We start from the raw sequence: 67905 nt of genomic DNA on the forward strand, positions 1-67905 counted from the left end.
CTTGTCAGTATTGTTCTCAGGAGGCTGGCTGCGTTACAGGAGCCGCTCCATTAGCTCTTGGCAAGTGAGGAAGAAGCTTCAGTTCAGACACTACCCAACAGAAAAAAGTGTCTTATGCCAGGAGTTGGGCAGCAGAAGACAGCCTTTGGGGATCATTGGGGGGCACTACTGGAGAAATTTCTAGATGTCTTTTCCAAGTCTGAGATTTATTGTTCTGTTCCTGGATGTCTCAACAGACACTAGCAATTGTTTTCCCTGATGGTATTCATGATATTCTGGACTCAACTAAAAAACTACATTTGCTGGTTTCTTCTTGTATCAATAGATAGAAGTGTCCAATCAGAAGCATGTAGAAATCTTTTGCCCCCCCCCCCCCAAAACTGGAATACTGGAAACTCTCTTTAAAAGGAGCTGAGTTACCTAGTGGTATCTTTCTTCCACCTTTTCCCTTTTCTTTTTCTTTTTTTCCTGGAATGTGGTGTGACAGCTGAGGCTGCTGCAGCCACTTGCTGCAGATTAGAGATTAGAGCCATATTCTAAGGATAGCAGAGCAGTAAGTCATTAAAAGTCTGGTCCCCTGTGACATCAAGGAATGCCTTCCCCAGCCTCGGACTATATACACTGTAGAGTTCTGTTATAAAAGAGGGGAATAAATCACCTTTAAGCCACTGTTGTTTCTGGTTTAAGTCTCTTGCAGTTGAATAAAATTTCTGCTTCCAGAATTCTTGCTATGTGAGATAACGAGTTCCCTTTGTGGCAAGCTGTACTACTATTCACCAATGTCCAGAAGATTGTGGTTTTCTGCCCTCTTGAACTCAAATATGGCCTTGTAATTTGCTTTGGCCAGTGAAATGTAAGCAGAAATGATTTGTGTCCCTTCCTGGCACTGGCTACAAGTGCTTATGTGTGTCCTCTCTCATTCTTTTCTCTTTTTGACGGTCATAACCAGAAATGTTTCTGAGAGTGTCTTCTTCATCAACTGTGGTCAAAACATTGCTCTCAGCTGACCCCTAATGAACATGTAGCGTGAGTGAGAAACAAACCATTGTTACTGTGAATCACTGAGATTTTGCAGTTGTTTATTACTGTCCATTTTCAGCAAAAGTAGGCTGACTTAATACAGGGAATTAGAGACAGGCAAGCTCTTTGGAAAGACCAGTGGAGTGGGCTCTAGACTACAACTTTGTAACTGATTCCCAGAACAGGGCTGTAGGGAACACCTCCCTCCTCCTGTAGCTCTCCTTTTCTCTCACGTGCAACTCCCACACTCTCAACACTTCTGATAGCAAATGTGTGGATTCTTTTCCCCACACCAAGCAATTCTCTGTGACACCAGCTGGGTGTGCTATAATTCAATTCTATCCAACACTGATTGGACTTAGTGTAGACCCCACAGGTTAGGGGCTCAGTCTCACAAGACTGCCTCCACCGCTTCAGATGCCAATTACAATTAGGTCCCCAGATTCTCAACAACTTCTGTCTCACTTGGCTACATAAATCGGAGGCTCCCATGACTCCCCACACCTTGGATTTGACTGTTTCCCTGTGCAGCTCACAGAAACAGGGAAACACATTTACCAGTTTATTATATAACAACCAATACGAAAAGATACAGTTGAGCAGCAAGATGAAGAGATACGTAGGGCACGGGCTGAGAGAGTCTCAAGCACAGGCGCTTCTGTCCGTGTGGAGTTTTGCTGTGTCACTGTCCTAATATGTGGATGTGTTCACCAACCTGGAAGCTCTCCAAACACCGTACTATTGGGATTTTTATGGAGGCTTCATCATGTAGGCATGATCGATCATTAACTCAATTTCCTGCCCCTCTTTCCTTATTGGATGATAGAGAACGAGGCTGAATGTTTTAAGTTCCTAATGATGGCTTGGTCTTTCTGCTAACCAGCCCCCATCTGGGAGCCCATGAGGCACTGCCTCATTAGCATAAAAGACACCTTTTCATATGTCCCCTTGCACAAAAATGAATTCAAAATGGATCAAAGGCCTAAATATAAGATCTGAAACAATAAATTACATAGAAGAAAACATAGGCACTAAACTCATGGACCTTGGCCATAGAGAGCAATTTATAAATTTGACCCTAAAGGCAAGGGAAGAAAGGCAAAAATAAATGAATGGGAGTATATCAGACTAAGAAGCTTCTGCACAGCAAAAGAAAGTGACAACAAACAAATAGCCAACTAAATAGGAGATGATATTTGCACACAACAATTCCGATAAGAGGTATACTCTTGTTGATAAATATCACCCTGTTAAATGTAATTTTCTAAATAAAAATGAATGAATGAATGAATGAATGACACTCCTATCACCCAGGACATTCCGAAGGATTTGGGAGCTCTACACCAGGAACTAGGATCAAAGACCAAATATCAGGAGGCCGCATTGTATATGACACCTTCAGAGTCCTGAAGAATCTCTCTCTGATCCATGACCAGAAAGTCTTCACCAACCAGGGCATAACTGTGTTTTTGTTTTCAATGTTGCTGTGTTTTGTACTGAGGTATAACTGACATGTAGTAAAGTACACAGATCTTCAGCCAGTTCTGAGCACTACACATATCCCTGTAATCCGCACCGCAGTCAGGATACAGAACATTTCAAGAAGGTTCCCTCATGCCCCCTCAGTCAACCCCCAGCCCCACAGTAGAGAAGTAGAGACAACATAATACTAGCAGCAACTGTATTTCTGACTTCTATCACCATCGATTCGTTTTGTTTATTCCAGAACTTCAGATAAGTGAAATCACACAGTCTGAGCTCTTTTATATCTGGCTCCATTCATTCGGATAAGGCTTTTGAGATGGACCCATGCGTCGTGCACACCAGTAGTTCCTCCCTTGTGTGGCCGAGCAGTATTCCATCACACGCATATGCCCCAGTTGGCATCTACCCACCTAGGCATGCTGATGGATTTTTAGGGTTGTTTCCAGACTTTCTTCTTCTTTTCTTTTTTTACAACTATTGCTGTTAACTAAGAACATTGATGTACAAATGTTTGTGTGGACATCTGGTTTCCTTTCTCTTGGATGGATATCTATGAATTGAATTGCTGGGTCATACGCTAAGGGTACATTTATTTATGTTTTAAAGAAACGGATAGTTTTCTAAAGTGATTGTACCAATGGACAGCAATGTATGAAAATTCCACTTGCTCCATATTTTCTTTAACACCTGGTATTGTGAGTCTTTTTCATTTTGGCCATTCTGTGTGTGGAGGCGTCTCATTCTGGTTTTCATTTGCTTTTTGCTGATGACTAAGGATATCGAGCATCTTTTCGTGTATTTATTGGCCATTTAGATAGCCTTGGTGTGTATGTGCAAAACTGCATCTTAATGCCCACAGGCTAGTGACTGGACGCTGAAGTGGTATGACCCCAAAACTCATCACCTCACAAACATACCGGCCAGCAGAAAATAGCCAGTAGGACAGAAGGATGTTCTTTTTGGCCTCTAAGTCTCACAGAAGGGCTTCTAATTTGTAGAACTGAATCCACATCCAGAACATACGGTTAGCTTTTCCATCTCTACCCCATGAAAGATGAAATGAGGGGCGAAGGACACAGAGGGCCACCCCCGGCCATGCAGTAGCCCAGCTCTGTCCGCAGCTGCCCCGCGGGTCAGGCCTTCTCCTGAGCTGGTGAGCCCTCAAGTCCAGGCCATGCCCCAGTGCTGGCACTTGAGAGGGTGTTAGACCCCAAGGATACTAACTCACAATGAATCCCATCATAACAGAGTACCTATTTCTCCATGTTTAAGACACACCTTTTTTTGAAAAATTTGGGGTCTAAAAACTGAGTGTGTCTTAGACAATGGTTGTGGCATTTCAAATGCCATAGATGGAACTGGGGATGAGGCAACATATGAAGACAGTGATTTGTCATCAGACACACATGAGGACAAGCTAATAGATGGGAGTTTTGACAGTGATGAAGAGTTGTATGAATTTTATGTTGAATAAAACTTGAGTTCAATAACTTTATATAATACTTTTTTTTTCAAATTTCGGGCCCCAAAATTAAGGTGCATTTTATACATGGGAGTGCCTTATACATGAGGAATACAGTATATTACTTTTTGAATATCTTTCAATCCAACACATGGTATGAGGGAGGGAGGCTCTGTGTAGTAAAATATTAACCTTAGCCTAGGAGAGGGCTGGCTTTTGCCCTCAGCTCCTGTAACGTAAGACCCTAGAATGTTCTGCCTCTAAAAAGTCTTTGTTTACCTGGAGGCTTTGGACCATCCCAAATATTTCTAACTATGGGATTGGTGGTGAGGTCTTTAGGCCACAGGTGCCAGCTGAGCCTCAAAGGGGCTGAAAACTAAGGTGACCGTGTGGGTGGTGAGTGATGTCATTGTAACAGAGCTCCCATAAAAGCTCTGAACTCTGAGGCTTGCAGGAGTGCCTCCGGTTCATAGTACTTCATGCATGTTGTCCCACATTGTTGCCAGAGGGTAGCACTGTCCACAGTTCCATTGGGAGAGGACAACCGGAAGCTTTGTGCTTGGAACTTTCCTGGTCTCTGCCCACATGTCTCTTTTCTTGGCTAATTCTAATCTGGTTTCTTTCGCTATAATAAACTATAAAAACCATGAACATAACAACTTTCAATAAGTTAACTGAGTCCTTTCAATAAGGTAAGAGAGTCGGTTCAGTGAGTTAAGTGAGTCCTTGCAGTTGGTGTCAGAAATGAGAGTGGTGTTGGGCCTCCCAAGCTCTGTAGTGTCTTTGTGCAGACAACTGATGGTCTCCTCCGACAGAGCAGCCTCTGGTCTCTGGCTCAGAGCCCTCGGCCAACCGCTCAGTTCCCAGCTAGAATGCAGTTCATCTTTTCTCTTGTTTGTTTTCAATGGGCTTATCTTTATGGCTATCTTCTACTTATATCAAGCAGTACTGGTTTCCCATATATGAGTGTAACTTCTAAAATAAATGTATGTAAGTTAAAAAGAGAAGTAGCAATATGTATGTGTATATATGTAATATATATATATATTATACATGTCTGAATGATATTCCCTCCTGATTGGTTAGGCATCTGTTCTGATTAGTAGGTGGTGGGTGCCAATCAATAAATATTTCTAGTATTCTCCCTACATGTATATAATATGTAGCTTGACCAGGCGGTGGCGCAGTGGATAGAGCATCGGACTGGGATGCAGAGGACCCAGGTTCGAGACCCCGAGGTCGCCAGCTTGAGTGTGGGCTCATCTGGTTTGAGCAAAAGCTCACCAGCTTGAACCCAAGGTCACTGGCTTCAGCAAGGGGTCACTCAGTCTGCTGAAGGCCCGCGGTCAGGGCACATATGAGAGGGCAATCAATGAACAACTAAGGTGTTGCAATGCGCAATTAAAAACTAATAATTGATGCTTCTCATCTCTCTCCGTTCTTGTCTGTCCCTGTCTATCCCTCTCTCTGACTCACTCTCTCTGTAAAAAATAAATAAAAATTAAAAAAAAATATGTATATCACATACAATGTACATCACATATATAATATACATATATTACCCATAATTTAAGTATATACATAATGCAGAATTTTTATATCACATATTTACACTACATATCACATATGTTATTTGTTTTCATTGACTTTATCTTTCTGGGTATGTTCTATTTATATGAAGCAGTACTGTTTTTATATCCATGATAGTTTCCTTTAAAATAACTTGAAGTTAAAATGGGTGTTGATTTCAAAAATAAAGGTAAATAATAAGACAGGTAAATTAAAATTGTGGCAAACATTGAGATGACAGTTATATTACTTGATACATTGATATTTTCTTTTGTATTTGATTACTTCTTTTTCTTTCTTTTTTATTTTTTATGCTACTCACAGTCCACTAAATTGATTTTCTCATCCAGGAATAAGCCATGACCTGTGAAATATTGTTATGCAATCACCTGTGAACAGGACCTTGTCTCTTTACTTTGGCCTGATAACCTTTAAACCTGAGTCGAGGCCTCTGCCCCGAGCCCTGTGCTGCAGCGGCCTGCTCTGGCCTAACCTGACTAAGCGCCTCCTCTCAGGCTGTGGAACCCAAGAGCCTCCAGGAAGTGCCCCTGGGGCCTGTGCTCTTCCTGAGCATGCTCTGTGAACCCGGGACCCAGGAATTCTCCACCCAGACTGCTCTGAGCCCACTCCCGTGCCTGTGCGGTCTTCTTGGTGGGCACACCCTTAAATCAAGAAGCAGCCCAATCAGTAGGCTGGGTGTGTGGATGAGGCTTGGATGTACAGGATGAAGCTTGGGTGTCCACACTCATGTAAGGTCCACACTCGTGTGTGTGTGTGTGTGTGTGTGTGTGTGCGCGCGCGCGCGCGCTGAAGGGACCCAGAGTGTGAAGGGGGTCACCATGGGCCCAGGACTTCCAATGAGCTTGCTCAGGTATGAATGTTACCTCCCAACGTTAGGGGTGAGCTGACATTGGACACCAGGCTCTGTGCATGGAGCAGGCCAAGGGTCTCCAGGTGACACGAATCCAGCATGGATCCGAATCCCTGCAGCCCCTCCCCAATCCCTCCCATTTCACCCCAAGCTGGCTTTACTCACTATATTTCTTGCCTTGGTTTTTGAGTGTGTGACCCCTCACGTAGTCCTCAGGAAGCCTGTCCCCAGCCCCTGCTACTTTCTTCCACCCCCCAAACCCCCAGTCATGAATGATCACAGACCATGAGACAAGGATTATGGTGCTTTACTTTTCTTTCTAACAGAATGGTCAATGAGAGGGCCAGTGCCTGGGGGGCGGGGCCGCCTTCAGGGCAGACGGGACTGGGAAGGTAGGGGGCTCAGGCTGTCAACCCCAGCTCTGGCTCCAGCCGTGTCTTCCCTCTCAGGCTGGTCTGCAGTGACTATCCTGTAGGTTCTGCGAAGGGAGGGAGGAGGTGGGCATGGTGAGCTGGTGGTGGCTCGGTCTCAGGTGCCCATCGGGACATCAGCCCTCACTTCTGATGGGCTCACCTGTTAGAATTCCGGCATAATCGGGGCAGCTGCCTACACTTGCCACCTGTGGGTGAAGGGAATCATCCAATCATGAGTTGGAACAATATTGATTTCTGTCTGTATGTGCTCTGGATGCTGGAGGACAAGGCCCGTCAGCCATGCTCCTGGGGAAGCACCACGGCAACTGAGCAAGTGATTGATGTGAGGCAGACAGAGGAGCAGGTGCATGGCCCAAAGGAGGCTCTTCCCCCACACACGGAGGAGCACTTTGGAAACCTTCCTAACTTGTGTTATTTATTCATTCCACAAATGTGTATTGTGCACCTAAGTGGCCAGGCACTGATTTAGGCACTGGGGACACAGCTAAGAACAAGAAGACTAAAATCTCTGCTTTAGTAGAGCTGACTTTTAGTGGGGAGACCAACAATGAGATAAATAACTAAGTTAAGTGTAGGGATGGTGGTAAGTCAGATGGTGATGAGTGCTAAGAAGAAAAAGCCAGGAGCCTGACCAGGCAGTGGTGCAGTGATGGAGCGTCAGACTGGGATGCCGAGGACCCAGGTTTGAGACCCTGAGGTTGCCAGCTTAAGCGCAGGCTCACCAGCTTGAACCCAAGGTCACTGGCTCAAGCAAGGGGTTACTCGGTTCTCTGAAGGCCCACGGTCAAGACACATATGAGAAAGCAATCAATGAACAACTAAGGTGTCGCAGCGAAAAACTAATGATTGATGCTTCTCATCTCTCTCTGTTCCTGTCTGTCTGTCCCTCTCTCTGACTCACTCTCTGTCTCTGTAAAAAAGAAAAAAAGAAAAAAGAAAAAAATTAAGAATAGAACTACCATATAACTCAGCAATCCCTTTACTGGGTATCTACCCACAAAAAAAAAAAAAAAAAAAAAAAAAAAGCCAGGAAGGAGGCAGAAGACCTCAAGGAGGTGAGGGAGTGGCCATTTGAATATCTGGAGGAAAGGTATTGTATTCCATGCAGAGTGAACAGTCAGTGCAAAAGGCCTGGGGTAGGGACAGGTGGGCTTAAGGAACAGCAGAGAGGCCGGAGGCTGAACCACAATGAATGAGGGACAGTGGATTTCAGAAGACATAAAGAACTCCTGGCCACCACTCTTGCCTTTCCATCTCTGGTCTCTTCTAACCACTTTCATTATTGCCACATGCTCAGCTCATTGCTGCATCTAGGGCTCCTCCCTCTACCTGTTTGGTTCTTTTAATCATCTTTCTTATCCTCAAGAATCAGTTTCAACTTTATCATTGGAGGAAGAACCTCTCCCTGTCCCTCTCAGTCATGGCGTGTGGCTTTATTTTCCTCATGTTTACTATCTTTCTCTGTATCCACCCTGCTCATTAGTGCATTTACCTGTTTGCTGTCATCCCCTTCCGAGATGTAAGCTCCCCGAGGGCAGGACCAGCATCACAGCACAGGTTGGGCACAGAGCAGCTGCCCATAAATACTTGTCTTTGGAACAACTGATGGCTCCAGAACCAACATTCAGGCTCTGTCCTCACACAGACCTGAGTCCAGTCCTTTCCTGACTCTTTTATGCTGTGTGACTTGGGGCAAACCCCTCAACTCTGAGCCTCACTTTTCCAACAGGGGAGAGAATAGAGCCAGACACAAAATCAGGATCAATAAATACATGTTGCTTGACCCCGATTCAATGAGGTTCAGGCATGTGTTAGTAATCTCTTTTTATTACTATCAGTGTTCTGCGTCCCACCTTAAGACTAAAAAGATGTGCTCTGGTGAGGTAGCTCAGTTGGTTAGACTGCAGTGATTTTCAACCTTTTTTTTTCCATGGCACAAACACACACTTATTACTAAGGTCAGTGCCCCTGACTAAATACAACCATTTTCATCTCATGGCACAAATAAATTAGTTACTAAGGGAGAAGAGGTCAGGGCCCCTTTTTCTTTAGTAATTAATTAATGAGTGCGTGAGAAACAAAGGTTGAAAATCACTGGTCAGAGCACTGTCCCAATATGCCAAGGTTGCAAGTTCTTGTACAGTCAGGGCACATACAAGAATCAACCAATGAGCCCTGGCCGGTTGGCTCGGCAGTAGAGCGTCAGCCTGGCGTGCAGAAGTCCCGGGTTCGATTCCCGGCCAGGGCACACAGGAGAAGCGCCCATTTGTTTCTCCACCCCTTCCCCTCTCCTTCCTCTCTTGTCTCTTTCTTCCCCTCCCGCAGTGAGGCTCCATTGGAGCAAAGATGGCCTGGGCGCTGGGGATGGCTCTGTGGCCTCTGCCTCAGGCGCTAGAATAGCTCTGGACACCACAGAGCGCCGCCCCAGAGGGGCAAAGCATCGCCCCCTGGTGGGCATGCCGGGTGGATCCCGGTCGGGCGCATGCGGGAGTCTGTTTGACTGCCTCCCTGTTTCCAGCTTTGGAAAAATGAAAATAAATAAATAAATAAATAAAATAAAAGAATCAACCAATGAATGCATAAATAAGTGGGACCACAAATTGATGTTTCTCTCTCTCTAAAAGAAAATCAATAAAAACGAAGGGACTGAAAAGATGCGGCTGTGCTTATTTTCCTGGTGACGAAGTCAGACGAGAGGTAGTGAAAGCTTAACCGACGGCTTGCAAACCGGGGGCCTTCATGTTTTACTTCATGTGCAGCCTTTTAAAAGCTTTAAAAATTAGTCTCTCTGCCTGTCAGTCTCTCTCTGCTCCCTTTCCCATGTGAAGTTGGGCCCTGAGCGGTCACAGTCCCAGCCCCTTGCCCTCTACGTGAGTGTTGGCAGGAGGCACAGGTAGGAGAGGAGGACAGGAGAAAGAGGTTTATACGTCTGGTCTCCTCCACCCTGCTCCCTCCTGGTTGGGTTACGGTGATGTAGTGGCTAAAAACCTCTACGACAGTTCCGTCTCTCACCAGGTCCTGGCACAGCCATCACCCTCCCTCACCCCTTCGGGCCAGTGTAATCACAGCTCCCCATTGCCACTCGTCCTAGAGGCCGTACCATCTCATTATCCTGCCCCATTACATGAACGAGCCAGGCCAGTGAGGGGAAGAACCAAAGTGCCCCCAGAAACAGAGCTCCCCGCTGACCTGCAGCTGACCTCAGATGCATGACTAAGTCCAGCTGCAACCAGGAGAACCACCCAGCTGAGCCCAGCCTACCTTTCCAAATTGCAGAATTGAGAGCTAAGTAGATGGTTGCCACTTTAAGTCACTGAATTCTATGGTGGGTTGTATGGCTATGAAACTAAGGGGTATGCATCATTTAAAATCACCTTGCCTAGGGGACTTCACAAACCTACCTCCCCACCCTGAGTCAGAGGGCACTCCAAGGACACCTCCCTCCCAGTCTTGGTGCCCCTCCCATCCAACACCCATTCTCACTGGTGAGGATGACAATGCCTGTGATGAACAGCACAGCTGCGACCAACAGCCCCTGTTTCCGGAGAGTGAACTCATCTGCAGAGAGAAAAGCGGAGCAGTACAGGGAGAGGGCCTTCACCCTTCTCCCCACCCCCACCCTCCCACGGGTAACTTACCATAAAAGAAGGGGTTGTCCTCGTTTGAATCTTCATCTGCAGGGGACAGACAGGAGCAAGTTGAAGTTCAGCCAAGGTTTTGTTGAGTGAATCAGTGAATGACAGGGTCAGGGAGAGGGGACACCTGTATCTCAGCACTGGTGCACTTAGAACAAACCCCAAAGTCCTCACATGGCACTCAGTCTGGCTCCCGTCACCTCTGTAACTTCACCTCCTCACTTTCCCCACATCATTTGCTCCAGCTCTGCCCAGTGCTGCAAGACCACTTCTGGCCTCAGAGCCTTGGCACCTGCTGCTCCCTCTGCCCAGAATCCTTCTCCAGATGTGCCCATGGTTTTCCCTTCAACTCCTTCTCAGAGAGGCCTTCTTGGCCCTACAGTTTACTCCCCCGTCCCTCTCCCAGCTGTTTTATGCAACTTTAAAGCCACGTGACATATAAATGGTTATTATTTATTGTTCCTCTCCCCCCACTAGAATGTCTGATTCATGAGGCCAGATTTTTGTTGTCCTGTTCACTGCTGTATCCTGGCACCTAGAATAGTGCCGGCCTCGATGAATATTTTTGAATGAATGAATGAATGAATGAATATGACTCACGGGCATATCGTTGGGTTGGATGGTCAGGAAGTGGAAGAAAGAACCACAAGGGGAAGAATTATGGTGCCTCTAAAAACAGAGCTCCTTGCTGGCCCCCAAAATGATCTCAGATGCCTAAGTTCACATGAGAGCAGAAGAATCATCTAGCTGAGCCCAGACTAGACTTCCAAATTGCAGACTCAAGTTTCGTTCTCAAGAATGAAACAAAGGTTGTCATTTTGAGTCATTGAGTTTTGGCATGGCCTGCATGCAGCATTCATTTATGAGTTCATTCATCTATTCAGATATTTACTTCTGAATAAATGTGTGTCTACCCTGTGCCCACCCTCTGCCAGCCTTGAAGTTATGTATTCACCCAAAATATGTTTGCAGAGGACTGTTCTGTGCTGGGCAGTATTCCAGGTGCTAGAAATACAGTGAATTGGAAATAGCCTGTTTACAACCTGGGACTTACTGACCAGCAGGCCTACGGGCAAGGTCTGTCCTCAAGTCTTTGTCTGGAGGCTACTTGGAGAGTGTGGTGCCTTTAGTGAGATCAGCAGGGAGAGTGGCCAAGAGATGGTGGAGGGCAAGAGTGAGCCGAAAGGGGAAACAAGGGGTATCCCTGAACATCTGTATTTGTGAGAACCCCCCACATACACACACTTACACATTTGGTGGGCAGGAACAGGTGTCCCTTATTCCACCCCCTGAAGCCAGTAAGGAATGACAGATGTGGACATACTGAAATAAACCCGCACCCCCTGGTTAAAACCAGTTGCTCCAACCTGCGGATCCCTCTTCTAGGACCTTGTGGACTGCCCCATTAGCCAGGAAGTAAAGGATAACATCTGCAGAGCCAGGCCCAGAGCCTCCAGGACCCTGGGCCAGTTACAGAGACTGGAGGCACTTGGCAGAAAACATTTTGATATCACCTCTGCTTCTGAGTCAAAAATACCAGAGAATTATTCTCTTTAAAAATCACACCTTCCCCACACACACACCAAAGACCTGCCCCTCTGGCACTGAGCAGTGTCCCCCGTGAAGTGGCTATTGCTGTCTGATGTCCCAATGTGAAGTCAGCAGACAGAAAAGCTGCCTCATGAATCCTGAGCTCTCCAGGCCAATCTCAGCGCCTCACCTCCAAAACATGAGTCATTACTGAAGGGTTCTGACAGGTTTGGGAAAGGCTGGCCCAGAGGTAGGGAAGATCAACAGCAGGGGCAGGAGCAGAGATTACAGAAAACGTCAAGGACAACCCGGGTAGCGTGTGGTGTTCAGGCCCCTGGAACTAAAGAGCCTGGGCTCAAATTCTTGTTCTGCCACTTAGGGCTGTGGTCTAGACCCAGCAGATAACCTGTCTGGGCCTCAGTTCCTTCCCTGTAAAATGGGGTTCAGTTCCCACCATTCAGGGTGGTTGTATTAGAGAATACACGACAGCGTAGCAGTGTCCAGCTCTGAGCAAACTCTCAGCAGTTTGGCTGTTATCACCTACTTGGCACTCACTCCTCCATTTTTGGGGGGACAGCTTTCCCTTTCTTGGGTCGGTTGGGGTGGAGGGCGAGTACACTACTCCGGCTTCCCTCCCGTTCTCCTATTGTAACCCAGGCCACAAGGGGGAGCATGTCACCCCGTCTCGCCTTTCCCAGGGACCTTGCAAATTCCAAGCAGGGATTCCGAGAGTAAGCTAAGCGAACCTTGGGAAGCTCTGAGCGGGCAGACGACAAGAGCCATTTCCTCACAAGGTGAAGACGAGCTCCAGCATTAAAGAAACAAAGACAGAGGGAGAGGGGTGCTGTGGGCTTTGTGCTCAGGCTCTGGGCGACTCTGAGGCTCAGCAGCACCTTCTGCCACTTGACTCCGTGACCCGTCAGCCCAGATGAATTTCTCTCACACAAAACCACAAGTCTGAAACAGCACACTGTAACTCGGGTCAGCAAGGACCCGGAGCAAGTGAACTGGAGACGTGATGTTTTCCCAAATGGAAAGTGCGGGCAGAGTTGCTACACCCCTGCTCACCTGGAGAAGTTCCCTTCCCCAAGACCCTGTATTTCCATCTGTCGTAAAATTGTTTAATAGACAGATTATGTTAGAATGAGGTATTTATTGCCACCACTGGAAAACTGTAACAATTATAACAATTGTCATGGGGGAATGGCACGGCCTTAGAGGTGGTCTTCTCACACAGTGCCGAGCACTTCCCAGTAGGGGCTGCTCCTCAAATATGGAGCATCAGCCTGGCATCAGAAGCCACCTTCATCTGGGCTCAGGCCCCTTCCCCACACCTCTGGTAATATTAACTACTCACTGGTCTTAAGGGAAACCACTTCTTCCCTGACTCTTGGTCTATGGAGTTCAGACAGGGCTGACGTGTTCTCCAGCCCCACGGTGAGGGCACAAGACTAAGACCTGACTAATCAGAGCAGTCCATTTCCCAGGTTCCCATTGGCCAGGCACCAGCAGGTGACTCCAGCTGGGTAAAGGAAAGTCAATTCTAGACCTTGGGGCAGACAAAAAGAGATGTGCTCTCGCTGCTGAGTTTGTGACCTATACTGAAAACGTGGGACCATCTTTGCCACCAGAGGGGAAAAGCCACTTGACAATGAAGACAGCAGAGAAAAGCAAGTGGGTCATGATGACTTGAGCTCCTTGATCCAGCCAGGCCTGAAATTGGTACCTCTAGACTTTACAGAAGATATACGGTCAATAAGCCCTCCCCCCCTTTTTAAGTAGGGTTTTCTGTATTTTGCAATTGAAATGCTCCTGCTCTAATGAGAAGACATAAACAAGGGAAACACCCACAGCCACAGTTCCCAGCACCAGCCCTGTGAAGGCACCTGAACAAGAAGGTCTTGAGTCTATCAGGCTTGGAAAATGCTGCAAACCAGATGCCCCTCTTGGGGACACTTGCTGCAAGTAAGCTTTTTTAAGACGTTGAGAAATCTAGCGGGAAGGAAACATGTTTAACTTTATCTCAGAGTTTCACAAAGCACCTCTGGCCACAAACCAAAAAAACTCTTTTGGAAGATGTATTAACAATTCTTCAAACGCTTGCTTGGAGAATCGTCCTGGGGGAGATGATGACCTAGATAGAGAATTAAACAAAACTTGTACGTTGCTGTTCTAGTGTTTGGCTCTACCTTCTATGATGGTCTCGTAAACTTCCGGATCTGCGGTTACAAGCACATCTTCTCCCGCCATTTGCTGCATGTGGTTCTCTGTCTGCGTGGATGTTGCTTCTTCTAAGGTCAGAAGAGCAAAGAGGGGAGGGTAAGAGACGAGTGACTCGGCGACCTGCAGATCCACGGAACAGCTAGTGTCCCTCTCTCCCAATCTGGCTAGCACAGACCAGACATTCACAGACCAAGTGGCCCTGTGGGGGTGAGAAGGGGGACTTGCATACTGCTGCTGGCAGGGCAAATTGGTGCAGACATTTCCAAGTGATCTTTGAAAACAAATTTTAGTTTTCATGTCCTTAGCCCCATACTATTGTGGGCAAAAGCAGGACTTTAGAGCCAGGTTCCTGGACCCTGATCCGAGCCATGTCACTGAAATGCTGTGACACTGTGGATAAGGGACTGAGCTTACATGCCCCTACCTGTAAGGTGGGGGTAATGATCATTTCTACCTCATACAGTTTGTGTGAGGATTGAATGAGTGAACAAGGGTAAAATATTTAGAACCAAACCAACACATAAGTGCTGTAAGTGTTTGATCAAGGAGGAAGGGACAAGGTTGCTCATTGTGGCACTGTGTGTAGCAGATAAAACTGGAAGCGACCAAGGTGCTCATCAAGATATGCATAGCTTCATAACTGTGCACAGGTACCCTGTGGAGAACACAGCAGTGAAAAAGAACAAGGTCAGTGTCTATATGGGAGTGTGGGAGCACTTCCAAACATTACTTCACGGGGGAGGGGCGGGGAGCCAGTTGCAGAACAACAATCATATAATATCCTTAAGTTCACACAAATACACCTCCCAGTCAGCATATTCTCCAGGTCACACACACGGGATACAGCCCCACTGGGGAACTACCCCCAACTCAATGCAAACAATGGGGGCCTCCTCAACATGGGGGGAGTAAGGATGGGGAATGAACAAGGGATTTTTTTGGGGGGGGTATTTTTCCGAAGCTGGAAATGGGGAGGCAGTCAGACAGACTCCCGCATGCCCCCGACTGGGATCCACCCGGCATGCCCACCAGGGGGCAATGCTCTGCCCATCTTGGGGCGTTGCTCTGTCGCAATCAGAGCCATTCTAGCACCTGAGGCAGAGCCCACAGAGCCATCCTCAGCGCCTGGGCAAACTTGGCTCCAGTGGGGCCTCGGCTGCGGGAGGGGAAGAGAGAGACAGAGAGGAAGGAGAGGGGGAGGGGTGGAGAAGCAAATGGGCGCTTCTCCTGTGTGCCCTGGCCGGGAATCGAACCCAGGACCTCTGCACACCAGGCCGACGCTCTACCACTGAGCCAACCGGCCAGGGCAAGGGATTTATTCTCACCTATTACATCTTTATTACTTCCAAGGAGGATGTGTTTATATACTACTGTATTATTAAACATGAATGGAAAAAGTTGAGGAACCCTTTTTGAATTATGTTAGACTCTTAAGAAAAAGTTCAAAAATAATTTGCAAATTCAAAAAAAGGAAATAGATAAAGAGATTCAAAGAAGACGTGAAGGAGGTTGGCACCTGGGGAGTTTCTGGAGTGTCTGCAAAGCTCTATTCCTTGACCTGATGGTGGTGAACAGGGTTCAATTAAGCATAGTTTGCTAATTGCACATTTATGGTTTTCATACTTTTTTACATGCATGTTATTTTTCATGATTCCAAAAGATTTTTTTAAAGAAGTGAGTAGACATATTTTTTATTATTCATTTCAGAAAGGGGAGAGGAAGAGAGAGAGAGAGAGAGAGAGAGAGAGAGAAAGAGAAAGAGAAAGAGAGAGAGAGAGAGAGAGAGAGAGAAGAGAGAAAAGGGGAGGAGCTGGAAGCATCAACTCCCATATGTGCCTTGACCAGGCAAGCCCAGGGTTTCGAACCGGTGACCTTCGAGTTCCAGGTCAACACTTTATCCACTGCACCACCACAGGTCAGGGGTAAGGGGTAAGGGGGGTGTCGAGGAGAACACGGGGGTGGAGGGAGATATATTTGGTGGGACACTTGAATCTATGTAAACACAATAAATTAAAAATAAATAAATAAGAAATGAGTAGAGTTGGCTGGCCACCACAAATGAAATAAACCAGGGGATTCAGAGCTGCGGGGCTAACATGGGTAAGCAAAGACCCAAAGTGTCAGAGGAGGGAGAACACAATGTCTGTCCCCGCCCCCGCCCCGGTCTGCTGCCCCACTCACCACCTGCCTTCAGCGTTGAAGTCTCAGGCGTGGACTGGAGTTCTGGGTGAACTGTGTCTGAAGTCCAGGAACAAGGAGGGAAGAAAGAGAAGATATAGAAAAGGCCTATGAATGAAAGTACGGGGGAATTGCCATGGCAACCCAATTTTGATATAATGGAAATGACGTAACCCGAACGTTTCCTCATTTAAGCAATGCCATGCCAGCATCTCCCCTGCCTCGGGCCCGGCCCTCCCACAGATGCCCATTGCCCTTCTCAGCATCCACCCGCCTCTGAGAAGAGCACCGGAAGTTCCTTTGGGGAACCATCCTTTCCCAACTCTCAGTCTACTTGTCTCAGGGGGGCTGGCACCAGCCCTGCTGGAGGCTGACCATGAAAGCCAGGTCGGGCTAATCAGCTCTCTGGGCCTACGGCCACAATGATAAGCTCACAGTAGGTGTGTGACCTGAGCTTGGTCAATGACACCTGTTCTGGGACGTTTGCTGGATTAGGGAAGGAGAAATTCTCTTTCCTCCAGAATCTTAGCAGATAGGATGAAAGCCGCAGGTATCTAGACACCATCTTGGCTGTATAAAAGGAGAATCTGCCTGAGAATAAAGCCAACACAGAGAAAACAGAACCAAGAGATGAAGACAGGTTCCTGATACCATAATTTGAGAACCTAGATCAAGCCACGCCTGAAAGTCTATGCCTGCACTTTTCAGTTACACAAATTCAAGTTTTCCTGTTGGGTTCTGCTTGAGGTTTTTGTTGTTATTGTTATTTGCAATGACAAGATCTTACCAGACCTGTCGCTCTTTCCTGGGGTTTGAATCATGGCATGACTGTTCACAGTGATCAAGTCTGTTGGAGAAATGGATGTGGCCTTCTCCGATACCTGTCCTGAGAAATCAAGGATGAGAAGCCGGGGAGAAGCCTCTGGTCTGCCTCTTTCCAACACCCCCACTCTGCCCTCCCTTCTGAAACTCTGTGGGGTAACTCAGGAGGTCCTCCAGCAGACAGCTATTTGATTGATCAGCTCTGGTGGCATCAATCCATCATCATGAAGTATGTTTTAAGAAATGTCTGAGCAGGCGATGGCACAGTGGACAGAGCATTGACCTGGGACACTTAGAACCCAGGTTTGAAACCCCAAGGTCACCAGTATGAGCACAAGCTCACCAGCCTCAGCACAGGGTCACTGGCTTGAGCCCAAAGGTCGCTGGCTTGAGCCCAAGGTCACTGGCTTGAGCAAGGGGTCACTGGCTTGGCTGGAGACTCCCAGTCAAGACACAAATGAGAAGCAATCAATGAACAACTAAAGTGCTGCAGCTATGAGTTGATGCTTCTCATCTCTTTCCCTTCCTGCTTCTCTCTGTCTCTCTCACTAACCCAACCTCATGAGATGGGAGAGACAATTTAGCCCAGGCACTGGAGGCAGCCACGGCCCTGATCTCAAATCTCAAAATATGTTCCCTCCAGTAACTTCCTTGCTGCGTCAGCTGGAACAAGTAAAGATCCCACTCTGAGCCTCAGTTACCTCAACTGCAAAGTGAGAATAATTGAATCTACCTGTGAGGGCTGTCGAGCGTGTGAAATGAGATGGAGGGGGGAAGAGTCTCCCCCACTGCTAACATTGAGTCAGTGCTGGATACAGCAACTGCCTTGCCAGGGCACAGCCTCCGTCCTCTCTCTCCTGAGCATCATAGCCACCTCCTCCTTGGTCTCCTGCTCCGTGCACACAGTCTGCTTCCCAAACACAGAAGAGAAGGGAGCCTGTGAACACCTGATGCAGATCATGGCCCAACTGGCTCAGAACCTCCCCTGCCCGCACCTTTCACCTGATAAAAACCCAAGTCCTCACCCTGCCCATAAGTTCCCTCTCCATCTGGTCCGGTCCCCTCTGACCTCTCATATTGCCACCCTGCCCCTTGTTCACCCCAACCCAGCCACTGCCTCGCACGCACCATACTCGCATTCATCATACTCACTTACCCCCCTGAAGGAATACATGAAAACCAGTTCTATCCAGGAGAACCGGTGAAGTCAGGGGAGGGTATGCTCTGGGTTCTGGGGACAGGTAGGATGAAGGATGACTGCATCTGAGCTGCTCCGCTCACAAGCCTCTGGCATAGGCACTTCCCTTTGCTGAGCCTGTTTCCTCATCATAAAGCAGGCAGGGCAATATGTATAGTACAGTAAAGCTGAAGCCAAGACCTGTTCCCACACACGGCCATGTAGAAAGCACCTGCCTGTGTGACCATAACTACTGCCTTCAGGAAGCACTTCCCAGGCAAAGGAGAGACATCTCCAGCTCTTGGACTAGCTCTGCCTGACTCCCCCCCTTTGCCTCACTGTACATCACAAGGGTATCCAGGGTACTGCTCTGCTGGGAGCCCAGGGCTCCTCGATGCTGAGTAGAAAACTGACACCGATCTCCCCTCCAAATCAAACACAGTTCTTGGAGGTGAAATGGACACTGCTCAGCAGGACAGGCTCTGGCCAGACTTGTTGGAAGCAGCTGGACTTGTTGGAAGCAGCCACCCAAGGTCTGAGGTGTCCAAAAAGAGTGTAATCTTGGCCCCTTTGTTAGCACCCCCCAATTCCTGGTGCTGGCTCAATAAAGGGGTGAGGAGACAGGACAGGGCATCCTAACTCACTAGCTGCCCACTCAGCAGTGCACAGGAGGTAAGGCTGGGGCTTCCGGAACAGGGTAGAGACAGGGCTGGGCCTTACCTCTGGTAGGAAGAATTAGGCCAATGATGGTGAGGAGACACAGGCGACCAGAGGGCGACATCTATGAGGATAGCAGAAGCTGGGGTCAGCCATGATGTCAGTAAGGCTAGCCCAGGGTAGTCCCCAGGGATCCTGTGGCCCTCTTCCCTGGCCTGAGCAGCTTCCTCTGGCTTCAAGGACCCCTACCAGGGCTGACAGGAGAGTCTCAGAAGTGAGGGTCCCCCTCTGTCATCCTCTTCTTCCCTCCGTAAGTCCCCAAAGCAAACAAGACTCATCAGACCAAATTGGGCTTCCAGCAGCTGCCACTGTACACGCGCACTCCTGAGGCAAAGAAGCACTTACCCCACCCAGACTGACCCTGCTGGGCACAGGAATAGATCCTTGGGGCCTCTTCCCTCCCTCTGGGGCTGTCCCCAGCGGAGGAGTCAGCAAAGAAGGGAAAGAGGAAGAGTGAGTAATGTGCTTCTGCTATCAGAGGAAAAAGTGAGTTGTGTCAGGACCTCACTGCGGGGACAATAGAGCAGGATGCTGGGCAGATCTGAGAAGGACTGGTCCGAGAGGAATAGAGGAGAGCTGGGGAGACTGAGGCAGGAGGGAGAGGAGCAGGGCAGCTCACCATAGCTGTAAAGCGGAGCAGGCCAGAGAAGTGAGCATGAATGGGGGCAGAGAGGATCCGCTAAGGTCTGTCTTTACCCACCTGGGCCCCAGGCGAGGGCGGAGGAGAGTCGAAGGAGACACTTACGTCCGAGCTAGGGGTCCTGAGCCGGCAGCCTCGTGGAGAGAGGGCAGCGGCGGCAGCTGCGTCCAGTCGGAGGGTGTGGCCAGGAGAGCGCCGGCGGGGCGGGCGGCCGGGCGGGGACCCAGACGGGCTCAGTCATTTCCTCTTGGGTTTCCTGGCCTCGGAGCCCGGGGTGGGAGCAGGAGGGGGGAGACGCTAAGGGTGACGGGGAGGCGGGCAGGGGTAAGAAGCAGGGCTGTGACCTCCACCCACCGGGCCCGTGGCGGGCAAGTCTTGGTTGGGTGGGGCTTCTCCGCGGTGGGGGGCGGGGAGAAGGGGAGGGGTCTAGGGTCTCCGGGCGAGGAGGAGGGAGAGGCGACTGGGGAGGGCGGGGAGGGTAGCCGAGGGAGGGGAAGGGAAACTCGCGGGGCTCGGAGAAAAAGGAGGTGGCTCATGGGGAAGGGGAAGAAGGAGGAACACCTCTGAAGACTTGGGCGAGAGCTACCTCAGGTTCAGTTTTGTCCCTCCCCCATTCTGTCCCCACAGATGAGAACACACAGACAGAACAGGGGGAAAAACCAAATGCACATTTATTAAGCTCAAGACATAGACACCGAGGGCGCGGGCGAACGGATCTTTGGAGAGGAGACAAGGAAGTGCCGAGGGGCCGTACACCGGGACTCGGGGGGGCTGGGGTTGGACTCCCGGGCTCCAGAAACTGGAGACCTAAGTCCCTGGATCTGGGATGCAGATGAGCTCTTTGGGGGTCGTCATTGCCAAGGCCTGGGGAGGGGCAGCAGGGTGCAGCGGCTCCAGCCTCGGGGTGGGTGGTGCGGCTCATTCCGGGGAGCGCTACCAGCGGCGCTAGGCTGGGGTCCCCACCGCTCCCACCGGTCCTCAGGCTCCCACACTCAGGCAGGGACAGCAGTGGAGGTGCTGGAGGCTGGTTTTACACGCCGCCACCTCCAGGGGCTGCAGAGAAACACACACAGAGACACAGAGAGAGCGCGAGAGAACCAGCGAGCCTGGGTCAGCGACTAGAGCGATGGAGGCAGCCCCCTCCCCAGAACCAGTGAGTCCTCCATTTCCACCAGGGAATCCTAACCCCAAGGACTGGCACCCTTGAGTTAGCACTGGGGAGTGGTCTTGCCTCCTCACTCCCTAATGTGTGGTTCATATAGGGACACCTGTGTGTCTTTGTCCTGTCCCATAAGACACTGTCAGAGAAGGGAACCTACCCGTAAAGAGGCTGAGACCCCGGGCACAGCTGGGCTTTTCTGGGGCTTCCCCCTGCCAGAAAGGGTCTCCATCTCCCTCCTAGGACCCCAATCTCCTCTTACACCCCCATTTCCCACGCCCAGAATTCTGAGCATTGGGACACAAGAACTCCTTTGCTTCTCACCCACTTGAGACCGTCTCAACTGGAGTGGGTCAGAATCCTGCACATATTCTCAGACTGTGGCCCAGTGTCAGGCCCCCTTCCCAATCATCCACAAAGTGTCCCCTTAATGTTTTTATGGCTCATTAAAAGAACATGAAACAGAACACATGACATTTACTACCAAATCTCCCCAAATATTGTGTACTCCCAAAGTCCATTTTTTTAGTTACAAGAACTTTATAAGAGGCAGAGATTCCCATCTGATTTCTTTTTTAAAAAGTCCCTGCAGAGGATGCAGTTCCACTGAAAAACAGGTCGAGATATTTTTACATAATTAAAATTAACACCCCCAAGGAGTCACCAACTTTCATCCACACGCTTATCCGCTTATCCTCCTCCTACAGTCTACATCTCACTTCATCTTTCTTCACACTTTCCACCCACCTGCACCCCCTCTCCCTCCTACACCCTCACTCCCCTCTACCCACTCCTACATTCCATCTTCCCCCCCTCCATCCTCATCCTCACCCTCTCCTGTACCCACCACACACTCTTCTCTTCCCTTTCTCTTTTGTTCCTTTCTTTCTTTTCTTTTCGTCCAAGATTTTATTTCTTGATTTTTTTAGAGAGAGCTGAGAGAGGGAGAGAAAGGGGGACAGGGGAGCAGCGGGAAGCATCAACTCATAGTAGTTGCTTCTTGTATGTGCCTTGATCAGGCAAGCCTGGGTTTCAAATTTGCAACCTCAACATTCCAAGTCAAGGCTTTATCCACTGCAGCACCAAAGGTCAGGCTTTATCCCTTTCTTATACTTGCTATCATTTCATTCTCATATCCTTACATTAATTTTTTTTTTTTTTTTTACAGAGACAGAGAGAGGGATAGATAGGGACAGACAGACAGGAACGGAGAGAAATGAGAAGCATCAATCATTAGTTATTCGTTGTGACACCTTAGTTGTTCATTGATTGCTTTCTCATACGTGCCTTGACCGTGGGGCTACAGCAGACCGAGTAACCCCTTGCTCGAGCCAGTCACCTTGGGTCCAAGCTGGTGAGCTTTGCTCAAACCAGATGAGCCCACGCTCAAGCTGGCGACCTCGGGGTCTTGAACCTGGGTCCTCCGCATCCCAGTCCGACACTCTATTCACTGCGCCACCAGCTGGTCAGGCTCCTTACATTAATTTTTAAAAACCTGCATTCTATACATCTCTCCATTTGTTATTTTGATAATATTGTTCAGAAGCTCTTCTTCCTTCTTTCACCTGTTACTCCCTCCCTTCCTTCCCTCCTTTCTTTTTCTCCGTCATTTCACCCTAGAACTTCCAAATTGAACAATTACGTCTGGAAAATATTCTATCTTCCTGCTTCTCTAGGGCTGAACTATGTCTTCATTCTGACTGCAGTCCTTTTCCCATGTGGGTCCCTCTCTTCCCAGGCTTAGGATTTCCTCCTCCGGGGGAATTAGTTCATCCTTGACTTTATAGGCTTGTATACTTGTTTCTGGGAGGCTTTGTGGTGGTTTAACATTTTTGATCTTTGGGATATCAGTTCCTACCGAACTTCCCTTGTCCATCCATTGCGTTGGTGGCCTCTTTAGGACCAGTGCAACTCCCCTTCTAATGACTCCCCTATCTGCTCCCAACTGTCCTCCGAGAGCCACACACTTCTCACCCTTACCTGAGGAAGGAAGCTCTGACTTACAGGACTTGCATGTTGGGCTGTGGAAGCGAAGATGAGAAAGAAAAACAGAAAGAGGCTCAGTAGCTGCAGGCTTTGTGTGAAACAAAAGGCAGGCCTGGGCCCTGGGTTACTGCTCCCACCCCTCTCCCTTCTCTCCCTACTGCTGCCAGACCTCTCAGACCTGGAGTCCGCCTTCCTGCACTTCACCTTCTTGCCTGTTAGGAGAGAGAGAGACATAACAAGAGGACAGGACCTAAGGATCTGGTCAGAAGCCAGAAGGGGACTGCAAGTGCCGGGGGCCTGGTCCTGAGGCGGCCCTCTTCGAGGGCTCCTGGAGCCCAGGAAAGGGTCATACTTACTGATGATAATGAGGATGCCCAGCAGGAACAAAATGGTAGCCAGAGTCATGCCCACAGTCTGCACAGTGTCATAGTCTGGGGAAGATAAAGGGGGACATCAAGGTGGGGGGGGCACCTTAGTCACGCCCCCAGCCTGGCTTCAGATGGCCCAGCCAGGAGCCCAACATTCAGGGATGCTGCAGGCTATGCTGGAGGTTCCTCCAGTGGGTTACTATGAGGACCAGGATGGAAAACATAGCTCCCCTGTCCTCTCTCTCCTTTCTGCCCTCCTCTGAAGTCGGTGGCTATATATACATGACCTCCTTCGACTGCCTCCTCCCTGGTCCTGTCCACAGTTCTCGCCCATCTGGACTTCAATAGCAAGCGTCCTTCTCTATGGCACCCCCCACCCCCCAGCTGCAGGGATGCTCAGAGCTGCCTCTCCTCATTTTTATTGTGCTCCAAGTAAAAACCAAAGTCTGCATTACAGGCCACAAGACCCTGTGTGATCTAGTCCCTGTTTTCCACTCCACTTTCCCTGGGCACACTAGTCTCCCTGGAGCATATCAACCATGGTCCTACCTCAGGGCCTTTGCACTTTCTGTTCCTTCTGCCTGAAAGCTCTTTCCTCAAATATCCTGCCATTACTAACTTCTGGGCTTTATTAAATGTCAGTGAAACCTTCTCTGGCTGCCCTATTTAGAATTTCCCATCCTCTCCTCAACACTTTTTAATCTCATTCTTTCCTTTATCTTCCTACATAAGAATTATTCTTGTCTAATTATACCACAGTGAATTTTTTTTTGGAAATTTTAATTTATAGAGCATCCACTCTCTACCAGCAGTGGTCCAGGCCTCTGCCCTCAGGCAGTTGACTTTCATATTGTGATCAAGCACTAAACAAATAAAACAAACAAATTAAAACTTGAGTCATATGACCCTTTATAGAGGAGGTGTGGCTCCTCTTGCAGGGGGATTCAGGGAGGGTCTTTCCTAGCAGAATAGTTTACATTTGATATGAGACCTGAAGAAGGAAAAGGATCCTTAGCAGCTGTGTGAAGAGTGAGAGGAGGAATATTTTTGTCAGAGGAAGAGCGAGTGCAAAGGCTCTGAGGTGGGAAAGCACTTGGCATATTAAAGGAACAGTACGAGTAAGCAAAGGCAGAGGGCATGGGTTGTTTAGAGAGGGAACCGGGCCAGGTCTGATAGACCTGGAAGTAACTTCTTTGAGCTTCCATGTTGTGGGAATAATTTAATGGCATTATCCAAGTAAATCTTTCCCAGGATCCTCATAAGTGGAAACTGTTTCTTCCCCTTGTTTACAGAAGGGCCCAGAAAGGCAAATCTGCTTTCTCAAAACCATACAGCTAGTGAGTGGATAAGCCAGGATTCAAATCCGGGCAATTGGCCTCAGGAGTTTTTGCTACTCTGATGAGCCCAATGCAGCAGCCCAGAGTACTGGTGAAGCCTAAGGGGGGCCCTGAGAAAGTACCCCCAATCTGATTCTGCCCTCCATGAGCCCAGCTGGTGTGAACTATATCCACACAGTCACATGGCTAGTGGTCCAGCACACACCAGCCACAGCTGAAGCCATGTCAGCAGTGACCTGTGGCGACCTGCAGCCACCCCTCCATCCAGCCCAAGAGTGCCCTCATCACAGAATCTGCCACTCACCATAGTAAAATGGGTCAGGTTCCTGAGGAACTGTGGGAAGGAAAGCAGAGAAAGAAAGAGAGGGAAAAAATATTTCAACACTGGGCATCATAATATTTTTGAGGATCCAGATGGGGCCACTGGCCCAGTGGTTTCTGTGTAGAAATCAGACGGAGACCCCTTGCTCTAGATGACATGGCTTCATGGCACAACACAAACCTCGAAGAGAGAAGCTAAGAGGGATTCCAGCCCCCACTGAACCCATTGGTTGGTACCTTCCCTTGTACAGTGCACAACCTACCCAACCATACAGGGCAGTCTTGGTCCTAGTCCCCTGTGGAAGTCTTGTTTCGAGTTATGGACTCATTTCCTGAAAACACATACATAATCCCATTGGCATCTAGTGCTGGGGGTGAAGAGTCTCCAGTCCCATTTGTGGTCTGCTTAGTGTCAGCTTCCCCAAAATACTCCCCAAAGCCTCTCAGTCATCTGAGAGCTCCAAGAGGCAAACACTGCGGCTACTGACCTCATCCACTCACTTCTGCCACCAAATCCAGCACAGGGGAGCCATCCTATAATATACCTTATATTATGCTATACATATCATGTATTTTATTTACTTTTTTTTTTTTGGTATTTTTCTGAAGTTGGAAACAGGGAGGCAGTCAGACAGACTCCCGCGCCCAACCGGGATCCACCTGGCATGCCCACCAGAGGGCGATGCTCTGCCCATCTGGGGCGTCGCTCTGTTGCAACCAGAGCCATTCTAGCGCCTGAGGCAGAGGCCACAGAGCTATCCTCAGCACCCGGGCCAACTTTGCTCCAATGGAGCCTTGGCTGTGGAAGGGGAAGAGAGAGACAGAGAGGAAGGAGAGGGGGAGAGGTGGAGAAGCAGTTGGGCACTTCTCCTGTGTGCCCTGGCCGGGAATCGAACCCAGGACTCCTGCACGCCAGGCCGACGCTCTACCACTGAGCCAACCGGCCAGGGCCTATTTACTTTTTAATTTAAAAAATATTTTATTTATTGATTTTACAGAGAGAGGAGGGTGGGGGAACAAGAGTATCAACTCATAGTTGTTCATTGCTTGCTTGTTACTTGTGGTACATGCCTTGACTGGGCAAACCTAAGGTTTTGAACTGGCGACCTCAGCGCTACAGGTCAATGTTCTATCCACTGTGCCACCACAGGCCAAGCTATATAATGTGTTTTATATTACTTATTTCTGAGGCACCACCGATTTTAAGATTCAAAATTGACTTTGTAATAGCTTTCCCGGTGTGTGTTATGCATGAACGTGTATGTAACTGTACCACATGAAACATCCCATCTATTAGAAGACTCAACCTGATTTCATAAATGTTAATGTGTGGATAGAATATGTGTGTCTCTGTGGATTTACTTTTCCTCATCTCCAACCTTCCTGTCCCAAATTATATTCTCCTTCAGGAGAGCTCAGAAACTCCTTCCTATTCAAGAACCAATCCTGATGTTTCCTGAATTCTTCCAACAGCTCTCAGTACAAGTCTGGCTTCTCTGGAGCAGAATTCTAGGGCACCACCAGGGGAGGAGTACCAGCGATGCTAGGTGTTGTCATTAGTGCTCTTCCCCTTCCAGGCTCTGGGAGTGATGGCTGCCTTGAGGTGGGGGAAAGACGTGCATATGATTAATTCTGGCCAGTGAACTATGAATAGAAATGTCATCATCATTTCCAGGCTGGAATATTTCAGAGCCCACACAAGAGCTCCCTTTTGACTTTGGCCTGGTGACATGAATGTCCAAGTTTTCTTTGGTGAATAGAGACCCCTAGCTGGTCTGTAATGAAGGTATGGTATAAATGAGAAATAAACCTTGGTTGTCAGAAGCCACTGAGGTTTTTGATACTATTTATTAACCCAGGATGTTCTAGCCTAAACCAGTCGATACATGTGGTATGTGGTATGTAGGCAAGACCATGAATAGCACTGATTAGCACAAAGTGTAAGTTCAGCCTTGTCTGTTCTGCCCAGTCTTCAAAGAGGAAGTTTTAGGGAGGTGCTGATGTGTCTTTAACACCTTCCAACCCCTTTTTACTCTCCCCGTTTGCCCAAGAGAACACAGGCCTTGGGCTCAGAGGGTTCAGCAGGCAACAATATCTAGGTAGAATTTTGTGACATTATTTGCTTTTCTCCTTTATTTATTATCTAAACAGCACTTGATAACACTGACTCCATTCCAGGCTCCCTTCTAAACACTTTACAGACATTAACACACCTAATTTTCACAGCAGCTCTTTGATATGGGTGCTGTCTTCATCCTCAGTCCACAGAAGAGGGACACTAAGGGTCAGAAAAGTGAAGTCGCTTATTTAAGATCATTTTTATACTCGCCTTTAATTAAAATAAACAATAATTATAATCCTGATTTTCTGTTCACGATGGTGATATAACATAAAGCTAATTAAGTTTTCAAAAAGTTAATCTTTCGAAGAAAAAAATGTGAAAGAGCAGTGTAGGGAACATGAGGATAGGGCAAAATCATGAAAGCGGTCCTCAAAAGCACCGAGATGCAGAAACATTATTTTAGAATCATCTGTGCTCTATCTTTGCTTTCGCACCAGATGGGGAGTGCATTTGTTTGACTCATCTCTGCTGTTAAATCCTGGAATTTATAAAAGTTTCTTGAAGAAACGTTTAAGGAAAGAAGGGAAGAAAGAAAAGGAAAAAGGGAGGGAAGAGGGGTGGGGGGAAGAAGAGAGAAGGGAGGGAGGGAGGGAGGGAGGGAGGGAGGGAGGGAGGGAGGGAGGGAGGAAGAGAAAGAAAGAAAGAAAGAAAGAAAGAAAGAAAGAAAGAAAGAAAGAAAGAAAGAAAGAAAGAGGGAAAGAAAGAAGAGAGAAGGCAAGCAAGCTCCTCTGGGCTGCGGGCTGCGGGAGACTGCACCAGAGATGGAGCAGTTGGATTATCCCACTTTTGTCTCTTCTGTTTCCGCACACCCTCCCTACCCAAACCACCTGGAGCCCACTGGGTGAGTGCCTGTCCCAAAATACTCTTTGGTTCTTCCCTGGCTGTTCTGTGCTCCATGCAGAAGTTCTTCTGGTTTCTGCTGCCCCAGCAATCTGGGTCCTCGGTTGAGGCTGGGCTAAGGGTGGAGCCAGGAGGCAGGAGAAGATATGTGCACCACTGGTGGCCAGTTGCCAGAGACATCAGGAAGGAGGCGGTTGCTATGGTAACTGGGGCATCTTGAGAGTGAAGAGAGGTGATGTATTTGGGCACCCCAGGCTGAGTAGGGTCCTGTGGAAGGTTTAGGGGTTGGGTTTCTAACTCCAGGGCCAATTTTGATTTCTTCTGCTCCCTTTGTACCTCCCTCTGTTGACCCTGCAGGGCTGGCTTCTGGCCAAGCTGAGGTTCCTTCTCAAGGATAGGGACCCAGGCCCTGCAACTCTCCTTCCCACACTATGACAGGTTGGGGAGAGACTTCACCCACCCTGCCCCAACAATCCATTATTTAGTTTCCTTAAGCAGTTTGCAAGGGACAACGTGCTTTCCCTCCCCCTGGGATTTCCCAAGACCTGTGGTTCCTCTCCTGTTTAGGGAAAACGCTGGTGCGGGGGGGGGGGGGGGGGGGGGGCTGCGGGGCGTCTGTCCTCCCACCTCCGCCCGCCCCCTGCCATCGATCCTGCTAACCATCTCCACGAAAAGAAGCCCTGGGCTCCCGCCAGGCCTGGGCTTAGCCCTGCCCCCTCTCCCTAGGGTGGCTTCCAGCCTCTGCAGCCCCCACCCCCACCCCCGCCCTGCCTCAGATTCTGCAGATACAGCTCGGTGCAGCAGCCCCTGCCTTGCCGGGAAAGGGGGCAGGGAAGGAAAGCTCGGGCCGGAGTGGGGTTTCCTTCACCACCGGGCGCTCCTAAGCACCGCCGCTAGCCTATCCCCTGGCCCTGCTCGCAGTGCTGGAAACCCTTCCCCTGCACCCCCACCCTTAATTAAACCATTCTTTCTCTTGCTCCTCTGAAGAAGCAGGTTCCGGAAAGGAGGCTCTAGAGAGAGCGTGTTTAAGTGGGTGCATGTAACTGGGTTAATGAGTGTGAAATGTACATCGCTGTGGCTGGATGGCGATGGGGAGAAGCATCTGTGTGCACCCAGGTGCACCTCCCCGACCAGACGGCACCCCTACATGAGGGCTGGAAAGGAGGGTCCTGCCACCCATTCCTGCCCCCGGGGGCCCACTGCAGTGGCTCGGCCCCACCCTGTGCTGCCCCTCCTCCTCGCTACTCCTCTCTGGCGCTTTGGGTCTCTCCCTTCCCTCCTCTGTCTTTCTCCATGTCTCCCTCTCCACAGTTGCCTCAGTCCCTCTGCCTCTCTCTGTCTCTTCTCTTTCTCTGAATCTTTTGTCTGTTGCGCCGGGTCTCTGAATCTGACTCTGGGTCTCCTGTCTCTCTCGGTTTCTGGCTCTTTCAGTCGGTCTCCTTTCTGTCTCCCTCTCTTTCTGTCTCTCTCCATCTCTCTCTCTCACTCCCTCCATCTCCCCGTCTTTCCCTTTTTCTCCCCTTTCCCGCTGAGTCTGCCTGTCAGGGGTTTCAGGAGAACTCACCATAGCAGCCAGCGGTGGAAAAGAGAGGGACATGGATCCCTCCCCTGACCCACCACAGGGACCCTGGAACGGGCGAGAACATCTGTGGCTGCAGATCCACCGGCTCCCACCCTGGAAACCCGTCTCTTCGTGTCCACTGCCTTCGCTGTCCTGTGCAGGACCGACCCGCCACCCAGTTGCCATAGCTACCGGCCCCAGCATCCTTTCCCTCGGGACTGCCGCTCTCCAACCGCTCTCCAACAGGACCGACAGCACCGGAGCGAGCGGGTGTCCAAAAGGCCCCGAGGGACGCCCAGGGGTGCACTGCAGGGGCCTCCGCCCATGGCAGGAGCGGACATCCCTCTCCCGACTCCATTCCCTTCCCAGCACGGGTATCTCCCCAGATCCACTCTCCGAAGCGCTAAGACCCCGGAGCCCCCCTGCGCCTTCTCCCCAGGCGACGCTCACCCTTCGTGGGGGCCTGGGTTGGGGTCGCCATGCCGGGCTGGAGCAGGGGGCAGCTCGATGCCGAGGCGGTGAAGGCGCGGCTGCAGCAGCTGGAAGCCGGGCGGACTGGTGACAGGGGGAGATGGGGGAGCCCTGGTGTTGGGGGGGGACCGCAGCCAATGGGGCCCCGGAGAACCCGCCCCCGTTCGGGCCACCCCGCCCACTGCCGCCGTCCCCGCCCCTTCCTCTGGGGCGGGGGCGCCCCCTGCCGGGTCCGAGGGGGTGCCCGCCCGGGCTTTCGCGCAGAGGGACTGACATCTACAAAACGTTGTTATGAGAGAAAAGCACGTTTTATTGGAAGTCTGGGCGGCAGAGAGGAGTTGGTGGGGTCTGGGCTAGGGTAGAGGGCCGTCCAGGTGCGCAGTTGGCGGGTGGGAGGCCTCAGGTGCCAGGGGATTCCTGGAGAAGCGAAGAGGTGAGAGACAGGAGCGCTCCCAGCCCTCCTGCCCCGGCCCCTCGGCCCCTCCTCCTCCCCCGTCCCTTCCCCAGTCCAGTCAGAGCTGCAGGACCTGGCTGGGTTCCACTGAGCCAGGTGTCTCTACCGCCTCCGGCTGGACAGACCTGAGGGGGAAACAGAGAGTTCGGGTGTCAGGAGGGATACCGGTTCCTGTAGGAGAGGGAGTAGCAGGGATATTCTCCACCTTCTGGTTTGAGATCAAGCCCCACCTTCCACATGCCCAGAGCGGGACAGTAAAGGGGTTCTTGGTACCAACCCTCACCCCAAACCCCCGAAGTCTCCCCAAACTCACGGCGGATAGAGCTGCGGAAAGTTCCCTCCTCTTCATCAGGTTCCCCAGTCCTGGGAGCAGAGAAGCATGATAATTGGGAATGGGAAAGGAGAGAGGCAGCCACTCCCAGAAATCCCCCTAATGCAACTCTCATTTCATAGACTTGCGTGCTCCAGGGCCGAGATGGGCAAGGAGCGGGCTCGGGTTCCGCCAGAAAATTAGGGGCACCCAGGAGCCCTTTAAGTGCATGGCGAGAGGCGCTTCAGGCTGGTACCTATAACTTCTGGAGGGCCAGGGAAGGGACTGGGTGAGGGACAGATGACCACAGGGACTTGAAGGGCAGACTGCCTCGAGATGGCCTCATCTTCTAGTTGAGTGGTCGTGGGCAAGTGATTTTACCTCTCTGTGCCTCAGTTTCTTCATTTGTAAAATGAGGGTAATAACAGCATCTACCTCAGAGACGTAGTGTGAAGGGTAAATAGGAGAATACACAATGCAGTGGTGGTATCTGGCACGTGGGACACGCCCAACAAATATTAGCTATGATTTATAATAACATCTATAATTGTTTTAACACGGAGAAGGTAGTTATAGATTGCCTGGGCTTTAAATTTGTATTTAAAGATGAATCAAAGAGCTAGCAACAAGACCCTGAGCTAAACTGGGCCACCGAATGGTGATCTCATTTCGCCGCGGTTATTTATGATTTTATAGCTGTGGAGCTGTTGGAACCTACGGCCACCGCGCCCACCGGCCTGGGAGCGCAGCCTAATAGAGGGCAGTTAATTCATTGCTTGGTCCCAGGACCTGGCTTGGGGCTTGGCACATAGTAGGTGCTTAATGCAAAGTTGCTGAAGGGTCTCTGGCTGCAGGCTGGGTGGACTTCCCGTCTCACCTTCACAGCAAGCCCCTGTAGAGCGGGAGTAGGTGAATGAGTGCTGGGTTTCTTACCTCTGCTGCTGGTTGAATTTGCACCGGCACTTTCTGCCTGTGGGTAGATAGTCGAGGAAAGATAGGGCTGAGAGTCTATTCTGGGTGGGCACCGAGAGGCGCTCTTGCTCCAGCTGGTGCTCGCGGGGGCGGAGCCTCACGGACAGGGGCGGGGCGGGTAGAGGGCGGGGAATAATAGGGTGGGGCCTGGGCGGGGCAGGAATAGGATGGGGGAATAGGGCGGGGCTGGAGGCGGGGCGGGGGCGGGGGCGGGGCGGGGCTGAGGGTGGAAACGGGCAGAAGGTAATGGTGTGGGGGTACTTACTGAGGATGATGAGAATTCCCAGAGTGAAGAGGATCCCGGCGACGGTGAGGCCAGCGATCCGGAGGGATTGATAGTCTGTGGGAAGCAGGAAGGAAGGTGAGGGCCGGGAGGAGAGGAGAAAGGATAGGAGAAAGGCAGAATGGGTAGGAGGAAGCAAGGAGAAAGGATGGGGAGGAGAAGAGAAAGATCAATCAGGAAGGAACAGATATGAAAGGAGGTGGATCAGGGAAATGATGGTGAAGGAAAGGAAAGAGGTAAGCAGTGCAGGGAGAACAGAGGAAACAAGGGAGTAAGGAAGGATGATGGAGGGGGTAAGGGGGAACAGCGAAGGGAGAAAAAGCAGGAAGCAACAGAGGATGGACAATAAGATACTGAGAGGTAAAAGGAGAAAGCAAGAATTAGAGAGACAGAGAGGGGTCAAATAGAGAGGTAGACACACAGAGAAAGAGACAGAGAAGCAGACAAAAAGAGAGGCCCTGGCCAGTTGGCTCAGCGGTAGAGCGTCGGCCTGGCGTGCGGGGGACCCGGGTTCGATTCCCGGCCAGGGCACATGGGAGAAGTGCCCATTTGCTTCTCCACCCCCCCTCCTTCCTCTCTGTCTCTCTCTTCCCCTCCCGCAGCCAAGGCTCCATTGGAGCAAAGATGGCTCGGGCGCTGGGGATGGCTCCTTGGCCGCTGCCCCAGGCGCTAGAGTGGCTCTGGTCTCGGCAGAGCGACACCCCGGAGGGGCAGAGCATTGCCCCCTGGAAGGCAGAGCTTCGCCCCTGGTGGGCGTGCCGGGTGGATCCCGGTTGGGCGCATGCGGGAGTCTGTCTGACTGTCTCTCCCCATTTCCAGCTTCAGAAAAATACAAAAAAAAAAAGAAAAGAAAAGAAAGAGAGAGAGAGAGAGAATATGAGGACAAGACAGGCAAATCCAGCCCTGCTCCCCCCAAAGATGCCCTTTCTGTCCTCACCATAGGTGAATGGGTCGTGTTCCTGTGGAGCTTCTGGAAAGAGAAAGAGAAATCAGAGGTTAGATGCTTCTATGGGCTCCTGGACTTGGGCATAAAGAGACCCTTTTGGGAGCTTTATCTTCCTAGGCTGGAAGTTGTGGAACAGTCAGACCCTCAGCAGGCTACCCTCCGTCTCTGAGTCTTAGCTACCCCTTCTGCACTGTTCTGTGTGGGATAAAGGGCACCTAACTCCCAGATCTCCTTCTCATTACAGGTTGTCTGTGATTCCATCATTCTGGGGAAGCCAGCCACCATCCCACACTCTGCCTGACCTGGGCACCCTTTCTCCTCCCCCAAATACTAGCCTGTTATTGGACCCCAAGTGAGACCCTCAATTTCCCAATGCCCTTTAAGATGGAGACTCCAACTTGGTTCTCTTACAGAGTTTCCCTGACTCCTGCCACCCTTGGGTCTGAGGTGGGTAGTGGACTGCTTCCCCAGACTCACCTGCATTAGCCATGGCAAGGACACTCACACAAAGAACCAAGATGTGGTCAAGAGATGCCATTGTCCTAGGGGACATCAAAGGTTAGAAAATGTATATCTTTGTCACCCTACCTTTGGGGCCTGAACTCAAGGGGTTAAGTTAGAGACAGTTGAGGAACTTAATTCTAAAAGCTTCTGTCGTCCACCCTGAGTAAAACAGGCACCCCCACTTCATGGGACACAGTGTCACCAAATCAGCCCACACAACGGAGGTCCCATGGCAGCAAGGACAGGGATGAGACACACATAGCCCACAAGGATCTCCTGCAGGCCTGGGCCTCTCCACAGCAGGCCGCAGACTCCCCACACTACATTAGTGAAGAGCAGGAAGCCTCACCCCACCCAGATGGACAGATACACTGCAAGGGATGAGACAGGCAGGATACGCCCAAGGGACCACCTGCCCGCACAGCACAGCCTCGCTGTGTCCAAAATATCCCAGCTCTGCTGCCCTGGCCACTGACAGCCGCTCTCTGCCTGACCCTGGGTATAAATATCTCCCACTTCACTCTGGAGGAATTTGCCTCACACAGGCCACCATGGCAACAGCTTTCTTTCCCTTCCTCAGGGTCACGCACAACCCTGCTGGGGAAAAGGCCACCCCTTTTTCTCTTCTGGAAACAATGAGAAAAGGGAAAAATAACCCCTCCGCCCACCTCTGGGTGACATCTTTCATAACCAAACAACACCAGGCAAGTGACATGAGATAAAAGACAGATGTCAGGGGTAGGGACACACATATGCACATGTATACATGCACATGTACACACACACACACACACACACACACACACACGGGCTGAAATGGAGACAAGCGCTTGTTCCCCACACTTCTGGTTAGAACAGGACATGGGGTGGAGACAGTCAGGCACGCATTACTCCTCATCTAGGCCTCCAGTGCCTCTGATCAGTGACACAACCCAGGCTACACATGTGAATGTCCACAGCCCACACCCAGCCAGGGGGCAGCAGCAGGGAAGGGAGAAGTTGTACCCACACTCCCACCCCTGGGGGAACCCCAATGTCCCAACCATACTCCCTTCCTCTTGGGTTCAGTCTGCCTGGGAAGCCAGGGGCTGGCCACTCCTGCTCCCAAAATAGGCTGCCCAGCCAGGCGAAGGGTGAGGCCTGGAGGGGAGGGGTGGGGTAGGGGACGCTCACCCCAATCAGGCTGTCCCCTGCTGGAAGGAGTCCCCCAAGTCCGGCTGTGACCGGGCAAGCACTTTGGACCCCCTGGCCCAGAGCTAGATGCACCGCCCCCAGCGGTCTCCCCTCCCAGCCACACCCCAGCCATGCCCTCCCCAACCAGCAGCTGTAACTGGAGCTGGTGCTGGAGGGGGGCCAGGGGGCGGCCCCCAGCCCAGACCGCCCTGGCCCGCTAGGTTAACTCTCTCTGCTCAGATGTAAGAACAGTCACACTGGGGAAAGCTGGGGAAAGGAGGTGCGACGCTGGCAGAGAAGACTGGACTGCACGTGCACACGCACACACACCCGCACCCGCACACGCACATGCCTCAGGCCCACCTCAGATTGCTTCTGAGCTGGGGTGGGAGGTGTCAACAATTTTCTATGATGCTGCTCCCTGGGAATTGGGCTCAGGTGCGGCCTGAAGTCACTTAGCCTGAGTGTTGAGGAGCCCACTAACCCCTGACCCCAAAGTTCTCAGAGCCTATTTGGCTGTTTGGGGGACATTTCAGTGTGTGTTGTCCACTGCTGACTGTGAAGTCCCCCAGGAATGCATACACACACACACACACACACACACACAGGCAAAAAGCACACAAATACATGCATGTATGTACATACAAACACAGAGGCAAACACACACAGAGTAACACACTCAGAGAGACACACACACACAGCCACCACCTCTTACACCACTCACAAAACACTAAGACAAACATTTGTGCATTCAAACAATACACACACATATTTATTCATATGGCTACCTATACAATCAAAGACACAGCCACCCAACTACCCCTTCTTACAAATGGTCACAAAGATACACACTGTTTTGAAGACATCCTTACAAACAGTGGTACAGAAACACCAATGCACACATGTCATACATAAATACACTCCTATACAATCCTAGAGATGTGAAGGCCCACAAACTTGTGTACACATATATATAGACACACACATTTACACGGATACACAGAGAAGCAGAAACACTGTCAAGGACACAACCAGACCACCAGCCATGCTTACACATAACCACAAAGACAGACACACACACTTGTGAGCACAACTTCATGCACAGGCAAACAAGCACACAGCTGGCCACACAAGCACAGACATATAGGCCTACACACTTTTGTTCTCTCGGTGACACCATCAAACATGAGTCGATGTGTTTAACCCTAAACTTCCCCTCTCTGAGCTCATGCGGCCTCTAGGATCCCCCACAGAACAACATACCTGGTATCCTCATGGGCAGGCCAAATTCACAAGGTACTGGTGTCAGAAAAATCTGGGGTCAGGTCCGGCCTCTACCACTCCTGGTTGTGTGAACTCAGGCTGCCGATGTGACTTCTCTGTGCTTGTTTTCCATCCTATAAAATGGAGAAGTCACTGGGGTCATACGTGTAACTTCGGGCCAGGCTCACAGGGCTCTGACTGGACACTGTCTTATTATTAACTCCATTTTAGAGATAAGCAAGCCTAGGCTGAGCAACGTGGAGCCAATTTTCCCCGGGTCCCCCTGGTGGTTAAGAGCAGAAACTGCCCCCTTTCAGTCAAAGAGGTCAGAAGCAGGCCCAGAGCCAGACTGGGCAGGACACAGTCAGGGATGTGCATGTTCACACTCAGGCACAGGCGTAGCCCTGGCACACCCATACGTGTGTGCACATGGCCTCAGAGGCCTGGAGGGCTTTGAAAGTCTCCCTCATTCCTGTCTACGTGAGGCCTCAGCCTCTGTTCCTCCTGGGTCTGGACCCCAGGATCACCAGCAGTCCCTAGTTAATGACAACTCTGATATTTATGCAGCACTGGGGAGGAGTGACAGGAAGCAGAGGGGTAAGTGAGGAGGGGGACACCTGGCAGGTCTAGCCAGTTCTCAACTTCCTTCCATCATAGGGCCAACTGCTCCAGAGCAGAGTGAGTGGTTCAGCCACTTTCAAGCTGTGTGATGTTGAGCAAATGACTTAACCTCTTTGTGGCTCAGTTTCTTCTTCTGTAAAATGGAGATAATAGTATTCACCTTACTTGGAGGTTGAAATGATTATCTGAAGTGATCCGTGTAAAACATGTAGAACAAAGCCTGGCACCCAGTAAGTGACTATTATTTTCGTCCTTGTCATCCTTCTCATCGTAAACTGGAGTGAGAACCTCGCTGGGCTGGGCATGCTGTGAGTGTGGATTTAGACCTATCTGTCCCCTCTGTGCCCCGGCACTAATTCTTTATCTTTTCAAAGACCCTGTAAGGAGTTCATCATCCTTCCTTTAGAGATGAAGTAACCAAAACCCAAGAGCCTTGCTCAAATCAGAGAGCTGTTTGGGTGCAGGCATGCACTTGGGTCCAGAGTCTGCCCCAAGCCCCCTGACCACGGTGTGGTGCCCACCCTGCGCTGAACCCCAAACGGGGCACTGCCTCTGGCGTCGTACTGAATGCTCTACACACCGGGAAGTGGGTACCATGATTGCCCCATGGACAGATGGGGAAACTGAGGCTCAGGGATGCTGTATGATTGGCCTAAATCCACACATAACTAGGCCTGGAACTCAGACTTGTGTGGTCCTGCCTGAGTTTTTAGCCCTTTGTTCTGCAATTTTTCTGGGTGTGTGCAAGCAGGAGGGAAGGCTGTGTGATGCACTCAATGGCAGGGGTAAGTGGTTGGATTAAATCTGTCCAGTGCCATAAAATGACTCAATAAACTCCCCATGTCTCAGTCTCCCCAACTGCAAAGTGGGAGTAAGTAATATTACCCACCTCACAAGGTTGTTGTAGGGACTGAGTATGTTCATGTAGACACAGGCACACAGTATTACTGAGTTCTGCTATTTTGGGTTCGATAACAAGTGCCATTTATTTATTTTTTTTATTTAATGGACAGAATCTATCCAAATTGCTAAAAGCTTAGTCCAAATAAAAACAACCACTATTCGTGAGTTTTGATCTCTAAAAAAGAATGCACAATAATGTGGAGAGGCTCCGGAGCTGATGCTTGGGCTCCGGTTCAGGCCCTGCCCTTTCTGGATGATGTAGACCACAAACTACCTCACTTCTCTCCTCAGTAAGATAGCCATACAACAGTATCAACCTCAGAGGGCTGTGGTGAGGTCAGAGGAGCTGATAGATCAGCCTTCAGGACAGGGTCTGGTGCAGAGTCCATGCTGAAGGACGGAGTGGTAGTGTTATCATTTTTTTCTTGGATTGACTCCCTACCCCCAGTGGGTAGTGGGATTGCAAGGGGTTAATTTTGAGCAGGCAAAATTTGGGGCAGGGTAGTGCCCTGCCAAGTGTGGCCACCAGAGGGAGCAACTGGACCTGAGCTGGCCCCTCCGAGCCTAGTGACAGCGCCGGCCGCACCCTCCTGAAGACCAGGGAGGGGCTGTCTGGGAATGATTGGGGTGACTCCAGCCCCCAGAGGTCTCTCCTCCCAGCCCCTTCCTCCTGAAGAGCCAACTGGTCCTCCCCCTGGTGACATCTTCCTCACACTCCCTGAGTGGGGAATCTGGGCCAGGGGCTGGCTGGGAGTGGCCAGGGCTGCTCCAGCCCTTGGTTGCCCCTCCCTTCCCAACGGGCCCTTTAGACCCTTCCCCAGAGCTGCTCCTCTTCCTATGACCTCTCACCCTCCTCCTCATTCTCACCCGGCTTTTTGGGCGCACCCGATGCCCACTGAGTCCCTTTCCCAAACCTCCAAGGAGAAGGGGTGTAGGAGGAGGGGAAGAAACATACAGAGAGCTGGAAAGGGGGGTTGGGAGACAAGAAATAAAGACAGAGGGAGACACACATACACACACACAGCACAGAAAGGAAAGCCAACAGACTGAGAAACAGACAGAAAAAGAGGCAAAGACAGAAATAGAGACAGAGATAGAGTGGGAAACAAACTAACTCGCTGAGTCAGAATTATAAAAAGAGGGGGAGACAGAAGGACAAAGAAATAAACAGAAAATTAGACCCTAAGGAGATACAGGCAGAAAGGCAGACTGAAAGGGAAAACAGAAAGAAGAAAGAGAAGCCCGCAGAGTGTGCCAGCTGGCGGAATGGAGGGTTGCCTGGCATGGGCGATGTAGTGACCGAAGCCCGGGCAGACTGGGTGGGCACAAAGGAGCTGGAGCCCCAGCAGGGGTGAGGGGGCATGGGAGGGGCAGGCATTTTGCTGCTGCTGCTGCTGGCTCCAAGGGCAGGTGTGGCCTGGAGACCCCCAAAAGGAAAATGTCCTCTGAGCTGCTCCTGCTCCAAAGACAGTGCCCTGTGTGAAGGCTCCCTGGACCTGCCTGAGAGCTTCTCCCCAACCCTGCTATCACTGTGAGTGAGTGTCAGGCCCTTTGGGGGCCTGAGGGTGGGGATGGGAGTCCTGGGACCCCAGGGGTTGGGAGCAGAGTGCTAAGGAAATGGGCCAGCCAGGATCCCGGGAGATGGGCAGCAAAGGATGTTGGAATGCCCAAAAAGGGGGCTGCAAAGATTTGAAAGCAAGTGGAAGGGAAACTCCAAAAGGCAGCAGCAGCATTAGGGGCCTGGGAGGAGGGCTTGCCAGCAGGTGGGCTGAGTGCTGTCAGGATCCTTGCCAAGTGAGGTGGGCAAATAAATGTCTGTCTCCCTCGGATGGAGAGGAAATATGGCCAGGGCCAGGGTGGCATGCCAAGGTCCCCAGATAGGAGATGGCTCTGGGGTGGGACTGGAGCACCAGGGTGGTTTTCTCCTCACCCACCATTGCCCATGTCCCCAGCTCACTCGTTAGGACTGGAGTTACCCAGCTGAGAGCCGGCAGCTTCCTGAGGATGCCATCACTGCACCTGCTGTGAGTAGGGCCCAGCAGAGCCAACAACTAACTCACGGGAGTGGGTGTTCATGCACAGACTTGTGGGGCTGTGTGCACATGTATGCATATGTGTGTGTCTATGAAAGCAACCGAATCCACGCACATACTCACATTGCATACGTGTGTGTGTGTGTGTGTGTGTGTGTGTGTGTGTGTGACCATGCCCATGTAGGCTGAAGGTGGGTCAAGGTTAAAATGTTAGGGGGCAGCAACTCTGGAAATTTTTCTTTTTTGCTCCCTTGCCAGCCTCTTCACATTCAACTCGTTCTCCGTGATTGAAGATGATGCGTTTGTGGGCCTGTCTCATCTGCAGTACCTGTGAGTGAGGTCAGGGGATGGGGCCAGGAGGGGGCCCTGAGGGAGGAAGGAGGGCCCTTCTGTGGCTCCCAGAGTAGAGGGAGGTAGGGCTTGTTGCCCTGGGGAGAAAATGTCTGGACAAGGATCCCTCCTTGGGACCTGGAGAGGCAAAGGGCCTGGCCTCTTGGGAGGGGTAAGGGTTCCTGCTCAGCTGTGTCCTCTCAGCCCACTCACCTTGCCTCTGTGCGTTTGAAGATCCACAGAGCCTGGATACCCCGAGACTGTTTCTGCCCCTCCCTGACTTATGGAAGCCCCGGGAGGATGCAAAGAGACCAGAGAAAGGAAATGAACAGGAAACAACTCTGAGTTAGGTAGTGATGGTGGTGCTGTGGTGACAATAGTATGCCGGTGCCGGTGCCGGTGGTGTTGATGTTGGTGTTGAGGAGAGTGGTGATGGCAGAGGTCCTACTGCTGCTGCTCACAAGGAAGCCGGGGTGTTACTGAGGCTGATGGAGTGGGAATGATGTTGGCAAAAATGGCAGACCTAACGGTGATGGTGCTGTTGGTGATACTGATGACGAAGTTTGAGAGGTTGGTGGTAGTGACAATTATCAGTGCAGTGGACCTGGGTAATTCCAGTATTAGTACCAGTGTTGGTGTGGGTGGTGGCTGTGGGTAGAATGTTGGTGTTGGTGTAATAAAAATGTTGTTGGTACTAGGTTTGGTGGTGACGATGGAGGTATAAGCATGCATAGAAATTGTGGCAGTGGTGGTGTTAGGGGTGGCTGAGCAGGTGAGTTTTGGGGATAGTGGTGATGTTGGTGTTGCCAATTCTGGTGCTAGTGCTAATGCTTGTGATAATGGTGGCAGTGTTGGTGTGGGTGGTAGCAGTCATTTTGGTATTGATCATAAAGGCTGTGTTGTTGGTGCTGGCGTTGGTAAAGATGGTGCTGAAGATGGGAGTGTGTAGTGATACTGGTGTGGCGATGACGGTGGCAGTGTTGGTGAAGGTGGTGGCACAATATGGCATTGGGGTTGGTGACAATGAGCACTGGTCATAATGGGCAATGGTGGAGGTATTGGCGGTGACCCCTGTGCTAGCGCTGGTAGTGGTGGCCATAGCGGCAGTGCTGGCGATGGTGGCAGCAGTGTTCCCTGGGAGACTGACAGGACCACAGGGTCAGGTTCTTGGCTCCCAGAATTCTAGACTGAGACCTCGATGAGAATAGGTTTCTGAGGAGGCTTCCCCTGGGATTATGCCAAGTGCTGAGGGAGAATTCAGCACATTCCAGTAGTGTACGGTCACCATAGGGGTGAGTTCCCCCCAAAACTGTGGAAGCACAGCAAAAAACCGAGCGTCTCCCCCACCCCCTTCCCTCCACAGCTTCATCGAGGACAATGAGATTGGCTCCATATCTAAGAATGCCCTCAGAGGACTTCGCTCACTAACACACCTGTACGTGCCTCCACGGCCTCCCCCACGTGGCCCCAGGTCACCCTCACAGGCACCCATGTGCCATCGCCCAAAGACACAGGGTATCCTGATAGCTGCTGACGGGCCCTTCTCTTTCTCTCCATCCACCAGAAGCCTGGCCAATAACCATCTTGAGACCCTCCCCAGATACCTGTTCCGAGGCCTGGAGACCCTGACTCATGTGTGAGGCTCAAGGGGGCTGGGTGGGGAGGGTGGGAGTGTTTGTGAAGGGAGGAGCTGTCACCAAAAGTGGGCACAGTGCATACAGATGCAATGGTTTGTATTTTGTACACCACCCGTGGGGTTCTATCCTGAAGCCTTGTCTGGGGAGGGGGTGGGGAACATGGTCTCCAGGGGGTGGAAGCGGGTCGCAGCCCCTCCCCGGCCTCTTGCCCCAGGGACCTCCGCGGAAACCCGTTCCAGTGTGACTGCCGTGTCCTCTGGCTGCTGCAGTGGATGCCCAGCGTGAACGCCAGCGTGGGGACTGGGGCCTGTGCCGGTCCCACCACCCTGGCCCACGTGCAGCTCCGCCACCTCGACCCCAAGACGTTCAAGTGCAGAGCCATAGGTGGGGTCTTTCTCTGTGGGGTGGGAGGGACAGCAGGGTTGCCAGAAGAAGGCGGGAGATCGGGGAAAGCAGCCAGGGCTGAGGGGTTCTTCCTCACTTCTTGCTTCCTGCCATTTCCCGGCTGTGAGAGTGAGCAAGCAGCATCACCTCCCTGAGCCTCAGTTTTCTCATCTGTAAAATGGAGGTAATAAACATGCCATGGGACTGCTGTGAGAATTCAGTAATGTGTCCGTATGCCTGCAGAGCATTTGGCACAGGACCTGGGATGGGAGGACCCTAAATGTTCACTCTTGTTGCTGTTAATAACACAAAACTGGCGATTTCTAAAACGCTTCCTATGATCATTTTGCTTCCCCATAAATATCTTAGTACCGTTATGGGTACTGGGCAATGCAGAGAGCACAGCAGTGATATAGACAGCTCCAGGCCTTGCCCCACAGAGCCCACATTGCAGAGGAAAGCAGAGAATGGCAGCCCAGCATGATCAGGGCCAGGGCGGGGAAGCGCAGAGTGGTTGGGGATGTGGGGTTGTGGGGAGCCTACAGGGCCGTGGGAGCCAGAGCGAGGGCCAGACACTGCTGAAAGCGTGCTTCAAATCTGAGGGCCATTAATATAATAATAACTATTACTGTCAGCATCGTCTAAGAGTGACATATTTTAGGTCTGTGTGACTCAAAGAACAAGAGAATTGAACTTAAGGGTCATTCTTTATTGTTACTCAACAAACACTCACCGAGGTCCACTCTGTGCCCAGCCCTACAAGAGGCAGTGGGCACACTGCGGTGACCGAGATAGTCCTGGGTCCTGGCTCTGGGTACTGAGGGGAGGGCAGGCAGACATTAAATAAAACATTGCACAAATAAATGTATGTTACATGTTGTGGTAAACACAGAGAGTTATAAGGAAAATTAAGGGAGAGGGTCCTACCTTACATGGGGCTTCTAAGAAGGCTTCTCCGAAGAGGTGGGATTTGATCTGGATGTAGCTGAGTGAGGTACAGAGGGAAGGGCACTGTGGATAGAGGAGGCTGCATGTGCAATGGCCCTGAGGCAGCATAGAGCTTGTCCTGCTTGAGGATCAAAGGAGGATCAAAGGAAGGTTTGAGAGAGCAAGTAAGGGGAAGGACACAGATGAAGTCAAAGGTGCAGGGGCCTCATAGTATAAGACATCGAAAGCAACAGAGAGGAGAGTAGATTTCATCCTGAGGGCTGTGGGAAGTCACGGTAGGTTTTGAGCAGGGGGTGATAATTTGATAGACATTTAATTAATTAATTTATATGCTATTTTAAAAATGTTTTTATTTGATTGATTTTAGAGATAGGAAAGGAGAGAGTGAGTGAGAGAGAGAGAGGCAGGAACATCAATCTGTTCCCATATGTGCCCTGACTGGGGATCAAACTGGCAACTTCTGCCCTTCGGGAAGATGCTTTAACCAACCAGTGTCCAGCCAGGGCCATTTTGATGGACATTTAAAAAGATCCATCTTTGGATGGACATCCTTGGTAGTTTGGGTCATTACTTCAACCCTGGTGACTTCGGGCCAGTCACACAGAGTGAAGTAGGATGACCTGGAGTCACCTACTCAGCTCCAGCACCACTCTGCTGGGCAACCTGGGGGTACTCTGTTAACATGAAAGCTAAGTTGCTCTACCAGAGACTTTCAAAATACCATGAGTGAAAGAAGACAGAGGGTATAAGGTGTGCACTTCAGGCAGGTGGGCCAGCCTCTGTCACCTGTTGTCCTGGTGACACCAGGTTGTGGCCTGTCTATCTTCCAGTTCTTGGGGAGAAGGGGAAGGAGACCCAAGTCCAGGGCGAGCCGCCTTCATCCACGTGAAGCAAGCAGTCCAGCCAGCACTCTGCTCTTGTTACATTAGGAACTTGGTTTGGACATGGCCACACCTAACTTGAGGAGGGCATGCTGGGGAAGTGCTGGGATAGTGTGACTTCTCCTTGGGCAGTTTTGTGCCCAGCTCCAACCCTATTTCATGGAAAATGGGAAGGATGGTTTTTCCTGGATAACTGCTGCCTGTGTCTCTTAGGTTTAGTTTCCTCATCTGTAAAGTGGATATAATAATGGAATATACATCATAGGGATTTTCTCAAGTTAATTGAATTAATAAATGTGCTATTTCTAAGCAATTATTTGATGATGCCATGAAGCTTAGAAAATAAATATTACTATGTTGTTTTGAATTAATAATGTTATAGATAAAAATAAGATTCCACTCTATGTCCCTATGAGATGAACACTGTGAGGGTCCTTATTTCAGAGATGTACAAACCAAGGCTCAGCGAGGAGGACCTTTGGGGTCCCCTGGGCCTGCCTGACTCTCCTGCCACCCCCAGAGCTGTCCTGGTTCCAGACCGTCGGGGAGTCGGCATTGGGTGTGGAGCCTTTCTCCTACCAGGGGGAACCCCACGTTGTCTTGGCACAGCCCTTTGCAGGCCGCTGCCTGATCCTCGCCTGGGACTATGGCCTGCAGCGCTTCCAGCCGGAGGAAGAACTGTCAGGTGAGTCCCCCTCCCATCTTCCAGCCTGCCCAGTAGACAGCAGCCTTGCCTGGGGGCCTACCCTGCCCAGCCTAGCCGGCCTGACCTGCCTCTTGTTCCCTGACTCCTCCACAGCACCCTCGGTGGTATCCTGCAAGCCCCTGGTGCTGGGCCTGCGCCTCTTTGTTCTGGTGGCCCGCCTGTGGGGAGGCTCGCAGCTGTGGGCCAGGCCCAGCCCGGGCCTGCGCCTGGCTCCCACTCAGGCCCTGGCCCCAAAGAGGCTGCTGCGGCCCAATGATGCCGAGCTCCTGTGGCTAGATGGGCAGCCCTGCTTCGTGGTGGCTGATGCCTCCAAGGCGGGGAGCACCACGTTGCTGTGCCGCGACGGGCCTGGCTTTTACCCGCGCCAGAGCCTCCATGCCTGGCACCGGGACACGGACGCTGAGGTCCTTGAGCTTGATGGCCGGCCCCATCTGCTGCTGGCCTCCGCCTCACAGCGACCCGTGCTCTTCCACTGGTTTGAAGGCCACTTCGAGAGGCGCACAGACATCCCTGAGGCTGAAGACGTCTATGCTACACGCCACTTCCAGGCCAGCGGGGACGTGTTCCTGTGCCTGACACGCTATATTGGAGACTCCATGGTAAGTCTGGGCCCAACCAGGTGGGGGGGGGGGGCGGCAGAGGCCACAAGCCACCCCTGACCTGCAGCTGATTCCTACTCAGAGCTGCCTTTTCAGCACTGACCATCCAATATATGCTGATCTTTCAGCATTGACCCCCACCTTGCACACTGGCCTCCAAACTCACAGGCTGATCTTTAAACTCCAACCTCACCTAATATGCTGATCCTTGAACTCTGACCCCATCCCAACACTGACTTCAAGACTGTGTCCCCTCAAGGATTGCTGACCCTAATCTACTCCTCATCCCCCAACATAGACACTTGCTCTGAGATTCTGATTCTACCCCCAGACTCTAGCTGTGTAACTTTGATTCAGTCCAGGACTTACATTTAACCACAACACCACACTCTGTACCCCCAAGGCTGATGCCCACACCTTCCAGCACTCTCTTTTCAAGTAAGGTATAGCCCGGGGAGAGTCTGAGCCTAGAAGGCACTGATCTGACTCGGGTGTTCAGAGTGTCTGTGTGGGAGCTGACTGTGGGCACAGGAACAGGAGCAGGGTGATCAGGGAAGAGGTGGCAGTAGCTGGGTCAATGCGCAGCCAGAGGAGATTGGAGCAATATAGACTATAGTAGGTAAAATGGACAGATTTCATTACTGATGGATTCTATGTGGGGTGTGTGGGAGAGAGAAGGGCTAAGAACATGGCCTGAGCATCTATCTGGGTGGTAACATTTATGAAGATAAGAGAGCTATGAGAGTTTGGGAACCTACAGATCTGTTTACAAACTGTTCCAAGTCCTCCGAAGCCTAGGGGAATACCAGCAGGCCTGGCCCTCCTGGATCCCAGGCCTTAACCAGCTGCCACACTTCACAGGTCATGCGGTGGGATGGCTCCATGTTTCGCCGGCTGCAGCAACTTCCCTCACGTGGTGCCCATGTCTTCCAGCCACTGCTCGTTGCCAGGGACCAGCTGGCTATCCTGGGCAGTGACTTCGCCTTCAGCCAGGTCTTCCGCCTTGAGCCTGACACAGGGCTTCTGGAACCATTACAGGAGCTGGGGCCCCCAGCCTTGGTGGCCCCCCGGGCCTTTGCCCACATCGCCATGGCTGGCAAACGCTTCCTCTTTGCTGCTTGCTTCAAGGGCCCCACACAAATCTACCAGCTTCATGAGTTAGACCTCAGTGCCTGACACTGGATGGGGGACCCTGGACATGGCTGGTGAGGGAGCTGGCATGGAGAGCCTTAGGCCTCTGACACCCCCTTGACTGACCTCCTGGCTCCACTTGGGGTTATGGCTAGTCCTATGAGATACTGGCCGCAGGCCAAGTTTTAGGCAAGAGTTGCCCTTTCTTTCTTCAGCAATATCTTGGCTGGGGGTCAAATGCCCCCCACTAAAGGTGATGTGGAAACCCAGGCTGGGGCGCAGAGCCATAATCCAGAAGTCGTGGTGGGGGTAATGTGCAGCGTTCCATGAGGTCTGGAAGCTGGAAGCACCCACTCCCCTTAACCCACCCCTATCTCTCCTGCTCCCTGTGAAAGTACTCAGGAGGAGTTAGCTTTTTTTTCCTATCCCTTCTAAACTCAATTTGGCCAATCGCTTTTAGTGCACGCCTCCATGACGTCACAGTTGCTGGGCAGGTTTTTCTGTCCGGTTTACTAACTTCCTCTGCCGTTTATGCGCATGCCCGCTGCCAAGGCGGAAAGCTAGTATGTTTTGACTCTTGGTCTTGCGAGAGGAATGGGAGAGAAAGTGAGAGTTGTTGCGGGAACCCTGTATACCACTTTCTGGTGGGTGACAGGGGTGCAGGCAGAAGGTGTATGAGCTCAATAAATGCGCTGTGCACCCGCCCACCCGTTGTTGTAGGATCATTGGAAGTGTCTCTGGAGTGCTGTGGATGGGGGGCATTGTCCCAGGAGCAGTATTATGGCGGAGGAGATCCTAGGGGTGCATTTTGGCTTCCCTTGGTGAGCTTTCAGAGTTGTCTAAGGAGCGTGGATTCATGATAATGAGGTGCTCATGATATGTTTGAGGGATTAGGGCATTATTAGGGGACAGGTCACAAGTTTACTGTGGGTCTCTTAGGGTATCTTTTGGGTGTTTTGAAGGGTTTCAGTGGTGGCCCTGGGGGATATTTGGAGGTCTTACTGTGTTTTGAGGAGTCTCAAGGGAGTTTGAGCTTCATTGGCCATCATATGGCACACCATATGGCCATCATATATTATTAGGGTTATCATGGACAATTATTTAAAGGTCTCACAGGGACATTTGGATATTAGGAAGGGCCTTCTGTAATAAAGCGGGGTCTCGGTAGTGAGTGGTCATAGGAGTCTTACTGTTAGAATCATAAGCCATCTGGGTATGCATGTCGTGGTAGGATGATCCCAGTCCATCTGAGTGCCCCAGCATTTCATCTGGTTACAGTTCCATTTCACTCTCAAAAATGTCCCCCATTTGAATACTAGAAAATTTTAAATTGTACATGCAGCTGTCATGGCCATAGAGGCAGAGGACAGACCCTATGCCATTCACCAGGCCATGAGGGAATAGGCCTTTAGGCGTTTCCTGACAAAGAGATTCAGCCTCCAGTTTCTGTGGCAGCCTCCAATGCATGTCTACCTTCTCCTGGCCCCCCAAATCCTACCCCAAAGCACGCAGGGAGTTTCAAGACTACTTGGGGAGGAGGCAAGATCATTTTAGATTAAAAATTGAACAAAGAGACCCCACCAGTGAGAAGTGAGGTGATGCCTGGAAAGACCATCTGAGGAGAGGAGGGAGAATTCCATTCTGGAGTCAGGTTCCTGTGCAGAACCAGGACTTGAGAAAAGGGAGAGGTCTCTGCTCTTTCACTGATCCATCCTCAGCAGTTATGGGCAGAACCTGGGAAAGGTAATGAGGTCAGCTTGTGAGAATGGATGGAGTTCTTTCTCCCTTGGGCACATGCTCGTAGACACACCTCACATCCCATGTTCCTCTCAGCCCCACCTGTCCCTGTCTTACCTGGAGTGACAAGAGGTGGGTTGTCCCCTGGTCGGTGGCTGGGAAAAGAAAAGTGGTGAGCTTTGTATTCACCTGTTTGCCCTCTACCTCAGTACTTTAAGATTCTCAGCTTTCCCTAAACTAGCTTCCTGGCTATTTTTCCATCGTAGATGTGTACCACCCCAGGGTCCAAAGCATTTTAAGATTTGGGGCCTTCTGAGGATTTTCCTCTCTGGAGAATAAACCTAGGAAGTCTTAATGGCAAGCTTTCTCCAGGACAGAGCCTGGAGGCCTGGCTTCTTTCTGCAGGGTTTATCTCTTTCACCCCTGAAAGGTATCTGTCTGTCCAGCATGAGGCAGGCACATACCAGGAACCCATCTCACCTGGGCTTCTGTTTGAACTTGCATTTGCATTTCCCACCTGTTGGGGAGAAGGAAATGGTCGGGAGAGGGGACTCACAGCCCTGTCCCACCCTGCTCCCAGCCAGCTGCTCCACTCACTCAAGAGGACGATGATGCCCATGGCGCACAGAATCCCTGCGCAGACGAGCCCACCGACCCGGAGGCTGTGCCAGTCTAGGAGAAACCCAGAGGGGGCACTCAGTGCCGGGCGTTGTCCTCCCTACCCCAGCCCCCATCCACTTCACAGAGATGTATTGGGCACCTGCGATGTGCTGGGTGTTGAGGATACAGCAGTGCAGAAAACAAACCCCAACCCTCCTTTGCTCACATTTTGTTAACACACAAGCAAGTGACATTTAATGCAGGGTCAGGTGGAGAGAAGCGATTTGATGACAAATAAGTACAGCCAGGGAGCAGAAAGTCAGAGGGCAGCTCTTTTAGGGAGAGTGATCAGGGAAGGCGTCTCCGAGGGGCCCCACTCCAGCGGAAACATGGAGAGGGGAAGGGAGGGCGCTGTGCGGTTTGTGGAAGAAAGTGTTCCAGGCAGAGGAATCAGAAGCTACAAAGGTCTGGAGGCTGAGAGTGTGTCTGCTGAGTCTGAGCAACAGCAGTGAGGGGCAGGGGAGAGTGAGAACAGGAGTGACAGAGAGCAGGTCAGGTGGAATCTGGAGGCTACTGGGGGATTTGCATCAAATAGCTTAGCTCCTCTAGTAAGTTTTCTCAAGTCAGCCCTTCTCCCAACAGACTTGACTTGAACCATAACAAGGGCTTCTTATGAACTGTCTTTGCATCTTGTGAACTGTACTTATGGATAATCATGGGCTCCCTGAGGACCAGGCTGGCATGTCTTGTTCCCTAATCCACTGTGTTCACTGGTCAATGCCCCAGTGCAGTCCTGTCCTTGCCTCCTTTCCACCCACATCAGACCCTCACCCAGCCCTATATAGGACCCATAGCACAAATAATAGAGGGGCGGGGGTAGGAGGAGAGAAGGGAGGGACAGCAATTCTTACCATAGTAAAAAGGACTGTTTTTATCTGAAAGGAAAGAAAAAAAGAATATGAATCTAGGAGTATAGCTGGGATGTAGGCATCCTAGGGGAGAATTTGGGGCTTGGACTGGTAGAAGAAGACGATCTGACTTACCTTCTGGGTCATTGGCGCTCAGGATGGGCAGGCCTGGCGGGAGAAGCGGGAAGGAGAGGAGATGGGGGTGCCAGCCCCAGTGAAGCTGGCAGGCAGGACCATGAGGCCTCAGGGATAAGGTCCCCTGACAGACGGTTCCCCACTTCCCGAGGGTGCAGGGTTCCAGCCCCAAACTAGCTGCTCCGGTATGTCCCGTCTTGGAGATGTGGACGCCCCCACCCACTCAGCCCCAGCATTTTGCCTTCTAAGATAGGTTTGAGCCTGACCTGTGGTGGCGCAGTGGATAAAGCGTCGACCTGGAATACTGAGGTCGCCGGTTCAAAACCCTGGGCTTGCCTGGTCAAGGCACATATGGGAGTTGATGCTTCCTGCTCCTCCCCCTGTTCTCTCTCTATCTCTCCCTCTCTCTCTCTCCCCTCTCTCTCTAATAAAAATGAATAAATAAAATCTAAAAAAGTAAATAAAAAAAAATTAAAATAGGTTTGATCTGGGGGGCTTTTGGCCACCCTTTGACCTGATGTTTCCAGACACCTGGCTAATTGACTCCTTCTCTGGAAACAGAGCAACATTCTCGTCCATGTGACAGATGGTATCCGTTCCAAGTCATTCTCAGAGCTTGTCTCCCTATTGTGCCACATCCACACCTCAGCTGTTCTGATGTTTGTTCACCACTCCCCTTTAAAGCAACTTACTAATTATAAACTTAATATGCTTTATTGAAAAATGCACCAGCCCTGGCCGGTTGGCTCAGCGGTAGAGCGTCGGCCTAGCATGCAGGAGTCCCGGGTTCGATTCCCGGCCAGGGCACACAGGAAAAGTGCCCATCTGCTTCTCCACCCCTCCCCCTCTCCTTTCTCTCTGTCTCTTCCCCTCCCGCAGCTGAGGCTCCATTGGAGCAAAGATGGTCCGGGCGCTGGGGATGGCTCCTTGGCCTCTGCCCCAGGCGCTAGAGTGGCTCTGGTCGCAACAGAGCGACGCCCCGGAGGGGCAGAACATTGCCCCCTGGTGGGCAGAGCTTCGCCCCTCTGGTGGGCGTGCTGGGTGGAACTCGGTAGGGTGCATGCAGGAGTCTGTCTCTGACTGTCTCTCCCCGTTTCCAGCTTCAGAAAAATACCAAAAAAAAAAAGGAAAAATGCACCTTTCTATCACCATTTTAAATGGAGTACCAATCTTGCCTAACGTAACAGGTAAAAACAAGTATAGTGAAAGCAGAGGACTAGCCTGGCCTATGGTGGCACAGTGGATAAAGCCTTGACCTGGAACACTGAGGTTGCCGGTTCGAAACCCTGGGCTTGCCTGGTCAAGGCACATATGGGAGTTGATGCTTCCTGCTCCTACCCCCTTCTCTCTCTCTCTCTAAAATGAATAAAGTCTTAAAAAATATTTTTTTAAAAAAAGAAAGCAAAGGACTAGAATTAAATTCTGGGTAGAGTTGGGTTGCCTGAGCGCTGGGCTTAGGCTCTGTTCTTTCTTTGTTAAAGGAAGATTAATAATTTTAAATTATTTAAAGTACAAACACATAGTGCTTTTACTGTATAGGTACTATGTACTTTTCAAATGCCAACTTGTTTAATTCTCACAATGACTCTATAAGTAAGTGCTATTATTGTCCTAATTTTTACAGATAGGGAAACTGAGACACAATTCATAACCTGTTACATAACCTCTAACCTCCACCTTACCCCTTGTAATAAGGTGTTAGAGAAGTGTGAAAGACGCAGCCCAAGCCTGAGCCTCTTCCTTGACGTCATCAATGAGACATCAAGATGGAACCTTTTGCCTGACCAGGCGGTGGCGCAGTGGACAGAGCGTCGGACTGGGATGCTGAAGACCCAGGTTCGAGACCCCGAGGTCGCCAGCTTGAGTACAGGCTCATCTGGTTTGAGCAAAGCTCACCAGCTTGGACCCAAGATCACTAGCTTGAGCAAGGGGTTACTCAGTCTGCTGAAGGCCCACGGTCAAGGCACATATGAGAAAGCAATCAATGAACAATTAAGGTGTTGCAACGAAAAACTGATGATTGATGCTTCTCATCTCTCTCCGTTCCTGTCTGTCTGTCCCTATCTATCCCTCTCTCTGACTCTCACTCTGTCTCTGTAAAAAAAAAAAAAAAAAAAAAAAAAAAAAAATGGAAACTTTCTAACTTTCTAGCCCATTGAGGGGCTGCTATGAAAGGTCCTTTCTGTGTTCTCTTCAGATCGCCACATGACACTTCTTCCCTCAAGATGATGTCCTGACAGCCACCACCCACATGGGAGGCAGAAATCATGAGAGAGACATGCGTGGGGCTTGCCGGCCACTGAGCTAAGGGTTCAGGGGAAAGGCATTTCAGGAGACGGCACTCACCTGCCAGCAGAACGAGCAGGCTCAGGGCCACTTGTTGCATGATGGAGCACCAGCCTGCAGGGGGTGGGAGGGCCCGGCTTCAGCAGGGCCACAGGGATGCCACCAGGGCCTCTGATTCCCATCCCCTCCTAGTCCATACCCCACCCACAGTACACAGCTTGCCCCAGGGCAGGAAGGTTGGTAACAAAGGCTGAGCAGCAAGGAGCTAAAAAGTGCAGTGGGAACTAGGTGAGGACTCAGACCTGATGAGGGAGCAGCAGTAACTCCCCGGACATGCACTTGAGGCTTGAAGTGAATCACCCTGGCAACCAGATGAGGGAGAAACTGCCTGCAATTAACCCCGTTTTACTGATTGGGAAACTGAGGCTCTGATAGGTGCCTTGTCAGAAGTGGGATTTAAACCAGGCCCAGCTCTGCTGTGGCTGTTCCTAACTCGGGACTCTCAGGGCCTCAGGGTGTTCTGAGAATGGGCTGTTAGAAGCCAGGTGGCAGGAGGCCCTTCCGGGAATGCCTCCCATAGACAGCTTGCAGCCTGCCCGCCATGCCCAGACTTTGCAGACCGTAGGCTGCTCAAGGCAGGGTGTGGAACAGAGACAGACTTGGAGGAAGAATTGGCCCGGCCACAGCCCCAGCCCCATTTTTTGTGCCACCTGACCCCTGACCCCCATTTCTGCCCCACCCTGCCCATCCCAATCCAATCCCTGGGTCTGCCTCTACCCTAGTTCCAGCCCCTGCCAAGCTCCTCCTGGCACCAAACTCTTCCTCCTTTCCCAGGGAGCCTTGCCCAGCGTGAAGAAAACCCCTCTGTCGCCTCCTTGTCTAGGGCCAGTCCATCCTCCCACCATTCTCTGTGCCTGCAATAAGCACCTGGTCTCTGCGTGTCCTTCTGCGCTCTCCCTGCCCCTGTTCCACAGCCACAAGCATATATTGTCAGAACCGTGATAGCAAGAGCTTACACTCACTCTGATCCACCCTGTGCTGGGCATTGCCAAAGGACTCTCCTGGGTTTTCACTCATTTAATCTCCCCAGAAACCCTGCAGGTCATGTTATATACCTCATTTAATGATGTGAAAACATATATCCTCCCCAACCCTGGGAAAAAGCCCATTTGATAGTCGCTGCTCTGTCCCCGTGGGGACTCCTGTCCACAGCTGTAGAGAGCAACCCACCATCTCTCTCTTCCTCTGTTCTCTCCATGTAACTCCCACCTGAGTTGCTTTCTGTTTCGGGGGAGAGCCTGCAGATTTGAGGAGCATTACTAAAGATGTTTAGGAACCCACAAAGTTTTGGGGAGATCTGGAGTGAGTGTGTGGGCAGGATGGCCCAGTGGTTCTGGGCTCAGGTCTGTAGAAGGACTGCTGTTGTTAATAGCTATCTTGTGAGGCCGTCACCATGACTATACTAGTACCAGAATCCCATGGCTATACTAGTGCTAGTAACAAGAGTTTGGGCTTACTGAGCATTCACCCAATGGCAGGTGCTATTATCAGCTCTGTACACTTGTGTACAACCTTCTCAGGCTGATGGAGTTGGCATTCTGATTAGCCCATGGTGCTGTTGCAACCCTGTAATCCCTGCTAAACTTAATACGCTACATACACTCCGTCACCCACAACTCGGAGTCTCAGATCCTAAGCCTCTTTCCATGGTCTCCAAGTCCTCCGCCTGCTGCAAGGCCTCTATTGCTCCCCTCCCCGGGGCATCACCCAGCACCCCCAGCTCAGGGGAGACAGATGGTGGTCTTAGCCATACCCCAGCCCCTGCACATTTCCAGCCTGGCTTTCCCTGGGACAGGCTGCTGGAGGGCTAGGATCTGGGAGTCTGCCCTCCCGTGCCCCGTCAGGCCCTGGGCCACTCCCAAACTGACTGTAGTTGGCATGAGGCTTGCAGATGAAGGTTCTGCCTTTCCTTTCTTCTTCCTGGCCCCAGAGGTCCTGTCTCTGCCACCGGCCCTCTGCCCTCCTCTCTGTTCCTCCATAATGGTAGTGAGGCCTCTCAGGCATACAGAATGAGCTCCCCCCGCCCAACCCTGTGTTCCCTGAAGTCTCCTACCCAGCTCCCATTTCACAGCTCCTCAGGAACCACCATCTTTGTTACCTAGATCCACAGGACCCCACTCCTAGACACTCCGAGTCCAGCCAGTCACCCTCCATTTACTCTGATAACCCCAACACCCATGGTCCACTTAGATACCCCCTTCACTCGGTACCCTCAACCCACCCCTGCCCACCCGGATACTCGCAGTACTCCAGGTACTTCTGGTCCACTCAGACACCCTGATCAATCCAGACACCCAGTCCCACCTGTGGACCTCATCCTCACCCCAGCTGGCTCACCCAGGCCCCGAGAGGAGACTGATGGGAGGAGGATCTCATTAGGGACTTGCTCTAATTTCGTGCACCCCCTCAGAAAAGGACCTTGAAGATGGAAGGTTCTAGGGTCCTTAACAGAGAGCATGGAGCAGGGGATCCCCAACTCTTACCTGTGCGTCTCCCCAGGCTGCGTGGAGGCCCCAGGTTCGGCTTGACTCCTGCTTTTATCTGAAGCTGCCACGCCCTAAGCAAACTTGGGCAGAGCTGGGCAGGTAGAGAACAAGTCTGACTCCCTAAAGCACAGGGGCTCTCATCCCATTCCTGCTCTTAAAGAGACAGCTCCTGCCGCCACCACCTCCATTAGTGATAGGGAGCTCCCTGGGGTCCAAGGTCACAGCAGCCTCAGGTGAGGTGCAGTGAGAGTAGGATGGGCTGGAACCCCCCCCCCAAAGTAGGGGAGGGAGTTTTCTCCAGTCTTCTGCCCCTCAGAAAAGGACTTAGAAAGAAGGTCCAGGGTCTTTAACAGCAGTGTCAGTCTGGTGGCCTGGTGGCCTGGCGGGGTGATGGGAGAGGGCTATACAGGGGTGTCATATCCTAATTTCTTTTACTTAGATTGTGTGTTGTGCTTAAAGGAGGGATTGGTGGCAATTGTGGGAGATCTAATGTCCTCTTCCAGCAACACTTATTGCTGTTGACTTGGTATGAGGGTCAACAGAAGATGCTGACATGACCAAGTTCCTAAGGTGGGGGGTGGGTTCTTGGGCTGTAGACCACGACTCCTCCCAGTCGTGCCCTAGGGGGACTGGACACTGACTCCGGAGCACTCGGCCAGACCACGACTCCTCCCAGTCGTGCCCTAGGGGGACTGGACACTGACTCCGGAGCACTCGGCCACACCTTCCTAGCCACGCTCTTCCCAAGAGTGCTGGGAGCAGGGTCTACCCAGGGGGCCTTGGGGTGGGGGCTGCACAGTGCATGGCTCCTTTCCTTCCCTCGTCCCTCTCCTGCCCTCCTTTTTATGGCATTCTTTCCGGCTGGGGTCTGTGTGGGCCCCCACATGGTCCCCGTTGGGGTGCCCCCTCCCCCCGATTCCGCCTTTTTAGACAGAAAGACTTTTGTCTGGGGCTGGATGGAGAACAAGGCTCCTTTGAGTGGCTGGTAGAGGATTGGGGTCATGGGGAGGGGCAGGGCCAGGAAAGGGTGGCTCTGTGCTGGCCACCAGCTGGACTCCAGGCGACCCCCAACACCATCACAGGAGTGGGGAGGAGAGTTGCAGGAACCACGCCAGGGAGAGGGTACTATTGGGAGAGTGGCGGGCAGGACAGGGGGAGGGGTTTGGAGGTCAAGGCTCTGCTGGGGGCTGTTTGCTGGGGGCAGGGAGAACAACTCCCCCCCCCCCCCCCCCCCACACACACACACACTTCTCAGCAGAGAGGGACAGGGAGGCAGGAATGTTCACCCAGCTACGTGCTCTCTTTATGTGGTTCCCTCAAACAATTTCTCAATCTCAGGCCCTATACTGGACAAAGCCTCCCCTATTCCCATTCAGGAGAGTCTGGTCACTATAAGGAGTGGAGAGGGCACTCAGGGAGGATGGGCCTCAGTCAAGGTGGGAAATTCAGAGGGGTATGGTGGACATAGAAACAGAGGAAGGGGAGCCTTGAGGGGATCCCATCCAGCTAAGGGGTCTATGTGTCTGGGCAGTAACATCTCTTGCCCAGATAGTTTAAGACTGTAATGTCGCTTGGGAAACCCCTTTGGTGGTCTTGGGAGTGGAGTGGTGTCTCCCTCTGTTGGGAAGTCCAGGAATTACAGGCATTGGAGAGCAAGAAGGGCTGAGCGCACTATGTATGAGAAGGAGGCTTGTTCTGTCCTGCCCCTGTGCCAGAGTCTGCAAACTCAGATGCCAAAGGGGACACGCAAGAATCATGAACTAGTGCAGCAGGACAGGAGTGAGATTACAAGGTACGGTGGTAACTGGACAAATAGGAAAACTATTGTCTTGTCTAAAGAGCAGACACTAAAAAAGCTGGAGCAAACTTATGTGTACAGATAAAGAAGTACTTCAGGCTCTGGCTGGTTGGCTCAGTGGATAGAGCATCAGCCTGGCATGTGGACATACCAGGTTCAATTCTGGTTCAGGGCACACATGAGAAGTGACCATCTGCTTCTCTTCCCCTCCCTCTCCCCCTTCTCTCTCTCTCTTAACCTCTTACAGCTAGTGGCTCGATTGGTTGGAGCAGTGAGGATAACTTGTTTGGTCTGAGCATTGGCCTCAGGCGCTGAGGATAGCTTGGTTGATTCAAGCATTGGCTCCTGATGGGGGTTTCCAGGTGGGTCCTGGTTGTGGCGCATTATGGGAGTCAGTTTCTCTATCTCCTCTCCTTTCACTTAAGAAAAATAAAGTACTTCCCGGATACCTTGCTAAGGGAGGATAGCAAGATGTAGCCAAGTATGCTACCATTTGTGAAGGGGAAAATAATGTTTATGCATATACTTTTATATGAATAAAATATTGCTTCTGGGGAGGGAGACTGGGAAACTGCAGAATGGAGTAGAAGGGACACTTAGCATATATCTTGAAAATATACTAACTTGAAAAAAAAGTTTAATTTAAAAAAGTTAAGGGATAGATTGTACACGGTTCCAGCTAATTGCTACTACATTTTCAATAGGTGTCAGAAACCTGCATCTTTATGTGGAATTTCTGATATAAAGTTAGATCGGATATTTTAAAAATTACACAGGTCAAAAAGAACACATCTGAGGGCTGGTTTCAGCCAGGGAAGACCACTAGTTAGACCACCAGTTTATACTCAATCCGGGCCAACCATAACTTCCTCCCAAAGCTGGACTACCACACTCAAGAGTGAGTTGGGTGGGAGCTGGGGCTTAGGGCTGTAAAGAGTAGGACTAGAGCAGAGGTAGGGAACCTATGGCTCGCAAGCCAGATGTGGCTTTTTGGATGGCTGCATCTGGCTCGCAGACAAATCTTTAATAAAAAAATAATAACGTTAAAAATATAAAACATTCTCATATATTACAATCCATTCATTTCCTACCGCTCATGTTCATGGTTGTGGGTAGCTGGAGCCAATCACAGCTATCCTCTGGGACAACACCAAATTTTTATTGGATAATGCGTAACATACACGGGTCGTTGTATGGCTCTCACAGAATTACATTTTAAAATATGTGGCGCTCATGGCTCTCTCAGCCAAAAAGGTTCCTGACCTCTGGACTAGAGACTCCCCTGTGGATGGGGAAGGTGTGCACTCTGAAATCCTGGGGAAGGTCTACAGGACATGGGATGTGTGCAATTTTTTGCACCCTATTGGGGGCTGGATCTCTTTTGCAGTGAGTTATCCAGGCCGCTTTGACTTAGTCATATTGAGGCAGGATAGTAAGAGGCTAGGGAAATTCCTTGATAAGTGGAATAAGGGAAACTTATTGAGACAAAATAACTAAACAAGGCCAAATAATTTGAGCAATTTACAGCCAGCTAACGAATCACAAGGTTTTATCTTCCCTAATCAAGGACGCTTAAGAGCAAATGGTTTACAAACTACAGGCTGTCCAGAGGCACACCTGCCTCCATCCTGGTTCCTGTTTGATGATGTTTCTCTCTCTCTCTTTTCCATTGATTTGTGAGAAAGAGAGGTGAAGGGAGAGAGAAAGAGAAGCATCAACTTGTTCCACTGAGTTGTTGCATTTAGTTGTACACTCATTGGTTGCTTTTCATATGTACCCTGACAGGGAATCAAACCCACGACCTTGGTGCACTGGGATGACGTTCTATCCACTGAGCAACCCAGCCAGGGACAATAATGTTCTTTAAAAATGAAACTTACCAGAAAATAACTCCGACCCCTCTATACTTACATTTTGATGCATCAACATATTAAAGGACACACATAGAGAGCTAATTAATATTCTGTTAAGACCCTTCCCTGAGACCTCCCCTAGAATGCCCCCTGGCTAAAGAAAGATAAAAAGCCTCAGACAAAGGACCCAGTGCATGCTCTCTCTAGAGCAGGGGTGCCCAAACTTTTTACACAGGGGGCCGGTTCACTGTCCCTCAGACCGTTGGAGGGCCGGACTATAAAAAAAACTATGAACAAATCACTATGCACACTGCACATATCTTATTTTAAAGTAAAAAAACAAAACGGGAACAAATACAATATTTAAAATAAAAAACAAGTAAATTTAAATCAACAAACTGACTAATATTTCAATGGGAACAATGGGCCTGCTTTTGGCTAATGAGATGGTCAATGTCCAGTTCCATATTTGTCACTGCTAGCCGTAACAAGTGATATGATGTGCTTCCGAAGCCGTGACGCGTGTGTCCCATGTCACTGGAAATACTACTGTACGTGAGCGACACCGCGCCACATACAGTACTCTAAGAGCACAGGATGAGCATCTGCATCCTGTGCTCCTCTCACTGACCACCAATGAAAGAGGTGCCCCTTCCGGAAGTGCGGCGGGGGCGGATAAATGGCCTCAGGGGGCCGCATGCGGCCCGTGGCCGTAGTTTGGGGACCCCTGCTCTAGAGCAACCCAGGCTTTTCTCCCTTAGGTGTGTATTTCTGCTCTCTTTCTCATAAACTCTAAGGGTCCTATGAGATTTGTAACCAGGGGAGCAATGAGCAGTGGCAGTTTGTCTTGGGTTTACCCCTGAGCCTGTCTTCAAGACCCCCTTTTTCTGACTCTCCCGTGAGCCAAAGCAGCCCCGCCTAGGCTCCCTCTCCTGTTGCTGCTTCTACCTTAAGCCCTTCTTTTGTTTCACTGTCTCCAGCTTTAATAAATGTACTCTCAAAATCACCTGGACTCATGTTGTGAAATCTTTTTTGCACCAAGTCAAGAACCCACACACTATAGGCCAGCTAAGGCAGACTCAGACCTGGCCCCCATCCAGTAACAATGTTAAAGTGTGGTTACTTGTTTATAAATATATATTGTGGTAAGGTACTGTTGGGCAGATAAAATATATTATGCTCACTTTGTTAAAGATGGCGCTGCCTATGTGGAAGCCTGTCGCTCAGGTGATAATATTATTTGCCCTTCTTCCTTGGGATGGGCATGATTATATTAATGTGTGTCGGGGGAGGGCTTTCGCACCAAAAGATTTTAAAAGGAAGAGATCACGTTGTTTTGTTGTTTCGGGAGAAGAGTGATTATGTTCTAGGAGGAGCCCATGCTAGAGGAAAGCAGAGAAAGGTCACGTGGAGGAGCCAGGAGAGGTAGCCAAGATGGCAGAGTGCTGAAGGAGAAGCCAGTTTGTGCAGAGTTTGTGTAGAGAGAAGGAGATGGGAAACAGAGGTGAATAAGGCTAGTGAGCTAGAAACTTTGATTATGGGAAACTCGAATGAGTCAGTGGCTTTGGGAGCCCTGAATGGAAAGGGAAGTGTTTTCCCACTGTGTGTATTTCTTGCCCACCGGGTGCAAGCTAGGATTAAAGGTAATGGCCCACCAGTTCTTGGCTCTGTTGTTTTGTTACTGTCTGTCCGAATCTAATGCAAACCTGCATGGGCCAGGCGGCTCTGATGGTGACCATGGCTACTGGCTTTACAGTTACCAAAGAATTGCAAAAATATTAAGTTTTGGAGGAAAAGTCAGGCTCCTTGCCCCATCCTTTCTTTAGAGAATGGAGGGAGGAGAATGCAGAAGCTTTCTGGCTTGCAAGGACAATTGGGTCATTTAGTTTAACTATAGAATAAAGGTTATCTGAAGAACTTCCTTTCCCTTTCAATAAGAGACAATATTTATATACCCTCCACTGATTTTAACTCTCCCTCCCTTCCTGGAATCCTGAGAGTAACATATACCTTTAGGCAAAGGGAGGGGAGATAGACACTAAAAGATTTGTGAATATCTTTGATATGTAAAATGACATCACTATTGTGTTAACCTTGAAAGTTTTAACATTTTTTATAGATCCTCCAAACAAATGTTATAAGCTTGTTAATGATTGTGTCATGCTCCGCCTCCTTTTCCCCCAACCTGTATGTGGTTAAGGGTATATAACCAGCCTCAGAGCTATATTCAACACTGCACGATTTGGGTCAGCTATACCCCGTGTATGGCATATGCAGCTGGCTTAATCAATAAATCTCCTCTTAAAAATTCTTCTTTATCCTGCCTTGGTGTCTCTACATAAACCCACGGAATGCTACTTTACAATATAATATATATTTATTATATTGTATAGATAATAATGGCATTCGAAATAGTTCCCTTTCTTTTTTTGTTTTTGTTTGTTTGCTTTTTATAGAGAGATGAAGGGAGAGGGCAAAAGAGAGGTAAAAGAGAGACAGGAGCATCTGTTCCTGTATGTGCCCCAACTGAAAATCAAACTGGCAACTTCTGTGCTTTGGGACAACACTCTAACCAACTGAACTACCAGAGTGAAAATAGTTACTTTTCATTTTGCTATTGAAATCCTTTGGCCCTGAAGAACCTGTTGAAGCTGTGATTGCCTGTGACTTCTCAATATCCTGGAAATCTTTGCAAAATGAGAAAAATCAAACCTTCAAATAGTTTCTGAACATCACACAGTTTTCAGGAATGGTAAATAAAAATACAAAAGCAAGGCTATAGAGCAGCGGTTCTCAACCTGTGGGTTGCGACCCTGGCGGGGGTCGAATGACCAAAATACAGGGGTCGCCTAAAGACATCGGAAAATACATATTTTGTTGAGAACCGCTGCCATAGAGTGTTTTATAGTCACTGATTCAAAGTTTTATTCATTTCAATAATATTCAGGGGTCAATACTTTCATTGTTCTTATTTAAGGCTGTGAATATTTCCACAGGCTCATGGGAAGTTTATAGACCCTCGATGGGTCAGTCTGGGTCAGGGAGCCAGTGCTGCGGACCAGCGCGGCTAGTAATTATCCAGGTCTTGAGTGAGAAAGATGCGGAATGAAGGAACAGACTCAGAGAGAAAAAGGATGGGATTGGGAGGTCTCTTTGAAAGGCCAAGATAGCTTGCAAAAAGTGAGTCTCCACCCCCAAACTGCTTTATTTATAGGGCAGAGCAAAGTTATTAGCAAATCAATGATATTTCTGATACAAAGTCACATTTTCAAGGCAACCCAAGAATTCTTCCAAGTGCAGAAAACCCTCCACCAGCTCATAACTGAAATCAACCAACATCAGAACAAACAAAGGGTAAGAGGAAGGGCATGTAAATTGCTTCTAGCAACTTAATCAAGCAAGTGAGGTGGGGGCTGGGGGTGGGACAAGTACAAATACTCAGCTTCATAGCCAATATGTGGTGTGGGGAAAGAACTTAACCTTTGGCTAAGCCTTAAACTGTGAGGGTTTTTGCCAGCTTGCAGTCTCCCACAAGCCAGAGGCACCCTGACCTTTGAAAGGGGTTCTGGTTGGGCCAGTTCCCCACCTTCCCAGGTGGAGACTAAGAGACATGGCTGGTGGGGTAGAAAGTGTGTATTTGGCAAACAAGTGTGTTAGGTTTGCTCCCTTGTACTTTGCCTGATTGGTGCATGAGCACGGGGCAGCATCATGTGTGTATAGTCTAGGTAGCTGCAGGTGCTTGCCCTCAGGGCAGCAGATTGTAGATTGTGGATTGCCTGCTGCCATTGGAGGGCCCTTTTTTTTTTTTTTTTTTTTTTTGCTATTGTTTGCTGGAAAAGGAGTCCCCCACCCTCACCCAGGCTTGTTTGCTTGTCAGCCTGAGAGAGGGAAGTGGTTTTCCCTGCTTGTTTGCTTGTCTGCAGTTGTGAGACTCTAATACATGAATGGCCCACCATTTCTTGGCTCCACAGTTCCTGTACCAGCTACCCGAATCCATTGTGAACCTACATGGCCACAGCCACCGGCCTTACATCTGGTGTAGTTGGCAGGATTCGGTTCAGAGCGGTATGGAGCCACTGTCACCCTTGAAGGGTATGATAGAGGAGTGGTCATTGTTCTCCAGCATATGGTTCCCCTTGGCTGTCCTTTTGGCCATGGGCTGGATGTTTTTTTTACAAATCTGTGAGAAGAGACCGAGCACCAACAACAGCATGAACTGGAACAAGCACTGGAGAAGGAGGCTGACCGTGTTCAGGAGCTGCAGTGTGAGATGCAGAACACCAACAGCACCTAGAACTGGAACAGTCTCTGGAAAAGGAATTAGGGGTTTGCAAGTTGCAATTTGCACTTGAAGCTGAACATTGGCAGTGACAGCTGTTGGAAAAACAAGTATGGGTTCAAGAGCTTGAGTCTTAGCTTCAGGCTGAGAGCCGGCAGCTGCAGGAGCTGAAAGAGTCGCCAAAGAAGGAGCAGTAGCTGTGCTGGCAGAGTGGCTCTGAGCCGGTAGGAACAGACGTTTCCAACTCCTCCTCTGATGAGGGTGAGGAGGCTTGGGCTGAAGCTGCCGTACAGAGACTCAGAGCCTGGCCAGTGGTAGCCCAGAAGGTAAAAGCCCAGCAGCCAAGAGTTCCTCAGGGGCAGCCATAGCCCCCTCGCAAGGTAGTGGAGCACTCTGTGTACAGTCTTACACCCAGGCAGAGATGGAGTTGGGAGCACAATTCAGGCAGAAACCCACCAAGCCCCTGGTAGCCTAGCTGTTGCGATTGTGGGACATAGGGGGGTGGATGGCATCATGCTCTCTGGAACAGAGATGGAGAAATTGGCTGTCATTACCACACAGTCCTCCTTAAGGTAGCATCTTCAAAACTGCTGTGACAACCCAGAAAACCATACCCAATTAGAATGGGTGATGACCACCATTCGTACAGTCTGGCAGAATGCCGGAGACTTGCCAGGAGCAGTGAGTAGGTGACAATGCTATAGTGAGCTAGTAAAAGTCCTTAGGAAACTAGGTATGAAAAATGCAGCTTTCAACCTGAGGTCCCGTGGGCCAGATGAGAAAGTGTTTACAATGTGGTTGAGGGACCTATTCTTGGCAGCACCTGTCGGGAGCCGATCCACTAGTGCTGGCTAACAAGGTCACAGCAGAAGAAGATCCACAACTGCTGGTTGACAAAGTCACAGCAGAAGAAGACCAATGGCTGCTGGTTAATAGAGTCACCGCAGTGAAGACTAATAGCTGCAGTTGACAAAGTCACCGCAAGGGAAAGGCACAACGATACTTCCCCCTTTTGACCTTTCTGAATTAATCTGGCCTTATATCCCCCCTTTTCTGGGTGTGTGCTATCATTTATGGCACAAGGATAATAGTACCGTACTTTCCCTGTAGATTCGTAGTAATGTCTTTGGAAATGAGACAGAGGGTGTGAGTTCCACAGAAAAGCCTGTAAGCCCCTTGAACTGGGCTCATAGATATAAGAGGCTGGCTATGATATCCCTCGTAAAGGGTTAAGTTGGTAGGAGAACTTCTTCTTATTAATCATGTTAGAAAGAATAGATTGTGACTTATGAATAGGTAGGAAACAGTAACTATACACACAGCACCTTTCAGCCTTCACTTAATTCATTACTTTACCTCCCTAGCCTTTTCATGTGGCAGAGAAACTTTCCTTTCTTCTTGCATACCTGACCTGCAGGTGGTGGAACACTCTGAGAAAAATCAAGTTAGAACTTAACTAGTGTATGAATATAGTAATAAATAAAATTTGACTAGACAATAGCATCATAGGTAAGGTAGAGTTGTTATTCAGTACTGACCTTTTAGAAGTTTGTACCAACATTGTTATTGCTGTTCAAGTTATTGTATAATTGTACTTTGAATGACTTACCACCTGATTTATAGTTTATAGAAATGAATTAACTGTTACCTAGGAAATGTAATCATAGTAAACAAAAACAATGATTAATCAATGTATTCTGAATACCATGTGATTGTAACTTAGTGTGTGTGCATAAAAAGAAAGCTAGACCAGCATTTGGCAGAGATGCCTGGCAGTAAATGCTAACTAGAGAATAAAGAGAAAGAAAAGAATTCGGCTCTCTCACTCGATTCGTGCGGACGCCGTCTCTTCCTGTGGGACCCCTGAATTCCCCCCGGGGCTGGACCCCGGCAAACACCCCATTAGCCATTTTTGGGTCACTAGTGGCTATCTCAGGCCCCTATGTGGGGTAGCCCATCAGTGAGGCTATGCAGATGGTAGTAGATTTGGGGGAGCTGGAGGTAGCATGGGATCATAAAGCAGTGAGGGCTGCTGCCTGTGCTGCCCCTCCCCCGACTAACAAGGGAAATAGGCCTGTACCCAAACAGATGTGGGTAGATTTGATCGTGGCTGGGACAGATAGGGAAAAATTGGATGGCAAGTCCAAAGTTGTTTTTTTTTGCTTTGGTGGCAGCTTAAACCAGAACAGAGGTTCCAGCTGCTGAGACGAAAAGCTCCAGCAGCTACCAATAAAACAGTTGGTGCGTGGGTTGCTCAGTTGCAGGATTAATTGTTGGAGACAGCTGTGGGAGAGGAATATTCTCCCCAAGACCCATTGTTCCAATTTAAATAGGGAAAAGGCCAAAAGACCTTCCTAACAGGAATGTGCAGGGAGGTTTGAGGCCCCATGTGAAATTAACAATCCATGGGTCACTTCTAGGTGCAGCAGGTGTTGGCATTAGAAGATTATAGGTGCTTTTTTTTTTTCATTCATTTTGCAGCAACAGATAAGAGAACTCTCAAGGTGGCACAGTCCTTGAATGTGTCTGACCCTTCCAGCAAGCCCTGTAAGCTTGCTGAGGGGTTTGGATGGGGTTTGTGGTAATGGACAGAATGCTTATGGGAAGATGCTGAGGTCCGTTAATAAAGAGCTGTATGCCTAGGTGCCTGTAATGGACCTTTACCTTGGTGATTTGCACAGATAGCTGGACTGTCTATTGTGGACTGATCATTGAGCAGTGTAATGGACTCTTGTACTACAACCAGAGGGGGGCACTGGCTCCCTTGTTGGATGGTTATGCTGCTTTTGGACAGTATGAGAGACCCTGGGGTGGGGTGTCCAGCTCCAGTGGAGGCCCTCCTGCACTGGAAAGCTGCTCTCATCCAGTTGTAGAGACGCACCAAGGATACTTTACGGTTTCCATGGACACGGCCCTGGACTATACAGGCCCTCCCACCTACTGTGGGGTAGGGGGCTAGAGATGGGTCCCAGTTGGCACTTTGAGCAGAGTGCTCAGAGAGATACTGTGAAGGGCACCTTTGTAATTATTGTAATTGTATAGCTTGTGCTGTTGCTATAGTCTGTTTGTTTATGTAATATACCTCACTCCTCACACAGGGACCATTGCGGAAGATACCTGTCATGTAGACTGTGAAGCGAGCAACCCTAAAGGGGTGGAATGTTAGGCAAACAAGTGTGTTAGGCTTGCTTGCCTGTACTTTGCCTGATTGGTGCATGAGCATTGGGGCAGCACCATGTGTGTATAGTCTACGTAAGGCTGCAGGTGCTTGTCCCCAGGGCAGAGGGTTGTAGATTGTAGATTGCCTGCTGCCATTGGGAGGGGCCATTTTTGCTATTATTTGCCAGAGAAGGGGTTTTTCCCCTGGACTGTTTGCTCATCATCCCTGAGAGAGAGAAGCAGTTTTCCCTCCCTGCTTGCTTGTCCTTTGTCGTGAGACTCTAGTAAATAGAATGGCCCACCATCCTCCAGCTCCACGGTTCCTTTACGTCTGCCCAAATCCAATGTGCACCTGCATGGCCACAGCCACCAGCCTTACAGCTGCCCTCTGTGTTGCTTTGATGTCATAACCCACCAAGAGAAGCTGGAAATGTTGGTTTTTATCATGTTATCTCCTGATTTTTAAATGTTGGTAACTGCCTTTTATTTTCTTTAATACTTCGTGTATTAAATATGCCCAGTTGTTGGATCAGCCCCTAGACTACTGGTTGAGTCCACATTAGGGAGTAGGCGAGCTGGGAGAGGTTCAGCACCTGCCCCATTGTCACTCTGCTCCAGCTTTTTTCTACTACTGGAACATTTCAGGTATGTTTCTGGCAGTAGTTGCTTCCTCTGTCTGGAATTCTTTTCCCATAGGTCAATAGGGCTCATTCCCTTACATTATTCAAGTCCTGGCTCAAATGTTACCTTCTCACATGGCCTTTTCTGACCACCCTATGTAAAATCACACCCACCTGCTGTCCCTGTGATATTGGTTCTGAATCTGGTTTTGATGGGGTTCATGTACGGTGTTGTATAAAAAGTAATATAAAACCCACACTTGGAGAAGCTTAAGCTTTTGCAGTAGGATTTATCCAGACTTGAAACAGAAGATTGTTTACAGATTTCCAATGCCTTATTTCCCTCTGTCTTGCCAAGGAAAAATCCAGTCTAGTCTTCAGTAAGCCCAGTATGAAAACCAAAATCCAGATATTCCCCACCATGGTTCAGCCCATATCAAAGCTTAGTCCAGTCCAGGTGCTGCTCAAAGCTCACACTTGGAAGATCGTCTGGCTGCCAGCCCACGTGGCATGCCTGCAAACGTGGCTAGGATGTTTCTCTCAGCAGGAAGACAGACAGAAGCATTAAAAGGCTGTATCTGTATTAAGCCTGTGTTTATATTTTCAGGCTGGGAAGGACTAGCTTTCCTTCAAGTCAACCAGTCAGTTTCTGAACCTCCCAGTGTTCCATGCCTCCTGTCTAATTTTGACTTCCACTCCGCATGTCCTAAAATAGAAGAATCTCTACCCTGCTTCCCTACACAGCAGTGCCTTGTGGAAACTCCTCCCAAACCTGAGTGTGGAGGGCTGAGGGTAGAAGGTACTTCTGAGGACACAATGGATTCCTGAAATGTGCCATTCGGCCTATGAATGTGGTTAGCATTCTAACAAATAAAGCTAAAAGAGGTGTTGCAGTTTCCTAATAAAGCAGGCTCTCCAGTCTTTTAAACTTTAATATTTTGACTCCTTCCGACTACCTTTTTCTCCCTTAACTAGCTACGTGCCTACGCTAACACTTTCTATTCCCTTATGACTCATCTAGCTTCAAAGCATATTATAGGAAATTTCTCTGCTTTTTTTGATTTCCTGCCTCCCTGGCTAGCATGTCATCTCCTGTAACAGAATGAAATGCTTCCTCTCTCTGATGGCCTGCAGGCTAATAGCTCTGCTATAGATATGCTAATTAACCAGAGGAATTCTGTTTGAGGCTTGAGCTGCCTCCTAGTCATACAAGGGGTGGGGAAATATGTACAAAGTAATGATTGTTTTTCAAAGTTTCACAGGAGTCTCCATAACAGGACTCAGATCAGCAGGGTCAACAGAACATAGAGATTAAAAAATTTTGCCCTGTTCTTTGGCTCCCTTTTGATTTTGACGCCGACCCATCTACCTGTCTACTGTTAGCACCAACCCCTTGCCTCACCCCATCTCTCTTCCCTTAACAATAAAAGATGCCTGGAGTCCAGACTCTTTTAAGATAGATTTGAGCCTGACCAGGTGGCACCATAGTGGATTGAGCATTGGCCTGAGACACAGAGGAGCCAGGTTCGAAATCCCAAGGTCGTCAGCTTGAGCGTGGGGTCACCAGCTTGAGCATGGGATCATCGACATGGCCTCATGGTCTCTGGCTTGAGCCCAAAAGTCATTGGCTTGAAGCTTGAATGGCCAGCAGTTGCAGCCATTGTTGCCATTCACGTGCAGGTTCTCATTGAATTCAGGCAGACGGTAAAGAAACAGTGAAGCCAGAAAATGGTAAGTCTCGCACCGGCCGATGAGCAACACACAGGGAAAATACTTCCTTTTCTCATTCAGAGCTTTCAAAGCCCTGACACATTCTCCAGTTCCACAACTGGGAGAATCTTATCTGGTTTCTCCTAGAATCAAAGGCCCCACCAGCCTCAGCAGAGCTCACAAAGCCCCTCAACTCTGGTTCCCCATCTGCACACCTTCTCTTTCACTGCCAACATGGCATCTTCTTCAGCACTCTGCATTCTCTCTG

The 67905-nt window shown here is 50.1% G+C and overlaps 5 protein-coding genes across 11 annotated transcripts; 1 reads left to right on the forward strand and 4 right to left on the reverse strand.

Moving 5' to 3' along the window:
* Positions 1 to 6698: 6698 nt before the first annotated feature.
* FXYD5 (FXYD domain containing ion transport regulator 5) lies at positions 6699 to 20091 on the reverse strand. 4 transcript variants are annotated; one of them, XM_066349617.1, is made up of 9 exons: positions 19869 to 20091; positions 19127 to 19187; positions 17195 to 17293; positions 16414 to 16467; positions 14196 to 14297; positions 10480 to 10515; positions 10325 to 10399; positions 6981 to 7026; positions 6699 to 6885 (listed from the first exon to the last, which is right to left on the reverse strand). In XM_066349617.1, the coding sequence occupies exons 2-9, from the start codon at positions 19185 to 19187 to the stop codon at positions 6777 to 6779; spliced, it is 582 nt and encodes a 193-aa protein (XP_066205714.1). In that variant the 5' UTR covers positions 19869 to 20091; the 3' UTR covers positions 6699 to 6776. The 4 variants fall into 4 exon arrangements, with proteins under 4 accessions (XP_066205714.1, XP_066205713.1, XP_066205711.1 ...); XM_066349616.1 differs by having other exon boundaries at positions 16411 to 16467; positions 19824 to 20087; XM_066349614.1 differs by having other exon boundaries at positions 16411 to 16467; positions 19869 to 20085.
* A 319-nt stretch (positions 20092 to 20410) lies between these two features.
* FXYD7 (FXYD domain containing ion transport regulator 7) lies at positions 20411 to 30020 on the reverse strand. 2 transcript variants are annotated; one of them, XM_066348863.1, is made up of 6 exons: positions 29908 to 30020; positions 24918 to 24947; positions 23265 to 23339; positions 23087 to 23120; positions 22903 to 22943; positions 20411 to 20816 (listed from the first exon to the last, which is right to left on the reverse strand). In XM_066348863.1, the coding sequence occupies exons 1-6, from the start codon at positions 29936 to 29938 to the stop codon at positions 20794 to 20796; spliced, it is 234 nt and encodes a 77-aa protein (XP_066204960.1). In that variant the 5' UTR covers positions 29939 to 30020; the 3' UTR covers positions 20411 to 20793. The 2 variants fall into 2 exon arrangements, with proteins under 2 accessions (XP_066204960.1, XP_066204959.1); XM_066348862.1 differs by having other exon boundaries at positions 23078 to 23120.
* Positions 30021 to 30214: 194 nt separating this feature from the next.
* FXYD1 (FXYD domain containing ion transport regulator 1) lies at positions 30215 to 36047 on the reverse strand. 2 transcript variants are annotated; one of them, XM_066350259.1, is made up of 7 exons: positions 35834 to 36047; positions 33371 to 33435; positions 32885 to 32917; positions 31930 to 32004; positions 31626 to 31662; positions 30696 to 30745; positions 30215 to 30507 (listed from the first exon to the last, which is right to left on the reverse strand). In XM_066350259.1, exons 2-7 carry the CDS (start codon positions 33429 to 33431, stop codon positions 30485 to 30487), a joined length of 279 nt encoding a protein of 92 aa, XP_066206356.1. In that variant the 5' UTR covers positions 33432 to 33435; positions 35834 to 36047; the 3' UTR covers positions 30215 to 30484. The 2 variants fall into 2 exon arrangements, with proteins under 2 accessions (XP_066206356.1, XP_066206355.1); XM_066350258.1 differs by lacking the exon at positions 35834 to 36047 and adding an exon at positions 34571 to 34701.
* Positions 36048 to 38127: 2080 nt separating this feature from the next.
* On the forward strand, positions 38128 to 47386 carry LGI4 (leucine rich repeat LGI family member 4). The gene is made up of 9 exons (XM_066350257.1): positions 38128 to 38888; positions 39310 to 39381; positions 39649 to 39720; positions 41084 to 41155; positions 41285 to 41356; positions 41572 to 41741; positions 44091 to 44255; positions 44370 to 44875; positions 45737 to 47386. Exons 1-9 carry the CDS (start codon positions 38719 to 38721, stop codon positions 46049 to 46051), a joined length of 1614 nt encoding a protein of 537 aa, XP_066206354.1. The 5' UTR covers positions 38128 to 38718; the 3' UTR covers positions 46052 to 47386.
* Positions 47387 to 47539: 153 nt separating this feature from the next.
* FXYD3 (FXYD domain containing ion transport regulator 3) lies at positions 47540 to 54293 on the reverse strand. 2 transcript variants are annotated; one of them, XM_066350261.1, is made up of 8 exons: positions 54216 to 54293; positions 51733 to 51786; positions 49387 to 49419; positions 49255 to 49278; positions 48341 to 48415; positions 48224 to 48260; positions 47861 to 47898; positions 47540 to 47740 (listed from the first exon to the last, which is right to left on the reverse strand). In XM_066350261.1, exons 2-8 carry the CDS (start codon positions 51770 to 51772, stop codon positions 47721 to 47723), a joined length of 267 nt encoding a protein of 88 aa, XP_066206358.1. In that variant the 5' UTR covers positions 51773 to 51786; positions 54216 to 54293; the 3' UTR covers positions 47540 to 47720. The 2 variants fall into 2 exon arrangements, with proteins under 2 accessions (XP_066206358.1, XP_066206357.1); XM_066350260.1 differs by having other exon boundaries at positions 51733 to 51809; positions 54216 to 54266.
* Positions 54294 to 67905: the final 13612 nt, after the last annotated feature.

The sequence above is a fragment of the Saccopteryx leptura genome, chromosome 9 (assembly GCF_036850995.1).
Source record: "Saccopteryx leptura isolate mSacLep1 chromosome 9, mSacLep1_pri_phased_curated, whole genome shotgun sequence".
Classification (NCBI taxonomy): domain Eukaryota; kingdom Metazoa; phylum Chordata; class Mammalia; order Chiroptera; family Emballonuridae; genus Saccopteryx; species Saccopteryx leptura.

Excerpts from the sequence above, each read along its gene's own strand:
- FXYD7 (XM_066348862.1), bottom strand. The coding sequence starts at position 29,938 with ATGGCGACCCCAACCCAGGCCCCCACGAAGG. Across the intron at positions 24,948-29,907 it reads AACCCAGGCCCCCACGAAGG|TTCCTCAGGAACCTGACCCA; the intron begins GTGAGCGTCGCC and ends TCCTTCCCACAG. Across the intron at positions 22,944-23,077 it reads GCGGACTCCAGGTCTGAGAG|CCCAACATGCAAGTCCTGTA; the intron begins GTCTGGCAGCAG and ends TCGCTTCCACAG.
- FXYD3 (XM_066350261.1), bottom strand. The coding sequence starts at position 51,772 with ATGCAACAAGTGGCCCTGAGCCTGCTCGTTCTGCTGGCAG. Across the intron at positions 48,261-48,340 it reads GGGCATCATCGTCCTCTTGA|GTGGGAAATGCAAATGCAAG; the intron begins GTGAGTGGAGCA and ends TCTCCCCAACAG. Across the intron at positions 47,741-47,860 it reads CCCACCTCTTGTCACTCCAG|GTTCTGCCCATAACTGCTGA; the intron begins GTAAGACAGGGA and ends TACCTTTCCCAG.
- FXYD5 (XM_066349616.1), bottom strand. The coding sequence starts at position 19,187 with ATGTCGCCCTCTGGTCGCCTGTGTCTCCTCACCATCATTGGCCTAATT. Across the intron at positions 16,468-17,194 it reads AGGAAAGAGCGACAGGTCTG|ACACAGTTCACCCAGAACTC; the intron begins GTAAGATCTTGT and ends CCTGGACTTCAG. Across the intron at positions 10,516-14,195 it reads TTACGAGACCATCATAGAAG|ATGAAGATTCAAACGAGGAC; the intron begins GTAGAGCCAAAC and ends TGTCCCCTGCAG.
- FXYD1 (XM_066350259.1), bottom strand. The coding sequence starts at position 33,431 with ATGGCATCTCTTGACCACATCTTGGTTCTTTGTGTGAGTGTCCTTGCC. Across the intron at positions 32,918-33,370 it reads CCTTGCCATGGCTAATGCAG|AAGCTCCACAGGAACACGAC; the intron begins GTGAGTCTGGGG and ends TTCTCTTTCCAG. Across the intron at positions 30,746-31,625 it reads AAATTCAACCAGCAGCAGAG|GACTGGGGAACCTGATGAAG; the intron begins GTAAGAAACCCA and ends CTCTGCTCCCAG.
- LGI4 (XM_066350257.1), top strand. The coding sequence starts at position 38,719 with ATGGGAGGGGCAGGCATTTTGCTGCTGCTGCTGCTGGCTCCAAGGGCA. Across the intron at positions 39,382-39,648 it reads ATGCCATCACTGCACCTGCT|CCTCTTCACATTCAACTCGT; the intron begins GTGAGTAGGGCC and ends CTCCCTTGCCAG. Across the intron at positions 39,721-41,083 it reads CTGTCTCATCTGCAGTACCT|CTTCATCGAGGACAATGAGA; the intron begins GTGAGTGAGGTC and ends TTCCCTCCACAG.